At 40.8% G+C, this 72,089-nt stretch overlaps 2 protein-coding genes across 3 annotated transcripts; one reads left to right on the forward strand and one right to left on the reverse strand.

Annotated features, from left to right (window-relative positions):
• The first annotated feature begins 815 nt into the window (after positions 1 to 815).
• FAM151B (family with sequence similarity 151 member B) lies at positions 816 to 34,633 on the forward strand. Of its 2 annotated transcripts, none has more exons than XM_037032364.1 (6): positions 816 to 936; positions 8,203 to 8,328; positions 15,778 to 15,943; positions 19,572 to 19,789; positions 21,913 to 22,048; positions 34,392 to 34,633. In XM_037032364.1, the coding sequence occupies exons 1-6, from the start codon at positions 912 to 914 to the stop codon at positions 34,543 to 34,545; spliced, it is 825 nt and encodes a 274-aa protein (XP_036888259.1). In that variant the 5' UTR covers positions 816 to 911; the 3' UTR covers positions 34,546 to 34,633. The 2 variants fall into 2 exon arrangements, with proteins under 2 accessions (XP_036888259.1, XP_036888260.1); XM_037032365.1 differs by lacking the exon at positions 816 to 936 and adding an exon at positions 1,992 to 2,079.
• A 6,281-nt stretch (positions 34,634 to 40,914) lies between these two features.
• Positions 40,915 to 52,378, reverse strand: ANKRD34B (ankyrin repeat domain 34B). Its single transcript, XM_037032374.1, has 2 exons — positions 52,249 to 52,378; positions 40,915 to 42,718 (listed from the first exon to the last, which is right to left on the reverse strand). The coding sequence occupies exon 2, from the start codon at positions 42,693 to 42,695 to the stop codon at positions 41,163 to 41,165; it is 1,533 nt and encodes a 510-aa protein (XP_036888269.1). The 5' UTR covers positions 42,696 to 42,718; positions 52,249 to 52,378; the 3' UTR covers positions 40,915 to 41,162.
• Between the last annotated feature and the right edge of the window lie 19,711 nt (positions 52,379 to 72,089).

Raw genomic sequence — 72,089 nt, forward strand, 5'->3', positions numbered from 1 at the left:
AAATGCAGCTTAAGTTGTTAAAATTTAGTGTTTCCTGAAATTCAAGAAATACTTTTGATTAAGCTAGAGAATATGCAGAGAAAACAGAATCTTGATTGAAGAGAGATTCAAATAATTACGACTCAAGTCTAGAAAGACTTCAGTATATTAAAATCCAAAAGGCTGGGTGAGAAGAGCTGTCTTTGTGTTATGTATCGGGTGATGCAGTCATTCTAATCTTACAACTGACAGAGTAAACTGTATTAGTCACAGAACCAGAAAACGCCAGTGCTAATTCAGATATATCTGACCAGGCGGGAGGTTCTTTCTCCATCTCCAGAATAGTTGTTGAAAGTAAGGAATTAAGGAGGGCAAAAGAAGGCAGTGGGTGTGAGAGTCTAGTTGCTAGTGTTTTCTGAGTGAACCCTGGTAAACAGAGAAGGGGACAGGAAACTTTCAAGTTACCAGTTCCGTACTCCGGCAGAAACATTAATTTTTTAAATTAAGAAATGACTCCATGTCATTTTAGGATGCTACTAAAACTAAGAGAAAATATAACCAACTTCGGAAATTCGTACCCCACACCACTAACTGCTTCCAATCTTGGGTCTCATTCTCTGCCCCTGCGTTCCCCGACCGGCACAGCGACGCTCACAGGACCACCCCTTTCGACTACTTTCCCAAAGAACAATTCGTCCGACACTGGGACGCAAAACGGAGTCTGCGCACCAGCGAAACTCGAGCCACAGCCTCTGAGCGTGCGCACCGCCACCCCCTCGCCGCTTCCGCCTCCGCTTCGCCAGTTTCCTCCCGGGCGGCCCTAGGAGGCCTCTCCTCGCCGGTGGCTGAGTCGGTTTTTCGAACCACCTGTGACAGCACTTCTCTGGGGCACGCGGCTTAGCGCCTGCGCGGACTGCGGGCGTCCCGTCACCATGGCAACGACAGCTGGGGGCCCTGGTAAGCCAAGGTTCCCGCTCCGCAGAATTGGCTCCACGACCTGCGCTTTCTCTCGCCTCGTGCGGGGTGTTAAGGGCGCTTTGAGCGACTCCTCTGGCAGCACCCTTCCCTTTTTTAGATCCTCGCGATCCGCGCTCTCAGCGCGCGCCCACAGTCCACTGACCTGGACCTTGGTTCCCGCCGTGGACGTTGAAAGAATAAAGCGTTTGGGGCGACCAGAATGGCAATAATATTACGCCCTTTTTAAAAGGATTTTTTCTTTTTTAAGAGAAGTTTTAGGTTCGTAGGAAAATTGAGCGGGAGGAACCGATTCTCGGTATATCCCCTGACTGGGTACATATGTAGCCTTCCCATGATCAGCATTCTCCCGGCGAGTTACAATTGTGAACCTGCATTGACACATCATAATCACCTCATAATCACCTAAGTCCACTGTTGACCAGGTTTTTTTCTTGGTGCTGTACATTCTGTGGGTTTAGAGAAATGTATAATGACATGTATTCATCATTATGGTATCATACAAAATGGTTTCTCTGCACCCAAATCTTCTGTGCTCCACCTACTCATCCCCTACCCCGCCGAAATCCCTGACAGCCACTGATTTTTTACTGTCTCCGTTGTTTTGCCTTTTTCAGAATGTCATATAGTTGGAATCATACGTTATTCGTACAATATCATACAATATTTCAAAGGTGACATATAATCATACATCATCCTTTCATATTGACTTCTTTCACTTGGTAATATGCATTTAAGTTTCCTCCATGTCCTTTTTTTTTTTTGGCTTGATAGCTCATTTCTTTTTAGCATCGAATAATATTTCATTGTTTGGATGTGCCACAGTTTATCTATTTGCACACTGAACCACATCTTGGTTGCCTCCAAGTTTTGGTAATTATGAAAAAAGCTGTTGTAAACATCTACGTGCAGGTTTTTGTGTGGATATGTTCTCAACTCCTTTGGGTAAATAGCAGAGAGCGAAGTGGATCATATGGTAAAAGTATGCTTAGTTTTATAAGAAACTCTTTCAACGTGTCTGTGTCATTTTGCATCCCCACCAACAATAAATGTGAGTTCTTGTTGCTTCACATCCTCACCAGCATTTGGTGTTATTGGTGTTCTGGGTTTTGGCCACTCCAATAGGTGTGTAGTTGTACTTTGTTGTTTTGTGTTTCTCTTAGGACACGTCATGTGGAACACCTTTTCTGATTGCCATACATGTGTCTTCTTTGGCTAATTGTTTGTTGAGGTCTTTGGCCCATTTTTTAAATTGGATTGCTTTCTTATTGTTGAGTTTTATGAATTCTTTCTATATTTTTGGATAAATGTCCTTTATCTGATGTGTCTTTTGCAAAAATTTTCTCCCAGTCTGGCTTTTCTTATTTTCTTTTTTTTTTTTAAGTATTTTTTTTTTAAAATATATTTTATTGATTATACCATTACAGTTGTTCTATTCCCCCCTTCAATCCCTTCCACCCGCACCCTCCCTCCCCCACCATTCTGCCCCCCTTAGTTTATAACCACGTGTCTCAAGTTCTTTGGATTCTATATTTCCCCNCAGGCCCGCGCTCAATCCACTGAGCTACACCAGCCAGGGCTTCTTATTTTCTTGACATTGCCTTTCCCAGAGCAGTTTTTCATTTTAATTAAGTCCAGCTAATCTGTTATTTCATGAATGGTGCCTTTCATGACACACTCAAGGTCATCTATATTTCCCCCCATCCTCTAGGAGTGTTATAGTTTTGCATTCTGCATTTAGGTCTATGATCTATTTTGAGTTAATTTTGTGAAAGGTGTAAGTTCTGTGTCTAGATTCATTTTTTATGTGGATGTCCAGTCTGAGAACCATGTGTGGGAAAGACTTTCTTTGCTTCATTGTATTGCCTTTGTTCCTTTGTCAAAAATCAGTTGACTCTACTATGGAGGTCTGTTTGGGAGATCTCCAGTTCCAGTGATCTGTTTGTTCTTTCACTAATATTGCACTGTCTTGAATGCTGTATTTTCCCAGTAAGTCTTAATGTTGGGTAGTATCATTACTTTGTTCTCCTTCAATATTGTGTTGGCTCTTCTGGGTTTTTGGCTTCCATATAAACTTTGGAATCAGTTTGTCAGTAGCCGGAAAATAACTTGGTGGGATTTTGATTAGGATTGCTTAAATCTCTAGATCAAGTTGGGAAGAACTGACATCTTGACAATATTGAGTCTTTCTATTCATGAACATGGAACATCTCTCTATTTAGTTCTTTGGTTTCATTCATCAGAGTTTTGCAGTTCTCATATAGATCTAGTACATATTTTGTTAGATATATACCTAAGTATTTCGGTTTTTTGGGTGCTAGTGTAAATGGTGTTATTTTTCACTTTAAATTCCACTTGTTCATTACTCATATATAGGAACTCAATTGAGTTCAGTGTGTTAACATTGTATCCTTCATCCTTTTCTCAGTTTAAATTTTTTCCTGACTGCAAACATAGTGTATGCTTATTGTAGACCATGAAGGAAAGAAATCCGCATAATGACAATACTCAGAGGCACCAATAGTGAGTTTATGGTATGCTCCTATTTTCTAACAATTCTAACTTTTTAAGAAAATATAGTTTAGGTCATAGTATATTTGCCATCATATACTGTATATCTCTTTTTAAATTTTCTCTTACTATTTAAAAAACATACAAACTAGTTTTTTAAAGCATTAGTTTTTAGTGGCTTAGGACAACACAGATATATATTACAGTTCTGGAGGTTGGAATTTGAAATGGGTCTCACTGAACTAAAACTAGTTGCCTACCTCTGTGAACTAGTTGCCTACCTCAGTGAACTAGTTTAGTTCACTGAACTAAATTTCAGTGAAATGGGTCTCACTGAACTAAAACTGAACTAGGTGTCAGCATGGCCACCCTCCCTCTGTTGGGCTCTAGCAGGAAATCGGCCTTCTTGCCTTTCTCATCCTCTAGAGCAGGAGTGTCAAAGTCATTTTCACGGGCGGGGGGGCGGCACATCAGCCTCGTGGTTGCTTTCAAAAGGCCAAAATAATTTTAGGACTGTATAAATGTAACTACTCCTTAACTGTTAAGGAGTTGAAATTACATTCGGCCCTTTGAAGGCAACTGTGAGGCCGATATGCCCGCCCCCCCCNCCGGGCCCCCCCCCCCCCCCCCCCCCCGGTGAAAATGAGTTTGACACCCGTGCCCTAGAGACTGCTTGAGTTCTTGCTTCACTGTCTCCCTGCATTTTCGAAGCCTGCAAGGGCTAGTTGAGTCTTTCTCATACTGCATTACTCTGACACTGACCCTCCTGCCTCCCTCTTGCATTTATAAGGGCCTTGTGATGAAATTGGGCCCACCCGGCTGATTTATGCTACTATCTTTGTTGATAAGGAGAGACCTGGTTCTTCTTGCTGAGGCATGTAAAGAATTATAGATCAGCAAATCTATTAGGATGTAATCAGTTTATTAGTGGTCCGTTCCCATGGAAGAGAACAGGACTGGGTAGAGTAAGGGGTGAAAGGCAAAGTCTCAGGGCAAAGCAGGACGATAAAAGTAAGAACGGGGAAAACCAGAGTGGCAAGCCCCCAGGCAACCTGAGGCTGGGTGGCCAGAGGCCCTGTGGCTCTGGAGCCAGGAGCATCAAGAGTGCTGTGAGCCAGAGAGAGAGAGGGGGGGGGGAGGGTGGGAGAGAGAGAGAGAGAGAGAGAGAGAGAGAATCCTTTGTTCTGAGGACTCATGTAGTCGGTGGGATGGGAGAAAAAAGTTGCATATTGATTAACGGGTAAATGCAGTGCCAGCTTTCCTGGGGAATGTGATAACCCAAACTTAGGTATGTGTGGGGGTCTGTTAGCCCAAATTCTTATCTTGCTCCAGACTCCATTTGTTCGTCTTGTTGTAAAGCAAATATGTGACAGGAGGCAGTTAATTAAAATTGGGGAACTTTCCAAAGTTATTCATGGGTTCTTTCTGTAAGCATCAGGGACTCCCTCATAAAACAGGTAGTGACCAGAGGTAGGCAATTAACCCAAGTTGTTTTATGGGCTCTTTTGGAGGGCACCGGGGACCCGCTCCCACATTCAGGTCTTGGGATGAAAGCACAGTTTCAAGGCTTTCTCTCCCAGACAGTGGACAAGCTACATAGATTTTCAAGGACTTCCCTTCTTTCTTGCTAACATAGTGTTTCTTGTGATGTTGGAGCACCTGGCAATATTATCAGACCAGGCTCAGGACTATTGAGTTAGCATGTGAGACTCGTCTCTTTCCTCCTCCCTGCCTCAGTTTACTATTTAATCTACCTAGCTGGTAAAAGGCGTTTCCTGGCAACCAGGGTGCTAGATGCTGGCCAGTAACAGTATTGCAGTCTCGGAGTTCTTCCTGTGCTGTCTCCTGCCTCAGCTCCCCCTCAGAGTCAGCTGAGTAACAAACTTAATTCCACCTGTAACCTTAATTCCTTCTTGCTATGTAATATAACATGTTCACAGTTTCCAGGGATCAGGTCATAGATATCTTTGGAGGTGAGGTGTCATTATTCTTCCTATTAGAATAAATAAATAAATATATATATTAGTCTCTACCTTGCCTTTTTTTTCACTTAGTGTGTCTTGAGGATACACTGTATCTGTACATATAGATTTGCTTCACTCTTTTTTAATGGCTGAATAATGTTCTATTGCATAGATATACCATATTTATTTACTGAATTTACTGTTGGTGGATATTTAGGTTATTTTCACTTTTTTGCCATTACAAACAATGCTGCAATAAATGTTTTGTATTAAATGTGTCATTTCCCACATGTGAGCATATCTGTTTATGGGATAAATTTACGAAAATATAAGAAAGTGGAATTTCTGGGCCAAAGATGTATTTTTCTTTATTAAGAACTTCTTTCTTTTTTTCTTCTTTTTGAGATAATTTGCATACAATTCATTCATTCAAAGCTGGTAATATATTGGCTTTTTAGTGTATTCAAGAGTTGTGTAACTGTCACTACTATAATCAATTTTTAAAATTTTTCATCACCACAAAAAGGTGTAAGAATGGGGGAGGGTCATATGTGAACTCGCTGTACCTTTCACTCAGTTTTTTTCTGTAGAGTTAAAACTGTTCTCCCCAAAATCTTAATTTTAAAATTTGCAGGACAACAATGTGGTGATTGCAGGGGTGGGGGGTGTAAGGTGTAAGGTGACTAAATGGTGATGGGAAGAAAAAAGAAACACACACACACAAAGAAAAATAAAAATTCCAACTAATTTTGCCTTTCTCCTGGCCCAGTTTTCAGAGTTACAGCCTACTTAAATAGTACTAAATATCCTAGATCATAGATAATTGGAGTTTTCTTAAATTCCATAGATATATACAGCTGTGACTAAGTATCAGGTGGCAGTTTCATCCATGAACAGGGCAAGGAGAACTTTTTACTTAATTTTTTAAAATTTCTAAAGGCAAATACCATATGATATCACCGTTAACAGGAATCTAAACAACAAAACAAACAAGCAAGCAAAATGTAACCAAAGACACTGAAATGCAGAACGTGCTGACAGGGTCCAGAGGGGAGAGGGGAGAGAATCACAGGGGAAAAGGGGAAGGACTCACATGAACAAGTATAAAGGACACATGGACAATAACTAAGGTGGGGGACAAAGATGGGAGGGAGGTGGGGAGCACTGGGGAGGGGGCAGGGCTGAGAATATAAGACAGAAAACTGTACTTGAACAAGAATTAAATAAAAAATTTAAAAAATTTTTCTGGAGTCATGATATTTTTTCGTTAATCTGTAAGTTGCCCTTATAAAATTTTTGATTGTAATATGTTTAGTTGAATGGTGCTGTGGATACATCCGGTACACACCATTAACTAATATTTATTTTTTTCTGATTGCATGATTACCCTTTTTGTGAATCTTCTGGTGTATCTCAAAAACTTCATTCTTAACATCTACCTTAGTCACATACTTTATCTTGAAATTATATTAAAATTTAATTATTTTTGCATCGTCAGACATGCCTGTTGTAAATAATGTGCCTTCTAAAAATGCACAATGTAAATATTTAAAAAATGATAGCCTAGTATTTTCATCTTAAAGTCTCAGACTCTATTACGTACTCTAGGGCCATGTGTTTTGGGTAGGAAGCTGCCTTGGGGGTAGTGGATGCTACAGCCAATTCTCTCCTGTATTCTGTAGCCCAACATACAGACTGGTTGAGAAGTCCACACATGTTAGTTTGAAGTTATATGCTTCTCTATTTTCTAATCAAATTTTACTTTTTCTCAGTGTCTGATCAGCAGTTCATGGTGGCCATTTTTAGTTTTTTAACTGTTGTTAGGCAGAGTTAATAAACAAATAATTAACATAAGACAAAATCTCATGCATAGGGAATTTGCAGCCACGTGGTAGGTACTTCAATGTTTAAATAAATGAACAAGAATCAGAGAAGTAAGATTAGAGATGACTGTTTTCATTGTTTTTTTTTTACCTTTTTCTCATTGTTATTATAGGATATAGCATAATTTGGAGTAGATCTGTGTTCAATTGTGTTAGTCTCAGTTAACTCATATTTTAATGTTTAAGAGAAAATTTGTGTGCCAAAAAGTTGTTGATAGATAAGGGAATAATGTATATTTATACAAGATAGATAAATTTGTGAATATTAACTCAAGAGTTTACTTAGTCACTCAGATAAATGATGCTGAGACTCATACTCTGAAGGTAAAAATGCTTAAATGTGTAATTTAAACTGATAAGAACCGATGTTACACCTGATCTTAGCTAAAAGGCCGAGAGTGATTAAATGTGTAATTTAAGATTCTAAATTGTCAATATAAATGTTAATATAAATATAGAGCAGGGCTTCAGATGGAGAAAACAATTAACTTGTACAAAATTTAGAAGTTTTTAATACAGCTATGGCTTTACATATATTTTACTTATTTATGGGGCCAGGAGTGGAGATGATGAAATGTGAAAATTGCTGCTTTAAAATATGTGTTTCTTACCAGTTTTTTTTTATGTTTCTTGCCAGTTTTTTCATGCTTCAGAGGTCCAGACTCTCTTATGTTTACTAATCATTACTTACCTTATATATAGTATGTTTATATATTTATATGTGTTAACCTGCTACAGCATAATACTCTATCTTTTTAACATCTCATGTTTTTCTCAGTTTAATTACTTTATTATTCTCTCTCATTATAGGCTATGACCTTTTCCTATTAAATTTTTTTTACTTCATGTAAAACAGTCTATTTGTTTTCATGCAAATGCTGTTGTTTTAGGATCTTGGAGTGAAAATATACTGCAGTATTTTCTGAGAAATAACCAGATCGCTACAGAAGACGGCGCCCAGATCACTTGGTATCACGCAGCCAACCACAAGGCACAGATGAAGGAGGCGCTGAAAAGTAAGTCAGTGTGATTGCTCATATTCACGTTGGATAACAGATGAATTCAACTCCTTTTTTTTTCATATCTGAGCATATTTACAGGTACCAGAGACTTAGATGATCCAAGTGTAAATTATAGTCTGATACAAACATTTTTCCCTCTAATCCTCATCTGAGGATGTGTTTATTGATTTTATGTATCTTAGAGAGAGGAGAGAGAGAGAGAAAAGAACATCCATGTGAGACAGAAACATCAATTGGTTGCCTCCCACATGCACCCTGACTGGAATTGAACCCGCAACCTAGACATGTGCCCTGACCAGGAATGGAACCTACAACCTTTTGGTGTATGGGACAGTGCTCCAACCAACTGAGCCATCTGACCAGGGTGATAAGGTGACATAAACATTTTTATAAAGGATCTCATTTTGGGGGAGGATGGGGGGTGGGATGGGATGGGAATAATAGACAGAAAACTGTACTTGAAAAATAATTAAATAAAAAAATTGGGAAAAAAAAAGGATCTCATTTTGTTTACAAAATGAACAAATTTCCATAATGGGAGAATTTCTTATTTTCTTGAAGTGATTTGCCATTTGAATGTCTTATTTGAAACTGTTCTGTATTATTGCACTTGCTTATATTATACTGTTGTGATTTGAGCAAAAATTTTAAGACCAGGGTCATGTGTTTTACATATATTTGTGTTTCCCGGTGTACTAAGGAGAGGCTCAATAACTCTTTGTTGAATGGATGGATGAAGACATTGCATACTAATTTATAATTAATTGCTGTGGGCAGTATTTGTGCCTCAGCTAGAAACCAAGACTTCTGGCTTGCTAACTCCAATTATAATAATATCTGTCTATATCTATATCTATATCTGTCTATAATCTATATCTGTATAGATATATAGGTGAACCCTTCATTATATAGGTGAACTCTGTAGTGTTCTCTCAGCCTTTTCCTATGAAGTACCCCCATTGGCTGTAGCAGCAGATTGTAGCAAATGTCTATCACTAGATGGCTTTTGAATAGCTTGAAGTGACCCAGTTTAACAAGGAAAATTCCTTGGAATCTCATGTTTTATTGTAAAGTGCATGCATTTTTTGCATTTTACTCTATCGTGTATCTGGATAATGTATCTGAATATGAATTTCTTGCATTGTAGAGATACCGTTTTACGTTGTTTTTATTTGTTGCTCAAAGGGAGGTGCTTTGTCTTGTTTAATATTGAATCCCTAATACCCAAAAGAGAATCTGGCACATAATACTGGCAAAGTGATTATTAATAAATGGATTTTAGCAAAAGCAATGCTTCAGGAAAAACATTGACTCATGGTTTGTGGGGGTGACTTTGCCCTCAAGTCCCCCCATCCACCAGGGATGAAAGTAAACACTACCAAGACACGATCTGCTTGGGGAGGAGAGGTGGCCAGTTTCTCAGAGGAAAAAAGGCCTTGAGCCCCTTCCTCCAGGGGCTTTTATTGGGTTGTAATACACAGGAATACAGGGCAGCAAGGATCAAACAGTAGATAACATTTCAAAGGTATCTGAGGGCTTCAGAGTCTGAGTCAGTGTCTGTCAGGAAGAGATTTGCAGAAACTTTGAGAGGCATACTCATTTCCTGCTGGGACCCTTATCATATGAATGAAAGCACTCTTAGCAAAGCAGGCTTCACAGGATTTTTAGGAATTCTTTCTTGTACCAGATTTCCCCGGATCCGCTCTAGCAAGGCAAGGATCTGCACCCCCTCCCCATCAGGTTTTCAGGCTCAAGTGGATTAGAGTCAGGAAGCGCTTCTCCCAGAGGAGAAGGGGATGTGGGCTATGTTAGAATAGCTTGGGGGCAAGGGTCCACTGTTTGCTCTTTGTTGCAGCCCCCCACCCCCAGTCCTTCCATGATGGCCTACCAAGTGATTGAGTCTGGCTTAGGTTGCCCCTCGCTATGAGGAGTTGTACCAGTCTCTGACTACTGACCATGCTTTGGGGGCAGGGAGAGGAAACAGGCTGTGTTTGCTACCAGAGACAAGCTTTGTCTCCTGTGGCTCACATTCCGGAGGTCATTCACTCATCCTTAGCCATGGGGGGTAGTTACAATTCCTGAAACCAGGCAGAGCGGTTCCCAACAATGGCTGCCAGGAGCTGGCAGTAGTAGGGAATAGGGAGCGAATGCTAATGGGTACAGGGTTTCTTTTCAGGATGATAAAATTTTTTGGAATTAGATAGTGGTCATGGTTGCACAACCTTCTGAATATTCTGAAAACCAATGGATGGTATACTTTAAAAGGGTGATTTTTAGAGTATGTGAATTATATGTCAATTTAAAAAAAATTGAAGAAAGGTAGAAAAAGAAAAAATAAAATTTATTTATAGACATATGGTTGCTATATAGAATATCAAAAAGATTCCTAGATAAATTATTGTAATTCATAGGTAAATTTAGAAATGTCAAGACAAAGTCAACATGGAAAATAAATTGTATTTCTATGTAACAACAACTAAAAATTTGGGAAAATATCTTAAAAATTTATGCTTCATAATAGGGTACATAGAAGTTTCACACCTAGAAAAAATCTAGTTAAATACGAACACTTTCCTCTTAACTTTGTTTTTAAAATTACTAATGGTAAGTCATCTCCAGTTGCTGGCAGTCTGGTGTCGATCTTGGAAGTTCTCATGGGTTACTTACTTACTCCTCAGATAATATCCTCCCGTTAGGCAACTGGAGCCCCAAGTTTTATAGTTTGGGGAATTCACACAACCACGTGGAAGCTGATTCCATTCCTAGGCCCAGGGTGGATGGTAGATCAGAATAAATTAATCAGCTCTTGGAGTTCCCTTGATGATTCATATTGTTCGGAACAGAAAGAGTTCGTCACGTGGCCCCAGCAGAACCAAACACGGAACACTGAGAACTGCAGTAGAGCAATGAGGGTTGTTTTATTGCTAGCATTCCTCAAGATGACGTGGAAAGCTGTTGCTCAGAAGCCCAAAGTTCTTGATGGCTTAAAATCAGAGAGTTTGAAGGAGTTACTGGGAAGAGGTATGCAGAAGCCCTGGCAGGGCAGTTTGGGGAGTTTGGTAACTTGGCCATTTGTGGTACAAGGCTTAGCAATCAGATCTTCCTGGACAGCAGACCCTTTGCTTCTGAAAGGGTTCCAGTGTTCAAGTTCTGGTCATATCCCAATCCTTTGGTTCCAGGGACACATGTGCAGTACTGTTTCCGTAAAACAATTCAAGATTGTATTCATCATCGATCTGCTTCAGGGAAATAGTACTGGTTTAAGCTAGCCAATGTGGTTTGTGTGCTGTTTCAATATTGTTCCCGTGGTGGGCAAATGATCTAACCTGGCTCAAAAGGAGACTTCTACCTTAACACTGAAATATGTGAACTCTGAAGTCTGTAGCCCCAGCGGTGTGGTCAGCCATCTTACCATCATAGTAGAAATCCGCCTGAAGACGCACCAAGGATAGTCAAGAATTGAGACACGAAGACACTAATAACATCATCCAGCTGCTGACTACACCACACCTGGAGCCCACCCTACCCCTGGACTTCTATCTGTGTGAGATAATAAGTTACTTTATTAGCTCCAACCTGAATTTCTGTGAACTTACCCCCAGAAACAGCCAGTAGATATGAGTCAGCCCTAATTTGCTAAATCATTTAATTGCTGCCACAGTTGCTCCTGTTCCATTCATTTTCTACCTAGCATCCTTAGTGGTGCTTTTCAACATGAATCAAGCCTTTTTAATTTAAAACTCTGTGATGGTTTTCCATGAAAAATCCTTACTGTAGCTGTGGGATGAGACTTCGTTTAGTTCTACCACTCTGGTTACCAGGAGGAGAGCTATTTCCGTAAGTGCTTTGGAGTCTGCCTCACTGATTATTCTCATAGAGGCAAAGATACTTTTTTGGTGTGTTCTTTTTGACTGGATAGAGTGGATCTATCAAAGGTTCTGGACAAATGAGTGTGCTTTTCTCTGCTCTTCCACTGGGACAGTGGGAAGCAGCAGTCTGCATATTTGTGTTTGCTGGAACTTGGCTTGAAAGAGGCTGTTCCAAAGTTTGAACTGGGAGGTGTAGAAGGTAGGAGTTGGCAAGCTCATTTAGCTCTCACTAAGCTGCATCTTCTGAACTAGCTTTGTAGGTAATAAAGGTAATGCGATGAACCCCATCTGCCAACTTGGCTGTTTTATTTCTCCATGAATCCATATGGAGAAGGGGTTGCTATTTATTGGAGTCTTCAAACCACCACAATAACCTGTAAAGCCCTGCGTGAACTGGCCTGTTTCTCCAACTGCGTCTGTCATGGGGTTCTTACATCCCAGCATGCCGTCCTTACAGTTCTTCACATGGCTAAGCTCTCTTCCTCCTCAGGCTGTCATGAGTATGCTTTCCAGGAATACTCTTTCCTCACCCTTTGCTTGGCTACTCTCTTATGCATCCTTGGGTATCAGCTGAATTGCACTTCCTCAGAGACTTCTTCTGACCCCAGAATCAAAATTCAGGGTAGTAGCTTATACTTCACTTTCACGTGTGGCCTTTTGTGACTGGCTTATTTCACTTAGCATGCTTTCAACATCCATCTACGTTGTAACATGTATCAGTACTTTATTGCTTTTTGTGGCTGAGTAATATTTAATTGTATGTTATATCACGTCTTGCTGGCCTATTTAGGTGTTTTCCATTTCTTGGCTAATATAAATAATGCTTCTGTGAACAATTGTATGCAAGTTTGAGTGGACATGTTTTTACTTCCCTTGTCTATGTGCCTATGAGTAGAATTGTTAGGTCACATGGTAACACTGGGTTTAAGTTTTTAAGAAAATACCAAACTTTTCTAAAGCAGCTGTACTTTTTTATATTCCTTCCAGCAGAGTGAATGAGGATTCTGATTTCTCCACTTCCTTGGCAACTTATTACTGTCTTTTTCATTATAGCCATCCCACTGTGTATGAATTACTATCTCATTATTGTTTATATTTGCATTTCCCTAAAGCCCAGTGTTGTTGATCTGCTCTTAAATGTTTCTGGGAAAATAGCTCAAATTTGCAGCCAAGTAGCCTTTCAGCCTGTGTCCTGCGTGTGGAAGTTTGAGAGCCCACAGACCTCTTCTCCTTCCGAACCACCTCTGCTTTTTTGGTCCAAGTGGATACAGTACAATTAAAAATGTAGTGGGCTTTCTGTATATCAAGTTATAAACCATTTCTCTAATCAAAAACCCTAACTCTGAACCTCTTGGAGGTAAGCCTCTCTCTGCTTTGGTCTGCTGGTTAGGTTAGGATGCTGCGAGGCAACACCCTTTAGATTCTAGAATTTCTTTTGTCCAGCTGTATGGGTACATGAGGCACCATCTTTCTCTTAACAAATGGTCTTGTAATTGCACCCTTGACTTGATCTTAACCCAGAGGTCATAGTTTACAGGCAGCACCCTGGATTTGACTTTTTCCCGAGGCTGTCTCTCACTTTGAGAATCTTTTGCCAACTGAAGAGGATAGACTTCATTTTCCAACTCAGCACAAGTCGTCAATTGGAAATATTTCTGTATGCTAAAATCTGAGTGGTTAATTATTTAACTCACTCTCCCCGTTCTGTGTCTAGGCAGCTAAAAGAAGCCAGTTGGCACTCTCAGTATTCTGTGGGGAGAACTCATTAGCCAAATCTGTAAACTTGTTAGGTACCCTTTCTGTCTCTCACCAGTTGCTAAAATGGCAATATTGCCAGAACTTCCATTCCTATATAAAACAGGTGGTCTGTTCTCAAGCTCCCAATAGGAATTTCCTCATTGCTCGTCCAACTCCCCGCCCTTCCAGAATTCTACTAGGTCCTAACGCCAGAGCCGTGTTTCGGGCTTTTATGGCAATGCTCCACTTCCAGGTAACTATTTTTTCCTACAGCTGTATAATAAACTAACCTCAAAATTAGTGGCTTAAAATAACAGTGTTTGTTTTTATTTTTTAAATTTTTATTTTTATTTAATTCTTGTTCAAGTACAGTTTTCAATAACAGTGATTTTTAATTCCTCATGACTTTGTGGGTCAGCTGGTTGTTCTGTTCCGAGTGGTGGAGGCGGGGCCCCTCATGGCGCTGTCCTCAGTAGGATTGCCTGCACACCGTGCATGGCGGCTGCCTTGCAAGAGGATGAAAGTAGGAGCTGCTGGTCATTTTAAGGGCTAGGACTAGAACTGATGGTTTTTCTTCCGTTATCTTCTGTTGGGTTAAGCAAGCCACAAGGTCTACCCACACTCAAGGGGAGGAACAAGAGAAGAGAGGTTTATATATGTATAGGAGGAATTGTCAGCCGTCTTTGGAGTCAGTCCACCACAGCCTGCTAAGCACATTCACGCTGTGACTGGTGAAGCTTATCACCTATTCCAGGGATGTGTGCTCTGTCGATGTAAGAGATGTCCAAACCTGTACAGAATTTTTATGAGTTTATGTGAACCAAACTGATGACAGTTGCTGGGAAGCAAATCTCAACAGACTGAGAAACTGCTCCAGAGAACGGCAGTTTTACAGCTTATTGTATACATTAAAATCAAAGGAGATATAAGGGTGGTGACATGAAATGCATTGATTAGGGAGGGAGGAGAAAGCAAAGTAGAGAAATCTCTGAGATTGGAGAAAGAGTTAAATGGAGATACACATACTTTTTTTACATCTTTGGGAAAGGGATATTTAATAACATTTACAGCACAGAGAGATAGTATTTGAGGAACAAGATAACAGTGAGGGGTTCTGTGGTCTGCTTCTCTGGGGGCTCCAGAAAAAGGGAATTGCTCCGACATGTTAGGGTATGTTATCTTAGATGCAGAAAGATGATAGACAGGCTCAGTTAAGGTAAAGATTGACCTGTGTTAAGGAAGCTAAAGGCCTAGGATGTGATTACCTGCAGTGATTCGAATTTAGTTAGAAATTTTTATGTTCGGACCATCGTACGTGGTTACTTTTGGTCTCTGAGTTTGTAATGCCTGCCTCTCGGACCTCCCCTGACCTTGTCAGGTTTAGTGTGTGGCCCCTTTTTTTGTCCACAGCTTTAAACAGTAGCTAAGCTTCAAGTCAAAGAAAGGAATCTGAAACATAAGCCATAAATATTTGCAGTTTCTAATTTGAGGAGTGAGAAGATAAAAGTAATATTTTTATTCTCGGAAACTGAAATAAATGGTTACTAAGCCTTCTTTTGTATATTCGTTTTGGTATATACTGGGAAGAAATTAAATAATACGACAACAGCTTAAACACTGTGTGGGAATGTTATTTAACTCCTCACCAAATGCTTGCTTATTTGTAAAAAACAAGAATAACGTGTGAAGACCTAGCATAGTACCTGGCACTTAGTAGTTACTCAGTAAATGGTAGTTTTCTATTATTCTTTTGACCTTCCTCAAAAGGATAGCAGGCGGGGAATCTTCTGCAGTCCCTATTTTGTTAGCATTAACTGAAGTTCTTTTGTTTGGACAGGTACGGCTCACATGATAGAGGCTGATGTCCTCCTTCCAAGCAACGGGTCAGACCCCGGCCAGCCGACCATGGCCCATCCTCCTGAATCAGGCAGTGACAACACTCTGCAGGAATGGCTGGCTGAAGCTGTGAGAAGCAATAAAGGCATCAAGCTGGATTTCAAGAGGTGTTTATACAAATATGTTCAGTCTTCTGGTTGTTACAGAATAATTCTGGTGTGGGGAGGAAGTTAATATCCTCTTATATCTGTGCCTGACTAACTAACTTTGTGCTTTTATTTAAATTGAAACGGGGCCCTGGCCAGGCAGCTTCATTGGTTAGGGCATCATCTGGGTGTGCCGAGGTTGTGGGTTCAAGGTTGTGGCTTCCATATCTGTCCGGTCAGGGCTTGTGGAGGCAACCAATGAACGCACAAACAAGTGGAACAACAAATCCATGTTTTTTTCTCTCTCTCAAATCCATAAATTAACAACAACCACAAAACTATCCCTGATGATAATTATTTCTTTTAAAAGTAATTTTAAATGGTTTATTTGCAATTTTGAGTATGATTTTTATTATGTTACCCCCAATTCCTAAATGAAATGAATAGGAAAATAGGATGTGATACTCAGAAGTTTGGCATACAAGTAACTATTTAGAAAAAGAACCTCTTCTATAAAAACTAAGTGTGTGGTTTTTCTAGGGATGTAGAAAAGTACTAAGCAAAGAGAAATTTTAGGCAGCATTCTGCTCAAGACTTCCCTCTTCAGGCGATCAGCATGGCGGTTCTTCACCGAAAACCTAATACCGATACCAGGGAGGAATGAGAACGTTGGCCACTGGTATTTTCAATCAGAATGACATGGAATGTATATATTATCTGGGAGGGATGGGTCCTTTTGCAATATTTACAGTGTTGATTCTTCCAGGCTTTTCTTCCACATTTACTCATTTAGAATGATTTTGTCAAGTTCTAGGAAAACTAAGAACTTTAACAACAAAGGTTTAATTTTTCTTAGTAAGGTTTTATGTTTTTCTTAATGTAGGTTTCGTTTTTCTTATTCAAGTTTCTGGTAAGGGAAAGCGTCATTACTTTTTGTATTTGTATTCTACATGAGTGGCAATTAAAATATTTACATGGAAAATGGAATATGTGCACTAAATTCTCACTTCATCGTGTTCTGTGTCATAGCTTCTTATGGCACAGTGCTTTGCATGTGGTGGACACTTGTGTGTGCGGGTGGATTTCAGTTTGGGGAAGAAAATGCTCTTTAACACTAGATACTGTCAAATGGAAAAACCAGTGTGAACTAGCCCCATGTCAGCTTACTGAATTGAGAAAGCCTAAAAAGTTCCCACAACCTCTATAGACACTAGATTTCTTAAGAAAACAGAGTCCTTTCTGGAGAGTTCCAGGGATTCGCCCTGCTGCACCCAGGAAGAGAACACCCTCGTAGGACTTGCAGACAGGACACAAGTACATGTTACTTGCTACCAAAAATGGGAAAATTTGTAGGAAGTACAGTGTCAGATTCTTAGAATTGTGGTTTTTGACATGGTATTGAGCAGAGAGCATTTGAGGCAGAGAAATGACAGAATCTAAATTAGAGTTTGTAAGATCGGAGCTTATTAGTCCACCAAAGTCTAGGGTGTCCAATGAAAAAGAATGAAATCTTACCATTTGTGACAACAAGGATGGACCTAGAGGGTATTATGCTAAGTGATATAAGTCAGTCAGAGAAACACAAATACCATATCTCACTTATGTGTGGAATCTAAAGAACAATATAAATGGACAACAAAACGAAAACAGACTCATAGATGCAGAGAACAGACTGATGGTCTCCAGAGGAGAGAAGGGTTGGGGGACTGGGTGAAAAAGGTGAAGGGATTGAGAAGTACAAATTGGTAGTTACAAAGTAGTCACAGAGACGTAAAGTACAACATAGGAAATACAGTCAATGATATTGTAAAAACATGTATGGTACTGGCCAGTTGGGTACTGGAAATATTGGGGGGAACACTGGGTAAAGCATATGATTGTCTGACCTATATGCTGTACACCTGAAACCAATACCAACCAATATGAAGGTAAACAGTAATTAAAAAAAATTTTAATTTATATACATATATAGGGCCTCCATTCCAGGGGCAGAAGAGGGAGAAAAAAGAGCTTATTACATGGGAGCAGAGTGAAAGGCTACAGGCTGGTTCCCTCTGTTTTTAATGCACAGTAGCCCTTGCTCACTAATAAACATGACCCAAGAAATTATGGGGTTATCAGTTTTCTCTTCTTAAAATAGGGGGCTCAACAGGAGTGGAGTGAAAAGCAGTAGAAGCATAGGCAGAAGGACTTCAGTCCCTTAGGTAGAAAGAAATGAGAGAAGAGGATGCTGACGTTTTTCCCTCTAACACCCATCTCCAAAATTCTTTGCTTCCCATTGCAGTTTTCATTAAAAGCTAATTTTCTTAGAAATCAACATAGGCTTTAAATGTTTAGAAGTAGTTCAGAATTATAACTAGTGTAGTTTTCCAGTAAAGTTTGTGTATACATTTTTAAAAGGAAAAATTATGCAAGCTGACTAAAATATTGTTGCCCCCACCAGTGTGGCTTAGTTGACTAGAGTGTCATCCTGTAAAACCGAAAGGTTGTGAGTTTGATTCCTGGTCAGAGCACATGCCTGGGTTGCAGGTTCAATCCCAGACCCGGGCAGGAGGCAACCCATCCATGTTTCTCTCCTTTCCTCTCTCCTTCCCTTTCTCTCTAAAGGCAATGAAAAAATGTCCTTGTGTGAGTATAAACAAAATTGAAAAACAAAAAACTAAATCTTATTGTTTCCAAATCTCTAGTTGTCAGAATTGATGTTGGGAAATAAAAAGAGCGAAGTTGCTTCTTTCTTTAAAAATAACTAAAACATAGTTGTCTCTACTTTCCAGAAAATGTGTTTACGATAAAGGGAAAAATGAAGTTTGTAAAAGCCCTAAGGAAATTTTATAATTTTATACTTTGCAGTCATTTTCAGAAATGTGTTTGTTGTCCAGATTCACACAAGAATACATGAAAGAAAAGAGGTCCTTTTCCCCAAGGTCATGAGCTACGACTAGAGATGTGGTGCCTGTGTGCACTTGGAATATTTTCATCAGTGTGAATTTGTAGATTATGAGTTTCTCTGATTTTAAAACCTTATTTATATATTCTCTGATTAATGACTCTGTATCTTTTCTCAAATTGTTTTTATACTGGGTGATCCTAATATGCAGTTTTGAAACCTGTCCACAATTGTCCTCCAGCCCGTCAACCTGTCCTCCATCTGTCCACAGTTGTCATTATTCAGACAGTTATGGAAACTTTAAGGTGCCTTCATGAATAATAAGTGAACATTTTGTGAATGGCATATGTTAACTTTCCTCTCTGGTGCTATGTGATCTTTGATTTTATTTAATTCAGGCATTATTATACTATACTTTTTTAAAAGATACTCCTCACCTGAGGATATATTTATTGATTTTTAGAGATGGGAAGGGGAAGAGAGGGAGAGGGAGGAAGGAGGGAAGGAAGGAAGATCGGTTGCCTCCTGTATGCACCCCGACTGGGGATCAAACCTGCGACCTAGGTTTGTGCCATGACAGGGAATCAAACCTGCAACCCTTTGGTGCATGGGACAGTGTTCCAACCAACTGAGCTATCTGGCCAGCACTATTATATTATACTTTTATTATGAATTTGAGAACATTAAAACTATGGGTCTAAAATAACCTTTTTTATTCTTACTTTATGACTATCTCTCATTGATAACAAACTGTAATTTCAGTCTGGCAGCTGTAGAACCATCCATGATGCTCTTGGAAAATGTGAAGAGGCATCTGAAGCGTCCTGTGTGGATTAATGCTGATATTCTTCCTGGTCCAAATGGGAATAGCAGAGTAGTAAATGCAAAACCTTTTATAGACACAGTGACATCCTTCTTTCCAGACGTGACATTTTCCCTGGGTTGGACAACAGGATGGCATCCCGAGAAAGTCAATGAAGGTAATAATTTCAAAAATGTACTTCTTCTTGGTCAAATTAAAATATACTCCTAATATAAAAATAAATACCTTTAATACAAAGCAAAAACCACATTCCACAAAATATAAAAGCCTATGGAGAGAAAGGTCTGGCCCTAAAGATGTGTGTATGATTCTTCTTTCTACTATGTCAGATAGACACTGCATTCATTGCTGACATTCTATTACCAAGCTTCCACAAGAATTACTCATTTGCAAGGTCTAGAGTAGTGAAAGCTGCCTCATTAAACAAATCCCGAGTTGGTCTCTTTGAACTTGTAAAACACTGTATTGTATTTGTTTTCATTTGGCTGTGAAGCAAACTCCCTGTGTCAGATGAAAGATGAAGAAGTGGTCCTAAAAGCTCTTCAGTGGTGTGAGGCCAGAGGGGGTAGGGGTGTGGTCGAAGAGCCCCCTAGACGGTGCAAGGGGCTCCAGCGGAGGTGCTGGGACCTTGCTGCCACCGTGCTGTCTTTGGCCGGACAGGAGAGTGGGAGGCCTCGAGACTTTCCTCTAGGTGCGACCTCTTCTTCACAAAGTCCTACAGGTGCATCTGATACTTTCAGCTTCATTTTCCTGGCTGAAACTTGTCACACTTACTCATCTTTCTATTTCTTCATATGTCCCTAGGTAGGGATTTCCAGGTAAACAGCCAGTAAGCAATCAGGTGCTCTAGGGCGTCTGTCCATATGGTAAAAACGATAAACTAAGAAGGTACTCAGAACCTGTGGAAATGTTAGCCTTTATCCTGTGTTCAGGGCATTTTTTATTACTTATTTATTTGCTATTATTGTTTTTAGATATAAAGTTTTTAAGTCTAACATGATATTAGAATAACTGCTACCTAGTGACGTTTAGGTTATAACCCCCTGGAGCAACAATTGATATGATTGAGAGAAAAAAAATAATGTTTTAACTTAATTCTAGTTCAATGTTCTAATCATTTAAATTTTTATTAGTTTCATTCAAAAATGTAGCCTTAAAATGTAAAGTGTTTAAAGAAGGTAAACTAGAAATGATTTAGTAGCTTCCTTACTGACCCTGAGCTCCTTTTAGTCACTGTTTAACTCAGGCTTTAACCGCGGGCTTGGACTGGGTTAAACCAGGTCTTTAAGTTGTGTGGGCGTTGAAGGTTTTAAGGCTGCTTTTCCCCACTGGCCCTTTTTGCTACCAGCGTGTGTTTTATCCTCTCTTACTTCTTAGGCCAGAGATTTTAGAAAAAAAAGTTTAGAACTTTATAGTAATGTAAGTATGTATATTCTGTTAGCATTTTTTCTAATTATAATATATAATTTTTCATATTTTAAAGGAAATAATTTTCCTTCTTTCATGAGAAATTAGCTGCTAAACTAATGTATTCATGTAAGCTTTATGTAAAATGTTCTCTCACTGACCGAAACCTTTTACAACCTGCTTTTAATAGAGTTTAGGGTTATTTTGAAAATATAATTTTTTCCTGAAATTGTTTATAAAACAATTATGTGTGTTTTCCACAATGTTCTAATATGATTTAAAACACACATATATAAAAGACAATTTCACCACTATTTCTATTTTAGGTAAAATGTATTTGAAATCTAGACTAGCTGAAAATTTAAAAATTGAAGTTAAATGTTACTCAATATATTCAATAAAAAAGTAATAAATAAATAAATTTTTAAAAATTCAAGTTAATTATTACTTAAACAGCTAATAAACTAGTACCCATCTTTCTCTTGGTAAAGAAAATTTAATTAACACAAATGGAAAATCTTAGCTTATAGAGAGAGTATTAATGATGAGCAAGTACCTAAGAATCTTAGAATCTTTAAAGAGGCCACTGTGTCAAAATTCGCTTTCTTTGCTTTGTGATATTAATAAGTTCTTTTTAATGTTTAAATTTTAATTAAATTTGCTGTAGATCACTTGTGGCACAATATTAAATTTGATTTTTATCTACATTTTCCATCTAAAATATTTTCTTGCATTAAGTGGTATTTTAATTCACTTTGAATTCAAATGGAAATTTATATGAATGACCTATGAATTTGCATATGTCATTTAGTGTTTATTTAATTGGCTTTAGTGTTGTGATTAGAAAGTTAAATGTCTTCCTTTTCATTTCAGGCTACAGTTGGACAATGGTGAAGGAGATGGAATGCGTCTGCAGTGAACTCAGTCAGCCTGTGACGTTTCCTGTCAGAGCAGCGTTAGTCAGGCAGTCTTGTTCTCAGTTACTTTGGCTGTTAAAGAAATCACACAGGTATGTGTAAGTTTAACCGTACGGTGTATGTGTATGAGTGTGTATGAGAGACAGAGGCAGAGGATGGAAACTGATTATGTCAAGACAGTGTGTGTGAGAGAGAATGAACACTGATTCTGTAAGCACACAGACGCCCGCACTTGAAGGAAGCTTCTCAATGAATCTTAACATCTATTTCTGTTTGTTCACATAATAGGTAGCCAGTGAATGTCACTTTTTTCATTGTTATACATTCACAAAAAGGCAAAAATGGATAAATTAGTTTCCCTCTGAATTATAATTTCAGGAGTCTATTCCATAAAAACTTTTGTCATTTTGATATGTAGCAAAAATTTGTTGGACCATCTATTAAATTTTAATATATATTACAGAGGTGCAGATATTGAAACAGTTTTGATGCTGTTTTTTTCAATAGATTAGTCAGTATAAGAGCAGGGAAAGTCCAGAAATAAACCCAAATCTATCCTGGAACTCAGTATAGAGAATAGCTGGCATTTTAAGGCATTGGTACAAAAGTTTAATTGATATCTTATGTTGGGTCAACAGGTCAACTATGTAGGAAAAGCAAAGCACCTTTCCTTAATGCTTCTTCCAAAGTAATTTCCAGAGGAATTAAAGATTTAAACATCAAATATTAAATGCATAAAGAAAAAAACAGACAATTTTATATAGTTTTAGAATAGTGAAGACCTTTCTTAGTATGGTACAAACCCTAGAGCTATAAAAGGACAGTTGGATATATTTGAATACATAAAAATGGAGAAATTCTGGTAAAACTATCCTCAATACATTTGTCAGATGTAAAGAATTTTAACAAATAATGAATTTTCACAAATCATCCAGTAAAAGAGTCAGTTTGATAATTTACCATATTGTAGAGACTAAGAAAAACAGACATTCATACATTAAAGAAGCACGCATATTCCTGTGGACATTGAAATTTTACCAAATACCTTTTTAATTTTTATGAAAATAACCATGTTTTCTTCTTCTATCTATTAATAAATTATTTTAATCTCTACAATATTGAACCATCCTCACATTCCCAGAACAAATCCTGCTTGATCACAAATTATTCTTTTAAGGTGCTGCTGCATTTTCATTGCTAATATTTTACCTAGGATTTCTGCATTTGAAGATGAGGTTGCCCTGCCCTGATTGGTGTAGCTCAGTTGGTTGGGCATTGTCCAGCGAAGCAAAAGGTCGCTGGTTCCATGAACTGTTAGGGCACATGCCTGGGTTGCCGGCCATCCCTGACTGGGGCACATGGGAGAGGCGGCTGATCCATGTTCATGTTTCTCTGCCTCTCTTTCTCCCTCCCTTCCCCCATCTCTAAGAATAAATAAATTAAATCTATTAAAAAGAGAAAGAAAGAAATGGAAGGAAGGAAGGCAGGAAAGAAATGAGATTTCCCTGGCTAGATAGCTCAGTTAGTTAGAGCTTTGTCCTCAATGCCAAGGTTGCAGGTTCAATCCCTGGTCAAGGGCACTTACCAGAAACAATCAATGAATGCATAAATAAGTGGAACAACAGATCAGTATTCTCTCTCTCTCTCCCTCTCTTTCTCTCTCTCTCAAATCAAAAAAGACAGGAAGAAAGTGAGATTGATCTGTAGCTTTTTTTCCTTTTCAGTTTTTAGGTAGCACCTTTCATTCCTTTTATGTGTTCTGAGTTGTTCAAAGTAACATTGAAATGGCCTGTACTTGACTTGGTAAACCCACTTGTGAAGCCTTCTAAACCTTGTGCTTTGGGGAAAGCTTAACTCATAAAAATTTTTCCTATTTTTTATATGGTAAATGGTATACTTGGATTTTCTGTTTCTTTGGGAGTGAGTTTTGATATATTGTATTTTCCTAGGAAATTGTTCATCTCATCTAGATTTTAAAATTCATTTATACATAGACACTTAAAATGGTTTCTTATTCTTTTAGTTTCTTCTGTGTCTTTAAAATAATTTCCTATGTTGTTTTTTTTAGCTTTTCTTCTTGCTTCTTGATTAAACTAGATGATGATTTATCTCTCTTTTTTTTAAGAACTAGATCTTGGATTTATTTATTTTTCTGGTTTATGACTTGCTAATTTTTGCCTTTTAGCTTTTAAAACTGTTATATAGTATTTTCTGATTTCTTGAGTTGGATACTCAAGTTATTTATTTTCCATTTATATATATTAGTATATGTATTAATATAAGAATTTAAGGCAATAACTATTTTCTGTGACCACTGCTTTCGCTGTATTTTATTGTTTTTTATGTGTAGGTTGTCATCACTATTAATTTAAAATATTCTGCAACGGTGGCTTATTTCCTTTGCCTCAAAAGTTGTTTTAGGATAAATTTGTTTAGGCATCTAGGTAGTAGAATTATTTTTTTATTTTGGCTTTGTTAATAGTTTTTTAAGTTTATGGTAATCAGATAATGTCTCTATTATTTTTACTTTATATATTTTATTAATGTTTTATTAATGGCTTAATATATGGATATTTTAATGAATTTATGTATCTTCTGAGGATATTATATAGCTGTTACAAACAGAAACCTAAATTAACAGTAACTTAAGTAAGTCTGCTTTACAGTGACAGGGCCCAGAATCCTCCTGTCTTGGTGCTTCATGTTCCTTAGGTCATTAACCTCTTTATTCTTCGTCAGATTGATTATTGCCACATCTGAGGTTCTGTTGGTAGAAGGAGAGCTTCTGGAGGAGGGGAGAAAGAGAAACTCAGGGCCTGTCACTCTCCTTCAAGGACATGACTTAGAAATTGCACACACTCCTTGGTTGTAACTTAGTCATGTGCCTGTACCTGGCTTTAGGTGAAGCTGGGAGATGTAGCTGTTATTTTGTAAAATCTTGTGTCTAGTTAGGACTCAGGGGACTGTTATGTAGGAAAGAAAGGAGTAAATTGCAGGTTTTGTTGACACATTAACATACATTATTGGTTATGTTTCATAAGTCTTTTATGTCTTTTTGTTTGCTTTAAAAATATGTTTAATTTAGTCCTTTGAATAAGTGATACATTCGTGAAGCTCAAAACCCAAAGAATGGGTTCACCCAGTTCTGCCCAACCTCTCCAACCACATTTTTTAGTTTCTCATACAGCCACAGTTAGTAGTTTTTTATGCGTATGAATGAATGCAAAGAAGGAGTCTTCTTTTCCCTTCCTTTTAAAAACAAAAGGTAGCATATTACACACCTTGCTTCGGTTCTTTTTTTTTAACTTAGCAGTATGTCTTGGATCTCTTTAAATGTTCCTTGTTTTTCCTTTCTAGCTGCATCGTATTTGTGTATTATGTACTAGAATTTAACCAGCCTCATGCTAATGGGCAGAAAGGGTGTTTCTAATCTTAGATATTACAGCCAATGTGATAACGAGCAACCTTTTGACTGCGTCATTTTGCATGTGTGCGAATATATGGCATCTTTAATATTTTGGCCACTTGCTCTCTTACCAACTAAGAGAGTTAAAGTCGCCAACTACTAAAATGTTGTTTTCTGTTTCCTCTTCTACCTTTATAGTGTTTCCTTATTAAATGTTCATGATATGAACATTTGGTGCATATTCATATCAGTTTTATCTTTTTCTGTGAAGAAAAGATTTAAATTCTACAGAAGGATACAAAAAACACTTGAGTAAACAGAAACATAAACATTGTTCTTGGTTAGTAAGACTCTGCATCATTAAGATAAACATTTGATGAGATCACAGTAAAAACACAAACAGGATTTTGTTTTGGAATTAGATGAACCATGTCTAAAATTCTTTTTTTTTTTTACTTTATTTCTCCACATAGCTTTTCATCTGTCTTTTCAGCTTAGAAGTGGAAATGCAACCCGATTTATTTATTTATTTATTTGTTTAGCTTCACCCTAGGACATGCCAATTGATTTTTTTCCTTCTAATTATATATTATTGATTATGCTATTACAGTTGTCCCAATTTTTCCTTCTTTGCCCATCTCCACATAGCATCCCCCATTCCCTCAGGCAATCCCCACACCATTGTTCATGTCCATGGTCATACATAGGTTCTTAGGCTGCTCCATTTCCTAAACTGTACTTTGTATCCCCGTGGCTATTCTGTAACTACCTATTTGTACTTCTTAATGCCCTCAACTCTTTACTCATTCCCCCACACCCCCTCCCATCTGGAAACCATGAAAATGTGCTCTGTATCCATAATTCTGTCTCTGTTCTTATTTGCTTAGTTTGTTTTTTTTTAAATTCAATTCTTGATAGATTTATATATTTGGCTGTTTTATTGGCTTTCATCTTCTTTTTCTTAAATAAGCTCCTTTAACATTTCATATAATAATGGTCTAGTGATGATAGAACTCCTTTAGTTTTTTCTTGTCTGGGAAACTCTTTATCTGCCTTTCAATTCTAAATGATGTATTTCCTGGTGGGTAGAGCAGTCGTGACTGTAAGCCCTTAGTCTTCATGACTTTGAATTTCTTGCTACTCCCTTCTAGCCTGCAAAGTTTCTTTTGAGAAATCAGCTGACAGTCTTTTTTTAAAAAAAGATTTTATTTATTTATCTTAGAGGGGAAGGGAAGGAGAGAGAGAGAGAGAGAGAGAGAGAGAGAGAAATATCAATGCATGGTTGCCTCTTGTGCATCCCCTGCCGGGAACTGGGAACTGGCCTGCAACCCAGGCATGTGCCCTGACTGGGAATCGAACCGCGATTGTGTGGTTCGCAGGTCCATGCTCAATCCACTGAGCTACACCAGCCAGGGCCAGCTGACAGTCTTATGAGAACTCCCTCATAGGTAACTAACTGCTTTTCTCTAGCTGCTTTTAAGATTCTCTCTTTATCTTTAACCTTTGGCACTTTGATTATGACATGTCTTGGGTTGGACATCTTTGAATCTATCTTGTTTGGACTTTCTGTTTTTCCTGGACTTGCATGTCTGTTTTCCTCATCAAATTAGGAAACTTTTCTTTCATTATTTTTTCAAATTGATTTCCAATTTCTTGCTCTTCCTCTTCTCCTTCTGGCACCCCTATGATGCAAATATTGAAACTTGAACTTGTCCCAGAGGCTGCTTACATTATTTTTGTTTTTATCATTCTTTTTTCTTGTTGTTCTGAGTGGTTGTTTTTTGCTTCCTTGTGTTCCAAATCATTGGTTTCATTCTCTGCTTCATCTACTCTTCTGTCATTTCCCTATAAATTGTTCTTCATTTCAATTAGTGTATCCTTCATTTTTGTCTGCACCTTTATTATGCTATTGAAGTCCTCACTAAGTTCTTTAAGCATCCTTTTAACCAATGTTTTGAACTCTGCATTGAATAGACTGCTCCTCTACATTTTGTTTAGCTCTTTTTCTGGAGTTTTGATCTTTCATTTTTCTGGAGTTCTTTCACTAGGGCCGTGGTTCCTTGTCTCCTCATTTTGGCAGCCTCCCTGTCTTTGTTTCTATGCAGTAGGTAGAGCTTCTATGACTCCCTTTCTTGGTAGCGTGGCCTAATAGAGTAGGTATCCTGTAGGGTCCAGTGGCATAGCTTCCCTATCCCTCAAGCTGGGTTCTCGATGTGTACCCTCCATGTGAGCTGAGTACACCCTCCTCTTGTAGTTGAAACTTGATTGCTGTTGGCAGATCAATGGCATGGATTTACCCTGGCCAGTCAGCTGCAAGGATTGGCTATGACCACTCACCACCACCAATCTCCACCCTCCATAGAGGATTGGCTGTGCAGGGGCAGGGTGGTGGTTTTCTGATATGGTCCGTAGCTGTCCATTGGGTGTGCAGGCTCTGGGGTTTTCCAGGTGGTACAGGCCCTTGTCAGCCCCCACCTTTGTCCTGCCTGGGGCCACAGTGCCTGAGCTGTAAATCAGTCTGAGATGGCTGCTACTTGTGCTGGGCTTGGAGGTTCCCAGGAGAAGTCAAACTGTGAATTCAGGTTGCCTTCTGCTAGTGCTACTGTGGGGCCACTTAGCCAGAGGTACAAGGGTACAGGGCTTACTGAGGCCACTTGTTGCTTGTTTGATAGGATTTAGGGAGTTGTGAAGCATGAGCCAAGTCACATGGAAAAGTCGCAGTTAACAGTTTGGGTGGGCTTGTAAGATGGGTAGGACAGAGTCTCAGGGGATTTCCAGAGCAGGGCAAACATTGTTATCCAGGTTAATGGAGACTCAGATATGCCACCTGCCTGCTGGCTCTGTGGTTCTGTCAGGGGAGTGCTTAAAAAATGGTCAATGGCCTCTGTCCGTCCGCCTTTCTCTCTAGAAGAAAACTGTCCCTCAGCTCTCATCTTGTTGCTAGAAAACTTCAGTCTCTCCCTGTATGCCACTAGTGCCTTTCAAGCTGCTACCCCAGTGCTGGAGCTCAGAGGTAGTAAATCTGAGTAACTCCATGTATGGGTTCTTTAAGGGGAAGTGCTTGGGATTCCAGAAGTTTCTACTACTGATTCAATCCCTGCTGGATTTTGCAGCCAGAAGTTATGGTGATTTGTCCTCTTGGCACTGGAACCGTAGGCTAGCGGAATGGTGTGAGTCTGGGACTCCTCACTCCCAAGTTATCCCTCCTGAATTTTTATCCTCCACACATAGATGTGGGACCAGCCCATTCCATGTCTCTGCCCTTCCTACCAGCCTGGATGGATATGTTTTCTTTAATTCCACAGTTGTCAGACTTCCATTCAGCTTGATTTCTGAGTGATTCTTCTTCTATACTTTTGTGTAACTTTGATGTCGTTGTGTGAGGAGGCAAGCTGTGTTTACCTGTGCTGCCATCTAGACTGGAAGTCTGTCTTTAGAGCTTCTCATCCCTCGCACACTGCAACGTTTCCATTGCCTTCTGAGCACTAAGACAATGAAATTTCTTTGACCTGTTTTATCTTCATGAAGAATTATGCCTTTATCATTAAAAGGTCTCTTTCTTGGTCTTGTGTAATGATTTTTAAAAATCCAAATTCATATTGTCTTTTTTGTTTGTCTTGAATAACTTTGCCTTATCCTTTGTTTGGTAAATAAATTTGTAGTTTTATTTTTTTATTGACTTTTTAAAGGATGTTTTATTGTCATTAAAAAATAGTTTTAGACCTACAGAAAAGTTGCAAAAAACTACATCTCCTTTACCCAGAAAATTGTTAATATTTTCCTATGTTTATTCATTCTCTCTTTCATTTCCTCCCACACTCCCTCTTTCTCTTTTTCTATTTATATTTTTTCTGGCATGATCCCCATTCGCTGTTAGTTCTCTGGTGGGTACCACCCAAAACAAGGACACTCCTCTACGTTACTATTATGAAACCCGCAATGAGGAAATCAGTGTTAAAGCAACACTGCCATGCACGACGCAACCAACCATTCCAACAGTGCTTCTTATTTCTTTGTAGTCCAGGAAACTCTCCAAGGGAATGTACTGCACATTGTTGTCATGTCACATCAGTCACCTCCAACCTGGGATAGTCCCCAACTTTCCCCTCTCTCATATCCTTGACAGTCTGAAAGGGTACAGGCCTTTTGTTATGAAGGATGTTCTCAGTCTGGGGCAGTTTTGTATTTCCTCATGACAGATCTCAGTTCTTGCATTCTTGGCAGTGTCATGTACTTTCCTTGCCCCAGTTCTCAAATCATCCACTTCTTCAAGGATTCCTGCTTGATTATAGTGGCAGGTGGTATTTAGAAAGCAAAATCTGAGAGTTCAGTATAATCATTGCTACTAGGGTGTTATTGCTTCTAGGATCTCTCAATGGACAGAGCTGGGAAATATATATGTATGCATACATACATCCATACATACACACCTACACACATGCCCATGTATGTATATCTGTAACCATTTCTCTACCCGTCTGTGTGCGAATATGTTTCTAAACAACCCGTGAGTTCCCACTGACAGTTCCAATTTTAACCCAACCCCTCAGGGTCCTTTCTACCCTCCTCCCTTTCCTTGTTGCTAAATTCCTTATCAGATGCTTAGCTACCTGGCTCCCATTAATCTAATCTGTCGTCTTCTTTTAAAATAAGAATTTAACTTATTTATTTGTAATACAGATGTTTGGTCTTGCCTCTGTTATTTTAAAAACTAGTATACTTGCTATATGTATAGCTTTAAAAAACATTTCAGTGTAGTTATTTTTCTTTTTGTGTTTTTAATTCTGATAATTTGGGCAGTTAGTTTTTTTCTATTGGTTATGTATTACTGCTGCTTCATCAAATATGCTTAATCTACTTCTTTATAGATACCTGTTAATTTCTATGAGCAATAATAAAATTAGTGTATTTATTCATGGCCTCTGGCCTAATTTTAGTTGACTGCACTCTTTTCCTTGATGTCCACCTTTGTACTTTGTACTTAATGATAGATTGGCTGGCCACAGAATTCTTGGCTCACAGGACTTTGAAAGGATTGCTCCTCTGTTTTCCAGTGTGCACCTCGATGTGGAGAAGCGGAAGCCAGCCTGATTATTTTTTTGCCTTTATAAGTGACTTGATTTGGTGGGGAAGTATGGGAGGCTGAATGTAGAAGGGGTTCTTCAGGTTGTGTCTTGATATGGACCAATCTGTACCAGCTTTTTCAGGATGTGGTCTCCTTTTCAATATGTAGATTCAAATGTTCTTTTCTGTAATATTCCTGTGAATTACATTTTTATATACTTGTTCTATTGCATTTATAACACTATGATTTCTCTTTTAGGGACTATAGTTATGAATATTTAGATCTCCTTTGCTTATCTTTGTCATCATTTTCTCTTTGGTCTCTCTTTTCTTTTAACTATTTGCATTTTTATTTTACTTGATTTTATAATTTGTCTCTCTGTTCCTTACAGTATTTTCAATAATGTCTGTGTTCTTCTTGTATACCTTCAGATTTCACCTTGTTTCTGTAATATTATTAATTTTCTACTTCTTTCCTAGTTCTGCCAATTAATGTTCCATCTCTTGTCTGTTGTCTTGTAAACCTCTTCCACGTGCTCATATCTGTACTTTATGTTCTTTCTTCAAAGAGGCAATTGCATCATTTAAAAATATTTGGTTGTGGTTTTCATCTGCTTTGTGGCATTCTTTTTGTTTGTTTGTTTTATATCCATTTCAGCTATTTGGTAATTATTTAAAGATGAGGTTTCTATTACTCCATCTGCCATTTGTTTTTTTCTTGTACTTTGTTTTACTCTCTTGTATTAAACTTCTGCCAAATTTATTTTGATTACTCTGCTTTAAATAAAGTGAGTTTTTCCTGGACCAGCTACTTGTCCAAAGTTCATATTTTAGGGTAACCAGGACTGTGGTTCTTATGACCCAGACAGTCTTATGTGTGAGTTTGTTTAACCTTTAACTTCTTTCCAGCCAGTGAAGATAGGCAGCTGTGGCATCTTTAAATAAAATCTTTCATCTGTCTCTTAAATATAAAATTTTGGATTGCCTCAGGGAGTAGTCTTATTCCCTTTGGCTTTCCTGCGTGAACTCCTTACTTGTCTCCACTGCTTTGTGGGACCAAATGTAACCCAGGAAAGGTCCCACTTGGAGCCCTGCAAAGTATTTAGGTGGAATATGCCCCTCACCTGTAAGCATCATTTGTAGGCTTCCTCTGTAAACTGTGTACATGGGCAAGCTCCACCTCCTTCTATACCCACCTGGCTGTAGTCTATTGCTACTGGCTACCTTTTGCCTGTTTTGTAATTTTCAGTCTCAACTCTTTCTTAATTTCATTGAATATCATGTTTCTATTCTAATTCTTTTGTTCTTTTTGCTGCTTTGGGATGATTCTTAGGAGAAAATGGAAGCAACACTGACGTTAGGCTGCCGTGTTCAAACAGGGTCTTCCCACTGTCCCATTTCTTTCTCTATATTCTGTCTCAATTTTCTTATCTTCCATTTCTTATGCAGCCAGTCACTGTCCTGAAATTTCTCATTTGAAGGTCACACTGTGTGCAAGCCACATGTTTAACCTCTGCAACATTTAATGAAGTACTGCAGTCATCCCCTTCATGTGACACCTCCTTGGTTTTTCCCTCCGTGGAATTGCACAGAGTGGGTTCTTTCAGTCTCTCCCTAGTTCTTCTTCTTGGTTGTTGTTGTCGATTTGTTTTCCTCTATCCTTAATTTGGGGTTTCTCTTAACTCCACCTCTTTCAGAGTTTTTTTTAATATGAAAAGCAAAACAACAAAGCTTTAATGGAATATATCACTAGAGGATATCTTCATAACATTGGGGATGGGATTGAATTCTTAACAAGATACAAAAATCACTAGCCATAAAGGGTATGTTTGAATAATTTGAATACATTACAATTCAGAAATTCTTTCTATCAGAAAGAAGATACCATGAAGAGCACAAACAGGTTAGGCATAGAATTCACAAAGATTTTTGTAAGTCTGAAGGGCTCCAATATAGCATTTGTAAAGAACTATCATTTTGTTATTTGTATATCACAGTTTATTCATTTCTTCTATTATTGAATGGCCTTTAGGTTGTTTCATGGTTTGACTGTTACCAAGAGTGCTTCTGGGAACACACACACACACACACACCTGCGTTTAGAAAGGTCCTGCAGGAGGAAATTCTAGGAACAGAATTCCTAGGTCATAGGGTATTCATGTTTTCAACTTTAGTAGATAATGCTAAACTGTTTTCCAAAGAAAGTGAGTAAATTGTAGCTACATGTTTCAACTTGGATACATTTCACAAACAATATTCAGCCAAAGAAGCAAGACCCAAAACAATATTATATAACATGATTCCATTTCTATTAAGTTCGTTAACAGGCAGAAATTAAACTGTATTGTTTAGGGGTGGACATATAGCCGGTAAGTGACAAAGAGCAAGGAGGTGGCTGCACAATGGCCACGGCTGTGAGGACCCCGGGGAGAGGCCTGTGATGGGGCAGCGACGGGAAGACGCCCCCCCAGGGGCTGGTGACGTTCTGGTTCTCGGTTTGTTTAGATTACACTGGAGTCCACTTTGTAATAGTTCGTTAAAATGCCCATTTATATTTTATGCATTTCCTATATATCTTACTCCATCATGCAAAGGGTTTTAAAAATAAAACCTGAGAATTAATTTGAAGGAATACAATTTCAGATACACTTAGGCAATTTTATTTTTCCTCTTTCAGTTTAAATACAAGAGAGGGAAGATTAAAAGACACAAAATCACTTGGAAAGCTCTTCATTTAACCTCAGCTCATATCTGTGTCTTCTTATCAGCTTTGTCACCATGGTGCTCAAATACAGTAGTAAAGGTGTCATTTTAACAAAAGTATAGGTTTTCAGAGTAATTCTCATTTCTTCTTTTCTGTGTTCTCAGCTGTAATTTAAAAATTCTTTTTGATTTGTCACATAATACTGCCATGGAAGAAAATCCAAAGTACTTTCCTCGGTTACATTTCCAGAGTGCTGTCACCATTAAGGACAGCGATGTGTCAATATAACAAGAATGTATACCTTGGTTAGACTATTTTTTATCATTACCAGAAAAAATGCTTTGGAGATTTCCCCCTGGATTCTGACATGCTTATGGGGAAAATAAATATGAAACTGCTTAACAGCTTTGCATTTCTCTGGACTCTGGTGCAATAAGGGTAATGTAATAGTAATGTAATAGTAATGTCACTGGAAGAAATGAAAATATACAATTTAAATAACATTAAAATTCTGAGCATAGTCTTATATTCATAGTAAATCTGCAGATACATGTGTGTGTGTGTATACACATATATGTAGTTACTGTTTTTTAACTCCAGAAATGGATCTAAATGTATTCCATTTGGCATTCTTTTTTTTTTCTTTTCAATTTTTTTATTTAATTATTTTTCAAGTACAGTTTTCTGTCTATTATTCCCATCCCACCATTTGGCATTCTTAATGACATCTCTTGGCATTCTGTGCCTCATACAAACCCCCCCAGAAGGAACAGTGGGGCCACTTACAAGTGAATGTGAATGTTGGGGTCATCAGTGACATTTCTGTCTCTTCCCAGTCCCTTCCAGTTGTGCTTTTGACTCTGGTCAGGCTACTGAGGAAACCCAGGGTAAAGCTATAGTTTTTATGGAGACGATTCCTTCAGAAGTGCAACTTCCTCAGTTTTTTGTCCAACACGTGGCCCATTTTCAGTGCTGTCAGTCTGGGTTTCTAAAGCCATTTCACATTCCCATAGTTCAGGCGCAGCAACCAGCTAATTTCGCAATAGTAAGGCTATTTTTTTTCTCTCTAGTTTCTTAAATGTTGATGAAGGGATGAAAGGAAAGTATTCCACCATTGCTAACTAATTTTTTCAGATGTGTGTGCATTTGGGTTAGAGACAGATGAGAGTAACTATTTTTAGGCTTATTGGAATTCCTCGTTGTTGTTTTTTATCTTTTACTTTTAACTTTATAATTCTGGTGTGTGTGTGTTTTAATGCAGGTACAGCCTGACTGTTTGGACTGGAAAAAATGATAACTATTCCATTGAAGATTTACTTTATATTAGAGACCATTTTGACAAAAAACAAGTTTTCTATGATATCTTGGAACCACAAAATAATGAATTTAAACAAGCCATTGGAATCAATGTCTAAGAAGAAGTTTCTTCTAAATGATTCATGTTTTGGTTTCATAATCCTCTGCTTTGGTCTGAATTAATTACCAATAAATTATGATGATTGAGTTACACTTCAATTCATCCAATCAAAAAACACTCATTGAGTACTTACTATGATTTAGGTGTATATCCTTTTAATACTGTACTTACCTAAAAGACTGGGAAGAAGAGATTTCAGTCGGCTTAGTCTAATAATAATTTAGGAAAATTATATTTTAAAACCCTTTATAAAAAGTAATTTTGATGTACTGAAGATAACTGAAAGAATCCATGTGTTGTAAGATAGGTATGAGTCACATTTTGTTGGCATTTACATTCCAGAGATTCCAAAAGTCTGTGGCACCCTCTTGCCATTGTCCTGGAGAACCAGTATTCCAAAGACTACAGAAGAGTAAGAAAGCTTCAAAAATGTTTTTAACTATCACAGGGCTGAACAGCTTTTTCATGACAAAACCAAATCCACTTACTGAAAACAATATAAATTAAATGGTATGGATCTAGAATTTCCATATTGTTGGGAGCATGCTGAGTACTATGGTATGTCTTTGTTTTCTTTGTTTCAATCTTTTTATCTTCTCGATAGTGAGAAGTATGGTGAGCAAAATACTACTGAAGAGAATTTTACCCATGGTAATATATCATAGGATTTTCAGGGTTCTCACCAGTACCACCTTAGTTCAGGCCCTTATTCTGCCTCTGGAATTTCAAGAACTGGCTCTTCATGTCCTCATCCTTCACACTCAGAGATACCCTGAGCACTTCTGCTGAAGAAAAAATTTTAAAACGCCTCTTTGTTTATGCCAAACCCCCAAACTCCAGAGGCTTCTCCGATTCCACTGTACTGACTCTGCTCTGTCAAGGCCCTCCTCTCCCTGTGAGTCAGCACGGGGTCCTCCAGCGCAGTCCTTCATTCCAGAAGTGCCCACATCACTGGCCTCCAGATCTTCCTTTAACACTTAACTTTAACTATTTAATATTGTTCACTAGTCGTGTCGTACATGTTGTCTCCTCGGTTAGATTATAAAGTCCTGCATGATGAGGAGCATCTTACCTGTCCTTCACAGTGCCCAGCATAGTCCTGAGCAAGGCGTTTGGAAAAACCCTTGCTTCTTTGATTTGCTGAAAAGTAATTTACCAAGAACGTAATTTGACTTTTTGTTTATTACCATTTTCTCCCAGAGAATAAAGTTGTTCTATTTAGAGAAAAAAACTTGGGTTTTGAATTCAGACAGACTCCCCTTACAGGCAGTCAGTCACCCTCTATCCCTTACTAGCCATAGATTTGGGAAAATATTTAACCTTATCCAGTCTTGGTTTCCTTATTGATAAAGTGGGGGGAGGAGGGATGAGAATTCTCTTACAGGCTGCTGTGAAGTTTAAGGGAGACTCATGTCATGGAGGCGTCTAGGTCAATGCATGTCACACAACAAGGCTCAGGTCCACTGCAGGCAGACAGTAGCAGTAAGAGATGTAACATGAAACATTGTAGATATATAAACACTTAAAACAGTCATATTTCCACTTTAAATTTTAGCTCCAACTTTCAGTACTATTTGTTAAATAACATCTAAAACTTCACTTTCTCTCATTGTTTGCCAGAAGCAAAGGGTACAATTTTATAATTAAAAAATTTAACAATTGCAACAGAGAATTGCTCTTAAAATTATAGTAAAGATATTTAATTTATAAATTTTATTAAATGACCATGCTTTTAAAAGGGAGTTGCATTTTGATGAAGATCGAAATAAAATTCTTTTGTCCAGAAGATTATTTTTACTACTGGATTATCTTACCCTGGGTGATACTTTTAAAAATATTAGTCTTAAGGTAAAATTCTTTTACATTGAGAAATATATCAACTGAGTGTCACTTAGATTAAGATTTAAAGATATGTTTTAAAATGTTCTCAGGAACAAAAATATGTAAAAGAATTAGAAAACTACCCAGTTGCAAAAGAAAATTTTAATGACTATTCATATGGAAAAATATGATCCTGGCTTCACACCATACACAAATAATAATTCCAGTTGGATCCTGGGCCTAAATGTGAAAACTAAAACTGTAAAGCATTTAGAAGAGAATAAGGGAGAATGTTTTAATTACTTTGGAGTAGGCAATGATTTTTTATAACACAACAGTAACCATAAAAGAAAAAAAATGACTAATGGGCTTTCTCTAAAATCTAAAATTGCTCATCAAAAGACATTAACATTCTGACAAAGGGCTCATACTCCAAATTTGTGAAGAACTCCTATAAACTGATTTTAGAAAAGAAGCTGCAAAATATGTATATTATACTATTCATGTAAAATTTTATGTCTTTATCAGCATTTATATATAGGAAATATTTGAGAAGAAGTTTACAGACACAAAGTAAGTAAAAGGTTAGGTACCACCCATTTTCTTCCTTAACGTTCTTGGCTCTCATGTATTGATGTTGGGATACCATAACATTTGAGCCTTATTTTCCCAAGCCTGGCAGACCAATCCTATCCCTAGAAGAGACTTTGGTTTGAGATCCAATAGTTTTAAAAAAATCAGAGCTTTTAAAAGTACAGTACTTTATGATTCTGTACAAGCGATGTAATTTCTAATAGCCAGATATATATATATATATATATATACTCATCCATCAGTGGGAAATTGTTAAAAGTTATTTAGAACAGTTTGTTTCCTTGTTTGTTGGAGCTGGGGTCTTCAATTTTTTTCCTTGTAATGAAAAAAATTAAGTACCTAGTGAGTATACAGAAAAACAATGTTCTCTCACATTGAAAATGTGAGACATTTAAGATGTGAGCCTACCTTGTTGGAGCATACCATGTGTTTATAATTTTATATTCATGAATCAATGCAAGGAAAATAGTTGAGTGTTAAGAACCTTATCTAGAAAATGTTAGTATTGTATAATGAATACATGAAATCAAGAAGAGCTGATAACCAGGTCTTGGAAGAAGCAGGGCAGGATCCAGGAGCTCTTGTGACCTCAGTAGCAGGAGCTTGGGTCTTCGCTCCAGTGTTCCACATCACTCTTTTACTCTTCACTGCGACCGCTTGTCTCTCTTCTTTGTATCCACCATCCTTCGGTTCAGAGACTGTAATTTGTTCAGTCACTTGTGTCTTTCATGAAGGAGACACATGACTTCAGGACTCAGTGGGAACTCTGTGGGGAAGGAGGGGGACAGGCCTCTATAGCACGTTTTTGTGCTATAGCTGTGCCAACAATTCAGAAATGATTCCTACCTCAAGGATCTACAGTCTAGTAGAGAAAGAGAGACCTGTGAACAATAAGTTGGATATTTGCTATAACCCCTATGATAGAACTATACACCAGGCTTTGGTGTGGAGACACCAGTCTGTTCTTGGTAGAAACACCTAAGTTGTGTCTTGAATGATGAATATTCACCAGGTAGACTTAAGGAGGGAAGGGTCTTTCAGGCAGAGGCACAGGAGCAAAGGAACTCTAAGTGGGAAAAAACCCTGATCTGACCTTTTTAAAAAACAAAACAAAACTGTGGCCCTGGACAGGTAGCTCAGTTGTCTGGAGCATCACATTAATAGATCAAGATTGTGGGTTCAATCCCTGGTTAGGGCACATACAAGAATCAACCAATGAATGTATAAATAAGTGGATCCACAAATCAATGTTTTTCTCTCTCCCCCTTCCTCTATTGGTAAATTAAAATTTTTAAAAAATTTTGGAGGCACCACGCTGAGGCAGGTCATTTAGACAGGTGCTGGATTCATTTTCCATGTTAAAGAGTATGCTCCTTCCCTTAGGCCATGAGAGTCCTCACACCATTTTAAGTGGGAAAGCATGAGGAAGGTGGTTATGATGGCGAGAGAAGGCAACTTGGAATTACTGGAGTGCAAGGAGATGGGGCCGTGAGTTAAGGTGGTAGCAAAAGTGGATGGGGAGGCTGCAGAGTTAGGGGAAAAGTTAAGAAGAAAGAACTCATTAAGAGTTTTTTTTTAACTACTTGAATGGAGAAGATGGGGGAGGGGGAGAAGAACCTAGCATATGTATTTCTGGCTTGAGTAACAGGTCAGGTGGTGCCACCGACCCAAACAGCATAGGATGGAAGCCAGGTGTAGCTACATTTCTCAGTGATTAGTTGATATTGCTGATTTCTACCAACTTGGAAAGAAAAGTGAAAACCCCATCTGCCTGCCCCTGAACTCACTCACCTCCCATTCCAACTTTAGAAAGGATGCTCCTTTTGTATCTTATGTTTCTTAAAGGACTCTCTCATGTAATTGCTATTAATGCTTTACTACATACTTTAAAATAATAATTATAAATAATTAAATTACCCCCACGGTCCCACCATCAGAGTAAACAGCCAGGGCTTGAAAGGTGCTCACCCAGCCTCCTGTCTGATGGGGAGGTTCTTTGGTTTCTGTGCTTCTGTGCCCTGGAGGGACCAGCCTGGCTAAACCTGATGGCTGCGCTGTTCTGGGTGTGGTTGGTGCTGTCCATCCTCATCAAGACTGCTCATTGCCCCTTTGATATCTTTTCCTTGGGGTGAAAGAACGTAGTAAGAGTTCAAAAAATGTAACTGAAACATTGGCTGTGAGAGTCTGTTGCTACTTTGTGAATTAAGAGCTAAAAACAAAACAAAAACAAACCTCCGGACCTGCGTACGTCTGATTCCTGTTGCAAACATCTGTGACTTACCACAGGGAGGCCAGTGATACATATATCCTACTTAACACAACCCGCTCAAACGACCTCAGCCCCTACTGTCCTTAGGATTAATAGGTGACTGCAAACTCTTCTTCCAATAAAATTTTAATCCTATTGAATTTACTTTTTTCATGTTGGCATGAGAATAGCAACAAAAGTTATTCTTAGTTTTTCTATTTACTCGAAGTAACATATGTGGCACAATTTCTCTTGAGAGTATGTTGAAATATTTATCATTAGTATTTGAGATAAATAAAAGCCAGTGATAATCAAAATGGAAATTTTAAATCTTTATTGATACCATTTTATGAACGAATCTATTAACATATTCTTCCAACCTGTATCCTTACAACTTAAAGCCAAGCACTTTTCTCATTATTAGAACTTGCAAAAAGGGTTTAATTACCTATAAACATAAAGTGCAATTCTAAGTTCTGAATCAAAGGATACTTGTAATATAGTTAATATTCATGTTCTTCAAAACATTAAATGGAACACCTCCAGTTTTTTTTCAAATAAAAGCCACAAGAAACTAAATAATTACTATCTACATTACAACTTGCTTATACCCAATCACTAAGAAAAGCATCATCTCAATTGCTGAGACCTCCACTCACTGACAGGGGCAAAGAAGCCAAGTTGTACATGACATCACGCACACTCAGGTTTGTACAGTTTGGTTTATTCTTCGTTGTAAACTGCTAGAATGAAATAGGGATTCTTTGCATAAACACCATATTCTGAAATTGTATAACTAAGTCTTTTTATAATAGTAGCATGGTATTCTTTTATTTTGTTAAAATTTATTCAAAGGTCCTAAAATACTACATGATTGGATTATCACACTAAGGAAATTATCCTTATATATCCTCATTATAGAAATGTCTAATAATTATGTATCAGAAATAAAGATATTGTTTAATATTGGCTGAATATTTAGTACATTTTGTAATTAAGTTTCTACTGGCTTTCTTAGTTTAAGCTAACCTAAGCTAATCTAATAATCAGTTTTTCTTTTCTAAAATGAAGCAGGCATTTAGTTTCTAGTTGTGAGTAAATGTCAAACTTTTGGTTCTTTTTAGAAAAACAAGAATAATCTGATGTAAGTAAAGAAGAATGCTTTTTAACCTCAAAATATCTTTCCATTGGGGACCTATGGATAGACTTCAAAAAGAGTAACAGGAACTAAAGGATATGGAGAAAGAAGAACGCTGTAAGATACCGTTTTTGTTTAAATGTGTAAAAAACAAAACAGCGAAAACAGCACACACTGGGCACAGGGCATCACTGGCATGTGTACCTCTAACTGCCATTGAACATGAATTAAGCTGACAACAGGAATATTAGCTACTACAGTCCACTATAATGGTTGACAATTGAAATTTTAATTATATTTTCATCTACCTGCAGTCAACATTTTTGAAGAATTAGTTCATTCTTTCTTTGTAGCTTAAACTTACAGATCATAGAACACTTTATAGCTGTTAGTGGTTTTTTTTTTTAATGCTTTTGGCATGATGGAAAACTACAATCTTATTTACTGACTTGAAATGTTAAAAACAATTGACTTGAAGATATTGTTTCCTACTAAACTATTTGGCAAATCTGAAAAAACATGAGTTCTCTCCAACACATGTGACCTCCTTTCTTTGTTATTTTTTGTTTAAATTAAAAACTTGGACTTGCGGTTTTGAGAAAAACAGCTTTAATTTTGAGAATTCCCTTACCAGAAACTATATATATTACTAGTGTACACAGTGCCTACAATGAACCCCAGTACACGTCGATCCCCTAACCATTATCGGTTAGCCAATTACAAGATTTTAAAACAGGAACATTTGAGATTCCTTTTCTAGTTCTATGTTTCTTTGATGTTGATATTTGAACAAAATGTGTTTTCTAGCTATATCTTAAAAATGTACTAACTGCTTAATTTGTTCTGTTTGCAATGACTGTCTCCTTAACAACATTCTTTTACTTTTAGGGAAAATAGGAACTGTTGGCATAAGCACTTTTTGACCACAAGAAAGAAGGCTGGACATCTTGTTAACATTGATATCTGAGATGGGAGGGTGAGGATTCACATTCAAGGGTGGCAGAAATCCTGGCCTGGTCTGGGTAGTGTTGTGATCCAAAGAGAAAGCTCCTGAGCCGCGCCTCTCTAAAACTGTGTGATTTCTCCTGCTCAGAGGGCCTGGGGGGATATTTTCCACCGATTCTTTGGAACCTGACAACAGGGATGGAGATGGTGAGAGGATCTTTTTCTTTGCTGCAAGACCTTTGCCATCTTCGGAGGTTGTAGGGATCAGGCCAGCGGAGAGCTGGGAGTCAGAGCTGTAGTGATTTGCCCCCGAGTTTCTCTTCTGAACTATACTTTTTAAGGTGGAAGCAAATATTGTCTGGTTAGAGTCTGGTTCCTGGTCAATGGGGACTTCAACACACTGCTGACTTCCTTCTGAAGAAAATGATCGATAATTTGTTTCTTCATATGATGTCTTCCTTGAGCTGGCCTGATCAAAGGCTCTTTGCAAATATGCCGTGTCTTTTATATCAATACTTTGATGCCTAGTAATGAATCGCTTGGAAAGTGCCAGCCCATTGGTTTTGTAGGATAATTCTTCCTCTGGAGTAATATCCTGCAGCTCCTCTTGCAAAGAGGCTACTCTCTTCTGGTGCATTAACAAGGGCGGGGGTTTGACCCAGGGTGGAGCCTGGGGTGGCCTGGGCCCATTAAGGGCCACGGCAGGCTTCCTCCCAGGGGAGCCTGGGTCCCAAGTATCATCACGGCTGCCTGAAGGCTCCAGATCTTTGAAGCCAAAAAGGGTCGTTTCAGTTTCAGAAGAATATGAAAGTGGTGATGTGGCTGTTTTTATGTCTATTTCTGAAGGAGTGGCACAGGTGGGTGGGGAATGATACCCATCTATATCGGAAGGAGGCATATTTAAGTATTGTTGGGTGGTGTGCCTGCCGGAGGGCGATTTCGCTGTTGTGATGATAATGACCTCTTTTCCTTTCGCCTTGCAAGCACTAAGCAGAACCTTCAGAGTTTCTCTATCTTCCGAATTGAGAGCATAGACGAGGGCCGAGTAGCTAGAATGGTCTTGCAAGCTGAGGTCGGCCCCACTCTGCAGGAGCAAGGAAACAACTTCAGGACCAGCTTTTTCTAAGCAAGCATGCATCAAGGCAGTTTTCCCAGATTTGTCCTGTATGTTGGGATCCGCATTGTTTTCTAACAGGTATTTAACCATTTTGGCTTTACTGACGCTCTGATGATCAACATGTTTAGTCTTACAAGCGATCATTAAAGGTGTTTCCCCACGGTCATTGCTTTCATTGATGTAGGCGCCACCTTCTAGCAAGAGCCTTGTGAGGCGAAGCCGGCTCTGGTGGACTGCTTTGATGAGGGAATTTCCATCACTTGAAATTTCTACACCTTCCTCCATCTTCAGAAGTCAGAAATCAATACCTGTTTATCAAAGAAGATGAAGACCAAGAGATTAGCCAGAATCAATATCCTGATTTACAGTCATGCTGTTACTGGCAGTTTCTGAAATATGTATAGAGAAAGAGGACATAAATGAGATGGTTATTAATAAACACAGGGCAAAATAGTGAATTGAAAAATAAAAAAACCTTTAGTAGTAACTAGCTTTTAGGAATTATAAACTAAAATTTACCTTCAGAATCTTCACTGAGTATTTATGCTATAACACCAAGCTTGTATTTCCCTAAATGCCACAATAATTAAACAGTAACCTACTTACTTTATAGTGGTAAAAAATTTTTTAAAAATAATACTAAAATGTAAATTGAAGCAAAAAGCCAAGATTCTGTGTCATTTCAACTGAGTCAATTAAAGTCCAGCATGTTTATGGTAGCATACCATAAAAATGTCCTCGTTTTAAATTACTACTTAAACGTGCTCTTCAGTTAAATCATGCAACAATTTCTAGATTTTAAATTTGAGGAGCATTTCAATATTTCTTTTTTAAAATTGATTCATTTTTGATTATTTATTCTACTACAGTTGTCCCAATTTCTTTCAATGTTTATTTCAAAGGATGAAAAGTGACTTGGACTCTGAGCTGCTGAAAGAACTGACACAAGGTCTGGAATTCACACTGAGACAGAAATGGTGGGAATGTGACTCACTGTTTCTCTCGGATCCATTATTCAAATCATGTGCTGACTATGTTATGGGGTCAGCAACACGCTGCTGAGTTCAGTTTTGACAGCAGTTCATTGGCTTTGGAAAAGGAGTTTTCTGCGCTGGAAACATGAATGAAGACAGGTAGACTTGATACGCATTCACCCTTTTATCAGGCAAACTGAAAAATATTTATTTATTTAGTTGTTTATTTAGATAATTTGGATTCGAACTCCTTCAACAGATAATTCTATCAGTTGATAAAAATTATATATTTATCTAGAGCTGAGGAAATGTGCGTCTTTTAACAGACCTTAGAACTGGGGAGAAAAATCGAATGGAGTTCATATAATATTTAAATCTATTTCATTAAATTAGGTAGTTTCTTAAATTGATAAGTATTATTTACTCTACTAATTTATACTTTTAAAATTAAGATATGATACATGAAATTCTACTGGATAATAGAATAGATAAAAAGTATAAGGGCCTCTTAACAGCAGAAGAGGTGAAGGGAGCAGAAAGAAAAGGAAGACGAAGGAGAAAGACAGACATGACACAGAAATTAATTCACTTGTTAAACAGCTACAGACTCCTCCTATGTGCTGGGCACCGTGTTACAAAAGTGCAAGCCCTAGCCCTGAAGACCTTACACAGCTGTTTGGAAGAGATCTCGTGCGAGCAGATGGTTACGCATCAGAGTTGCGAGGACACACAGGCTGGGACAGCCTGGGCACTCAGGGGCTCCACGGAGCCCAATTATTTGAGATGGGTCGTGACGACCGTGTTAAGAGTTTGGCAAGCAGACAAAGAAGTAAAAGAGAAGTAAAGGATAGTCCTTGTAAAAAAAAAAAGACCTAGAGGCTTAAAGTAGCACAGTTATTTATCATAAATTAGGCTCTATTTACCCTCATATAACTGAACTTTAGGAAAATATTTTAGCAGGTGGTTATAGTTAGGGTAAATATGGCAGGACACACACACATCTAGTTTTGCCCCTTCCTGAAACTCTCTAAAACTAAAAGCATTTTTTTAAAAAAGACAAACTCACAAGGATAGCAGGAAAAGGAGAGAAGGCAAAGGAGAGAGGAAGACAACATTTTGGAAGCCAGAAGCAGAGGGGCCAGTGGTGATTGACTCAGCCAACCTGCAAAACTACGCTCCAAGTCACTGGTGGTAGAGCTGTGGACTAGGCCCCTGCACTCTAGGGAATCCCTGAAAGAGGCAGCGCAGGAAGCTCTAGAACTGGGGTGGGAGGTGGCGAGCACAGCTACAATAAAAGGACGAGGTGACAAGCTGTTGGAACAGCAGTGAGATCCCTACGTCCTTGCTACCCCAAGAGTGATCCCATCTTGGACCAGCACCAGCAGCATCACCTGAAGCTTGTTAGACGCTCCACCCCTCAGGCTCCACTCCACATCTGTGGGATTAGAGAGTAAACAACCATCTCAGGTTGTTCCTCCACTCCAGGTCTCTGGGAGATAAGGAAACTGCCTCTCCCACCTGAGGAGATGTCCAGAGGTTTATTGTCATCAGAAATGGCGACACAGAGGCTCTGTGGACTGGGGGACACTGGCTGTGGTGGAGGACAAGAAAACAGGCAAATAAGTCTGCTTTCTCACAACCGAATGAAGGGACTTCTACCCCAACGAGGCTCCAAGAAAACTGGCAGCCATACACTTATTCTTCAGGCAAAAACTGCTCTACTCTTGTCTCGAGAATCTGACCTGATGAAGAGAAGATGCCTAAGAGCACTGAGCAGGGTTTCTCCCCAACAGGCCACCCAAGTCATCCTATAGTGAAGCTTAAAGGTGGCAAGTCTCCCCGATGGGCTTGAGACTTCTCACTGGCTTTTACTCCAAGCCTTTTAATCATGAGCAAGTCAAAACACAAAATAAACCAAAAAGCCTCTTGCATTAAAAACACAAAACAAATAGAGAGAAAAAGTAACCTGGAGGAAAAAGATTAGGAAAATGAAAATTGCCAAAGCTCATTATCTTCAAAGGGAAAACACGTTGCAACCAAGAAACAAGAATAAGATTCCATGAAAAAAAAAAAGACTATTCAGAGACTATAAAAAGAACTTGCAAAAGGTAAAAACATGATACAAACTACAAGACTAAATAGAAGGGTTGAATGATAACGTTGATAAAATCTCCAGCGCAGTTCAGCAAAAGGAACAGAAGGGGGAAAAACAAGAGAATTAGAGGACTAGATCGGGACAGCCGACATCCAACTGACAGAAGTTCCGGCAAGAGGAAACAGTGGGCATGGGGAGGACAGGAGAGGAAACGGTCAATGAGGTCAGGAAAGTTTTCTAGGGCTGAGGGGCACAAGTCACCAAGTTGAACGGGCCCAATTAGAACATAGCATACCGAATGGAAACAGACCCTGAGTGTGACACACGGTTACACACAGCAAGAACACCGAAAACGGAAAAGATTCCATAAACTTGTGGGTGGGAGGCAGGGAGTGATGAAAGACAATGGAGGACTGCTTTTTAAAATCTGAAGGAAAAATGATTCCCAGCTTAGAATTCTGTCTCTAGCCAAACCATCAGTCAGGAATTAGAATCTACTGATGGATGTAAGCTACCAAGATGAAATGGTAGAATGAGAAAGAAGAAATGAGGTACCAGAGGCTAGAGATTATTAGAGAGGAGAGACACTGAAAATCCCCAGGAAGCTGGTGAGAGTAGCCATCAGGATGACGGATACGCAGACGTCGCCTCTGAGAGCACACTGCCAGGTCACCATCTAGTTACCTGAGGACCACATGCCCACGTGAGCCTGCCCTCAGCTCTTTAATTTACTTGCCGAGTCCCAACCACATCTCTGCTCTCTCTTCGATGCCTCGCTTTCTGGGGCAGCCCAAGGAACTCATCTCAGCCCTGGTCAATGGTTCTGTTTTGACCCACTCTGAGACTTGGGGATAAGTCATGGCGAGCTTCGCAGGAGAAAGAGTAAACACCCATCCCCTTGGACAACCAGCGCTGCACTGGAGCTCTGCCAGCAGCCCTGCAAGGGCAAGGTCAGGTTTCCCAGGACTTGCTTTTGACCTTGCCCAGGATGGGCTGTTGTAAATCCTCAGGCATGCTGAGGTGGACTAACATCCAGGGACTCTTCACTTTATCTTCTCCTGAGAGCTTTCATCATAAACAGGGTGGAGCAAAAGTAGGTTTACAGTTGTTTGCATGGAAAATAATACAATCAGTAATAAGTAGTAATACAAGAACAAACTGTGTTCTGCGTACTCATCGCCGTAAACCTACTTTTGCCCCACCCTGAATTAGCGACATTGACCTTCCTTTATTCATCCAATTTTGTGCTCGCTTCTCAGTTTTTCAAAAAGAAACAATTTATTTACCTAAAAATCATACATAATCATACATGGGACACTTAAGAGAAAAAAAGCAAAGGGAATGATTAACATGAAAATTATGAGAATGTCATCTCTTGGGGGCAGGTGTCGTAGAAAGAACAAAACAATTTGGGAGGGAGACACCAGGGGCTTTTAAGGTTCAGGTAATTCTCTGTTTCTCAACTGGGTGGCATGGATACAGGTGTCCATTTTATTATAATTTTTTTAAACAGTACATATTCCATATACTCTTTTGTATGATACTGCTCATCTATTAATTATAAAGTGGAACATGTATACAGAAAAGACCATAGCGTTTCTGTAGGACGTGTTTCATAATTCAATTTTATAAAGGGTCATATTAGGTCTTCGATTTTACAACTTAGTTCAGCGTTTGTGGTTTTATCAATAGTATTTATACCTAGGTTTTCAAAGAGCTTCAGCTACTAAGTTCCTGAAAAGCAGGATTCAAAAGAATACCGTTACTCATTTCCACGTTAGTGTCATTCCTGATGCTAAGTAAAACTACCTCATATACACATACATAAATACGAATTTATTCACATACATGAAAGTGAACGCTGTGATTTTATGTTACGTAAAAACTATGCCAGGGGCTGATATACCTGCAACTCAGGAACTTGGGAATTTTAGGGTTGGTTGGTGGATCCCAACTCAGAAGTCTGTTCTGAATGCAAAGCACCTGAAAAGAGCTCACGTGAGACAGTGATTCAAAAGAAACCCTCTTTTAGCATTTTTCATATACAAATGTGTTTAGTAAAGCAACGGGAATTCAGAGAAATGAGCTGGAACATAACATCAAATACAGAAACCACTTAGTAACTGCAGTTCAACAAGAGGACAGTATCAATAATGTAGAAACACCTTTGACCAAAAGTAGCATTTTAGAAACATATTCAAATGAGAATAAGTTCTCAAATACCACATTTCAATATTTTACTGTCACTTAATTTTTAATATTTGGGCTAATCTTGTTTAAAAATTGGTTTTGCTTACATCACATAGTAGTTTATAATTCTTCCCCCTTCCCTCGTCCCTTCCTTCCATAAAGTCTTACAAGAAACTTTGGGAAGGACTTTAACTTTTCACCTATTCTCATTGAAAGTCTTTCTCCACAACTCAACCTGACTACTTTCTGTTACTACTCTCCTCAGGTTTGGCATCAGGAGGTTCTGGGTGATGGAGGGGGGCTGGCAATGTGCTGCCTGCTGGGGTCCCTGCCTGAGGCGAGCAGCACCATACCAGTCCTGTGGATGGGGGGCTGCTGTGGGCTCCCTGGCCTCAGAGAAGCTGAGCGGTGGCTCCAGCCAACTGTGTGAATCTCTGTCCCCGCGTGGGCAGACCCCCTCCCCCAAGAACTGGAGGACGGTCCCGCAAAAACAACTGCTTGAGGATCACTCTTTGTTCGTTATAAAGCCCTGTGTACTGCTCGCTTTTTAAACTGTTCGCATTCGGTAGAGCAGTTCTGAAGTCTTTTGTCTTTAATTTTTTAATTGCATTTATTGATGTGACATTGGTTAATAAAATTATATAGGGTTCAAGTCCGCACTTCCACAACACATTATCTGTATATTGCACGGTGTGTTCACCACCCCAAGTCAAGATTCCCTCCATCGCCATTTACCTCTCCTTTTCCCTCCTCTCCCTCCTCACACCCACCTTTCCCTCCGGTAATCACCATACTGTTGTCTGTGAGGTTTACTGTTTTGTTTTTGCTTACTCCCTCCACTGAAATTCTTTAAATGTTACATTTTTTTAGAGAAAAAAGTTACCAGAGACTTTGCTCTCCACATTTGTGCATGGCTGGTTTCCTAGTGTCTCATTGACAATCAGCACCTTTTTGGAATAATCCCCTTGACTTATTTTCGCCCCCATCCTCTTTCACTTGGTTCTTCTGCCTCAGCCATTTGCACAGCAAAAACGCTGACCTGTTTACTCTGCCTCAAGGTAAGTCCCACCTGTGATGAGACCACTTCTCTCACCTACAACATCTTAGTTCGGCAATGTCTTTGCCTCCTGCCTCCTCCTGTGAAACCCTCGTGGAGCATCTGGCGCTGACACCGCCGTCACAGTCAGTCAGACCCTCTGTTATAACTGAGCTTATAAATGATCCCCAAGTTGAGTTACCACTTCCAAATAGGTAACCGTTCAGCTGGAGAAAGTCTGGGGGTCAGACAGATCCAGATTTTTATCCCAACTTCCCTACTTCCTGGCCGAATGCCCTGATCCAGTCTCTTAGCCTCTGAAGAGCCTTGGATCCCTCATCCGTGGAGGATGATCACGTGACACCCACTCCTGGGTCAGTGGTGATGAAGTCAGACAAGTCACAGAAAGTCTTCCCCTGCCTTCTGGCTCGCTACACTCTCCTTTTTAAAAATTTTGTCTCAGGATTTAGCCTTATTTTATTTTTATCATGTCCCTAATCCAAAGCTTATGTAACAGATAAAATATTTTAAATGTTTTTTTATGATCTGCAAATGATGTTTTATAAACATGAAAGGTGCCTACTAAATGAAATATGGAACAAAGATATTCTTCAGGTACATTTTCCTTATAATTTCCAAGTGCAACAATTTCAACATTATTATAAGGTATCCATTATTAAGCAGCTGAACAAATTGTTTTTTATTTTAAAATTAAAATATCTTCCCCTGGCTGGTGTAGCTCAGTGGATTGAGCACGGGCCTACGAACTAGACGATCGCGGTTCAATTCCCAGTCAGGGCACATGCTTGGGTTGCAGGCCAGTTTCTGGCAGGGGCCAGTTCCCTGCAGGGGATGCACGAGAAGCAACCATACATTGATGTTTCCTTCCTCTCTCCTTCCCTTCCCCTCTAAAGATAAATAAATAAAATATCTTAAAAAAATAAATAAAATTAAAATATCTTTTTTAACATCACTTGCAATTCATCATGACGTGTTTACTGTACTCATTTGGTTCCTCTCTCTACTCCCAAGATGCCACTAAAATGACCATTTAGTTTTTTAAAAAGTGAAAAAGACATATATTCTGAAGAACAAAGAAAACTGGAGGAGAGCTATCAGAGGGGCAATTTCAAACAAACTTTGGAGGCAGAGCAGGGATGGGGGCATGGCAAACAGCCGTCACACCGAGGAGGCTGCAACAGAAGTCACCAGGGAGATGGGCAAGGGTCAGCTTCCCACAGAGCCCATGAAGTCTAGGATGAAGAGGTCCCCAGTGACACAGCAAGTGGCCGTGAGGCACAGGGCAGAGAGTGAGGGGATGGCTCAGAGTCTGTGGACGGAACAACTAGACCCCCAGGTACTTTACCCGACCCCAAGTAGCAGATAGCCACTCTTTTAGGCAAGAAAACAAAGATTCATTCTCTGAACAGATCCACCAAAAACGCTCCAAGCCTCGGGGCAGCATGCTGAGAACGGGGGCAGGAAGTGAGAGTCTGCAGGCTGCGCAGTGCCCCCAGCCCCTCCAGCTCTCTGCCCTGCCACCGGGATGCTGGAAGCCAGGAAAAAAGTAAAAAGCACTGGGTCTTAGAATTATGAGCCCTATTAAAAATATCTGTAGATAAATGAAGCAATTCAAACCATAACTATATTTGCCCCTCCAGACGCCCACTCTGAGTGGAAATAGAAAGTTACCTGAAAATATTACTCAAAATTTCATACTCCGGTTATGTCTTTTCTCTCCCTGGATGTGTTTTCTGTCAGCCAGCTGTCGGTTCCCATGCAGGAAATCAACACTATCCAGAGTTGCATAAATACCAATGATTTGTTGCATACATCTCTCCCATTTGGAGTCTAGTTTTTTTCATTTCTTGTTACGACATTCCCTACAATGTTTGTTCAGTTAATCATACTTCACTGATCACGAGTCTGTAAAAGTGTCTGGTGTGGATCCTATGCGTGGATGCCGCCTGTAAGCACTGCAGGCATTGGAAGGCACTCTGCCTATAGACCAGGCCCCCGGTCTATATGGATGAGGGGGCTGGGAAAGGAAAGGTGGAAGAACTCTCCCAAGTCCCTCCTCTTATTCGCCTGTTCCCCAGGACTTATTTAGAAGCTCCTGTGTCTTGTATCTTATGTCTCCTTGTTTCTTGGACGGCCAGCTCCCAACACTGAGGGTTCTGTTGTAAGTGCCCAATTCCTGTGGCACCTAACTCCGCGGTGTGACATGGGCTGAAGCGCTTTAAAAGCTATCTTGGAAATGACAGGCTTGGCCTCTCCTATGGTGTTTTCTCCCCATGCCACCTCCAGTTTTTCCCTTTCATTCCAAGAGAAATGTAATTTTCCTTTGAGCCTCTTCCTCCACCTCCAAAAAGGATCCCTGCTCCCTGTCAGAATGTCAGCTGTCTGGCCATGGTGGGGGAGGGCATCAAGGGGGTGGAAATCAACGAATGCGTTTTAGGCTCTAAACTCAGCCCCTCCTGTTTATCCCATTCCCTGCTTTTGTGCTGCCAGGAAAGGCCAAGGCTTGCTCAGAGGAGGCAGCAGCCTGCGTGCGCCAGAGATGGGGCTTTGTCCTCTTCCCAGGTTACCAACCGTTAGTAGCCACCCCTCTGAACTTCGGTTTCCCCATCCCTGAGGCGGGGATAAAATCTACTTTACAGTCGACGATTGTGAGGGTTTTAAAAAAAAACCTAAGATACTTGCCTCTTAAGGATTCAATAAATGTCAATTTCTAAACATCCATCACTAAATGAGAATCCTCTGGGCTGGTGGAGTCTGACAACGAGAGGCCCGGGTCCCTAAAACAGCAGGCTCTCACCTTCCGTGGACATAAACTTCATATGAAGAGTTTGTTAAAAATAAGATTCCAGGCTCTACTCCAGACATTCAATACAAAGTGCTTCCTATGCACACTTGGAGAAAACCTGTGGCAAGGTCTTCAATCCTCATTCAATACTCACTTCTTATTTGCTATTAACCCCTGGCTCAGGGTTGCCCCAGGCTGTCTCTGTCATCATCTCCAGGTGGTCTGATGCTCCGCAGCAGGAGTGTAGGGCAGAGATGGCTGCCATAGCTAGAGTACAGGTAGCCGGTAGGCCCAGAGAAGTGTTAGACGGACCTGGGGCTGGAGGTGTGCTGCCTTGCCCTTCCCAGACAGAACTGCAAAAAGCGAGTCCCAGGATGCCGAGGCCAGCTGCACTTGGAACGAGGCAAGTCTGCCTGCCTGCCACCAGCAAAACAGGTCTCCTCCCCAAGCAAGGCAAGCTGCAGTGCCAGAACAAAAAATGCATCGGAGACTGTCCCAGGAAATGTAGTGACTTGCCAGGAAAAGTGCTCTTCCCTGGCACCGGCTCGTTAAGAAATACTTAGAAATTGCTCAAGGGAAGGAATAACGGATAAGGTTTGCCATATTTCCCACACATCCTAGAAACGGGCTGGTGTCTTCTAGTAACTTCGCTGTCCCTCAAGCCTCTAGGGCAGCTACACCTCCGCCTCCTTCATAGACCCCCATCCCAAAACATACACATATGCGCAGAACTGTACCTCCAACTCTCAGGAGCCCAAGGTGATTTCCAAGCTGTTGAGGGTTTTCGCAGCGTCTCCACAGTCCCGCCAGCCCCGGGAACTAAGCTCGTTTCCTCCGTTTTTCCGGGGCGCGGAGGGAGCCAGCCCGAGGTGCTGTAGGAGAAGGGCAAAGGAAGGTGACTGGGGTGACAGCGCCGGGGCACCAATGGGGGCGGGGTGCGCGTTTCGTCGCCTCGTCTCTGAGCTAAGCAGGCAGGCTCAGGCGATTGCCATCCACAAAAAGGGGTTCAGCTCAGAGCCTCTGCGGTTTGGTCCCCACGGCGCCCTCCGGCAGGACGCGGCCCTCCCTTAGGAAATGGCACGCTCTAGGGGAGCAGCCATTGCCCCCATCCTGTGGCAAGCGCACCTATGGACCCCGGTTGTCTGATAAGGAGTCCCAGGGTTTTGGTGCCAAAGCTGTGCGCTCCCGAGAGGCGCCGAGTCCCACCTACCGGCCCCTGGGGGGCTCCCAGTTCGAGTCAGAGGCTGCAATCCGCTCCGCAGCCCCCAGCCGGCTCTCCGCACTCAGCCCGCACCTCTCACCGCGCGGCCGCCCGAGGCACCTGCGGAGACGCGCCCAAGTCGGACCCTCCGACCCGCGCGCTCCTGCAGAGGAGCGCGCGCCGCTCCTGCTTTGGCGGCGACCCTCGCCCGCAAGGCCCCTGCCCGTTTCCTCCCAGACTTCCCGCGGCCACAGGCGGCCTCATCCATTCCGCAGCGCGGCGAGGTGGAGGAGGTGAAACCCGCATCTCGGCGGAGTCCAAGCTGGAGCCGCCGCAAAGCCCAGGATGGCGGGGCTGAGTCTCTGGACAGGCCCCTGAAGCTCGCGGGTCCTCGATTAGCGCAGAGTCTCACTCGCCGCTCGAGGCACTGCAGTGTCAGGGTGCGCGGGTGGTGCGGGATCCCAGGGCCTGAACGCACCGGGCGCGGTGCACAGAGGCCGCGGGGACCCGGTGCTGCGCCCTCGTTGCCCTCTTCCCGGCGGCCGGTACAGTAAAGCAAAGTTTCCCCAAGTGCAGCCTGCAGAGACAGCGCCGCACACTGACCTGGGACCCGCTGTCCAGACTGTGGCGACGCCTTCCGCCTCCAGGCTCCGCTAGGACCCTCCGCGCCAGTGGCCCCAAGGCTCCGTCCGGGCTGGACTGTAGTCTTAGGATGCTCTTCGGCGGCGCGAGTCGCGGATTCTGGTAGGTGCCACCGAGTCCCCGCCCCCGTTCGTCTGAGCGGCTGGCGGCGGGCTCGGAGCCGCTAAGCGTCGGAGCGGGGGCCTGGAGGCGCGCACCTCGCCAGACACCCCAGCGGCGCGGCGCTTCCTTGGGGAGCCACGGGCGGGCTCCGGGCTACGCCGGAGGTGGGGGCCGCGGGGCCAAAGCTGGCTTGGGCCACTGGGGCCGAAGTCTGGCCTCCCAAGCTCCACCTCTGTCCCCAGAAGTACCCCTCTCCTCACCCAAGTCCCCGCGCTTTGGCCTGTGGAACTTTGTCCAAAGCGAAGACCGCAGTGTCTTCCCCACTGCAAGGAGATGGCCACCCCGACACCCTGGCCCCTGATTCCCGGTATTCTTCTGTGCGTCCCTCCTCCCAGTTCATATCCACCGGGCTGATCCCTGTGTCTGTCGCCACCGCTTCCTCTTCCCACTTCTTGTACCCCTTTAGGTAAAGCCAAAAGACTCGCTTCAGGTTGGGGTGTTGGTGAGAGCAAACGTTCTTGTTTTTATGAGTTTGTTATAACTTCCTTAAAGCATTAATATAACACTTAAACAAAATTTCACAAAGTACATTCTATGTTAAACTTCACCGAGGGCCAAAAAAGAGAAGAAATCAAATAGAAGCAGAATCAAATTCAAATAGAACCTTTTAAAAATTCCATGTATCAGGGATAGGCTGGTGGAGAAAAGACCATGACGAATTTTCGTTGTTCAGAAAATGTGAGTCAAAATTAGTTTGTAGTTTGGAGTCCTCAAAAGGGGAAAGCAGCCTTGTCTCTAGGTAGGGCCTTGTCTCTTCCTTTATTTGGGAAAATAACTCTCTGAAATAGGCCCTTCGGTGAGTATATGTAAAGTAAGTTCCCAGGACATTTTAACCCCGAGTTTGCCTCCAGGGAACTAGGATCCTGGATGTGTGCCCTGTGCCCACACACATTTACTGGGGAGATTGGAGGTTCCTGAGGAGGGACTGGGCAAATCTGCCTGAAGGTACAGGTGTCCTTCCCCCATTAAAACAAACAAAAAGAATCCTATTAATGTACAGTGCATATTAAAAGATGCACATTTCACAAGGTCAATGATTCTGTGCAACTGAAACATCAAGATCAAGAGACAGAGTAGTACCGGCTTCCCAGAAGACTCCCTCATACCCCTCATTCCGGGGTAGCGGCGGAGTAGTGGCCTTAACCAGCGGGGATTACTTTTACTTGCATTTGCACTGTGCAGCAGTTGGATCAGACAGAATTCCTCTGTTGCCTGGCTTTCACTAGACATGTTTAAGAGCTGCATACTGTCTGTGATCATAGTCGGTTCATTCTTGTTGCTGCACAGTATTCCACTGTGTGAATGTTCCTCAATTTATTCATTTTATTACTGATAGACATTTACTAATCCTCAGGTTTGGGACATTACAAATAATGCTGTGTAGGGGCATTATAGTAGACACCTTTGATGAACATATGTACATACTTCAGTGGGGTACATGTTCCAAGGAGTTGTATTGTGAGTCACGAAATAGGTTTATGTTGCATGCTGTAGATATCGCCACTTTTTCAAAGTAGATGATCTAATTGTCATTCCTATTTTATTAGTGTTCTATTGCTGATTGTAACAAATTACCACATATTCAGTGGCTTAAAACAGGGTCAGTTTATTCTCATAGTTCTGAAGGCCAGATGTGCATGCTGGGTTTTACATGACTAAAATGTAAGTGTTGACAAGGCCGAGTGTCTTCTGGAGTCTCTTGGGGCTCGTCCATTTCCCGGCCTTTTTCCCTCCCCAGAGGCTGCCTGCACTTTTTGGCTCAGGGCCTTTTACTCTGTCTTCGAATCTCAATTTCTCTCCCAACTGTGCTTCTGTTGTAGCGTGTCTTTCTCTCCCTCTGACCCTCCTGTGTCACTCTTCCAGTACCCTTTTCGATTATCCGGGGGCTGCTCAGATAATTCGGAATAATCTCTCATCTCAAGATTCTTAGTTTAATCACATCTGCAAAGTTTCTTTTACTACGTAAGATAACATACTCTTGGCTACTGTGGATTAGGTCATAAACCTCTTTGCAGGGTCGGGGAGGGCGCGTATTTAGCCACCTATACCTGTTAGCAGGGTGTTGGAACACCCTGGGTGGCTGGAGACTGGCCACACTGAAAAAAAAAAAGACAGTAAAGTTCTGAGATACAATTCACCTGAAGGATGGGGGTTGGAGGTTGGTAGGTAGGAGAGGGAGACTGGTGCTTCTGCTAGTCACCTCTGGCCACCACCATCCCGGCAGCACAATGCATCTGGGGCCAGGGGCTTTCATTTAGAGGACAAAGTGGGGAAAGGGGTCTGGGGGTCAGAGTTGCAGGGTTGGGGGTGGCACTCTGCTGCTGGTTTATGGCCACACCACAGCACCTTCTTGCCTTGACTGTCCATGGCCTTGATCTTCTCATCAGTACGGGAAAATATTTAGTTTCAGCTCTTGAGATGCAAATACATTTTTCAAGGCCTTTTTCACTTAAAAAAGATTTAAATACAGTGGCTATTATCTTTTGGAGGAGAGGTTCTCATGAGGACTGGAAAAGCTGTCGGAAAACATTAAACACTAAGCTTCTTGTCACACTGAGCAAAACAGGTGATTTGCTTCTTATATTCATAGTTTTTCTTCTATCTGGTTCCTTTCTACTCATTCTCATGTCTCCTCCTTTCTCTGTGTTGTTCAGGTAAGAGGAAGCTGCTGGCTGAGCCTGCCCCCAACATTTTCCAAACCTTCACTTCTTAGTGGGAATGGGTTGCTCTTTCCAAGCTCCCAGCAGTTTTCTGATTCACCTTTGAGAGTAGCTTGCTTTCTTGTTCTGGGAAGAAAAAAAATACTTCTCATATGCTAGAAAGATTGGAAGCAAGGACAAACACCTCCATTTAAGAGTACATGCTTAAAATCCATGAGTTTAAAAATCCATGGGCGTGCCCAGTCTTTCCCACACCCCTGCTGTCCACAGATAGGTACCCTATACTACACCCTTCCTGATGGGAGGAAAGAAAAGTTGCCGTAAGAAGAAGAGCTTCAAAATAGCCTTTGAACATGACCGGATAACAACGGAATATGTTTTACGCCCAACGCTTGGTCCTTAAGCTCAGCCATCTGTTTCCTGAGGTGGGAGCTGGGCCTCTAGCTGCTCTATATTTGAGCAGGTGAACATGCCTCGTGGCCTTTTGGGTTTGAAGACCGAGTCCCCCAGAGTCAAGAGGCCCGCTTTGTTAGTCCCTCTTCACACTTGCTTCTGGTACGTTGTGAAAAGGCTGAGGTCTTTCAAAATTCAGAAAAGGTCTATGATTCTTTTTTAGGACTTTTTAAATTTTTTATTTTTATTATTTTTATTTGGGTGAGTGGCTTAGCAAACATAACTCCAGGGGCCAGCAGTGAAATGGGGCTACCCAGTTTCAGGAGTGCTTCCTGAGAACTTAAGTGGGTAGATTCAAAATCCTTTTCTGGAATCCAGAAGTCAAAGACCACGAGGATCTAGATAGCTGTGCATTTTGACAAGAAGGGCTGACTTCACTGAGGGTAGAGTTGGTGGTGGGGCCTGATGCAGAGAGAGTGAGCGTTAGATTCTGAGAAGAGGACCCAGGGCCTCGTGAAGGAGAAGCCAGCAGGGCTAAAGAGGGATGACCGACATGGGACTCCGTGAGAGTCAGGACCAGGATCTCGATTTAAATATCAGTGAAGGTGGCTTTGGGCTCGACTCTAGTGCATTAACCAAATGGGAATATATATGTATTTCTACCCCCCACCACATACTAAAAAGTCTAGGGTGGGTGTGGCTGGGCTCTTCTGTCTTCCTGTTCAAACGTCTTCAGTTTGCATCTCATGATCATGGAGTATGTCAAAGGGCAAGCAATATATGCTGTTGGTATCTCCCCCCCCTTTTTTTTCTTCAGTAAAACAAGTCTTCCTTGGTACCTGACCCACTGATTTTCACTTATATTCACCGGCCTGAACAGGGTTGCATAGCTACCTCTATCTGTAAGGGAAAGAAGGATGTTTTTACTGAGTTCACTGAAATTAAAATATAATCAGAGCTTTGTGGGTAACAAGGGGAACTTAGCGTAGGTTTCTCGCTGTGATCCTGGACAGACTGGGCATTGGACCACCACTGCCTTCCTCAGAGGGTTATTATGAAGATTAAGTGAGCTAATTTATATGAAGCACACAGAGCACAGCACTATAAAAGTGTTGTTAAGTACATTAACAAAGGGAAGCGTAGTCACTGGGTGGGCAGTTAGCAGGTCCTGTCATTAAGCGTGGCTGGCTATCCTGCATAGTAATTCTCTTCTGCAGTAACAGTCTGTTGAACATTACATCCTGATATTAGCTGTACTCAGGGCATTACTGGAAAGGCTGTTGCTCTCGCTTGGCAAGGGCACTTGACTGCTCCCTGGAAAAGCATCATCAGGCGATCTGTAGAGAGCGAGCCAGGGGCTAAGCTCCTGAATGTGATGAGGCACAACCACAAGAGTGGTAGCTGTGCTGTAGCTGGGTTATAGCAACATTTCCTGGCTTCCCTTGCAGCTAATGGGACTTCGTCACAATGCTTTTGCCAACAGAGAGTGAGCAGAAGTGAAGTGTGTATAAGGGAAAACCCCTGGCCTTTTTCCTTCTGCTCTTTTCCCATCCCATGGCAGGAATGACAATGGCTGGAGCTCCTTTGTGAAGATGGTACAGCTCCCAGGAAGCCTGGATCCCTGAATGACTGCGTGGGGCAGAGCCACCCACGGACCTGGGACTGTACTGTGGGCTGTTCTGTGAGAAAGAAAGACATTTCTACTTTGTCTGAGCCATTGCATCATGGGCCATAGTCATTCTAGACTTTTACCTCAACTAATATAATTACTTTCATAATTTAAAACAGTATCTTTTAAAATTAAAACACATTTACTTATAGTACACATAAAATATTTCTGGAAGGATATATAGGAAATTATAATAACATAGCTGTAGAGTGGTGGGAGGGAATTTTGTTTTGTTTTTACTTAATATCTATTCATACTGGTTGAAATTTTGAGCTACATATGTATACTTATTCAAAAATTTAAAACAATTTTTAATTAGAAATGTTAATGTTGCATCATTGTGGTTTGTGGAAATTCATCACTGGTTGCTACCCAGCCTGCACTTGAGCCCCTCATCCACTGACCCCATGAGCAGGGAAAGAGGAAGGGGATGGGTAAAGCCAGCAGGAAAAGCGGCGGGTGAAATCCCTAAAGGAAGACAGAGCCACAGTGCTCTGCCCGGCCCTCCGGCCAAGCCAGCTCACCGGGGCCCTCCGGCCAAGCCAGCTCACCGGGCGCCAGCAGTGGGGCTCCTCGTCTCCCCTCCTGCTGTGTCAGCACCAAGCGGGTGATCAGTGCCTGCAGATTATTGTCACCTCCGTTTCCTGAGCATCCTATGTCTCAAGATGATACCTTTTAATAGGACTTGTCCTGAATTTTTGGCTGGATGAACAACGTGACATTTTATAACCAATGGAAGGAGAATTCCGTTTCTATCCTTGTATGCTGAGTTCCGTTTTCCTGCTGCCTGTATTTTATGTTGGTGTGAAAGGGGGGTTTATTGTTCTCTTATTCATGGTTTCCAACAAGACTCACATTTCAGAGCCAAAAGGAAGGTGGCAGTTTAATTAATATGGAGTCATTTTCTCCTTGGGGACAAAATGGGGATGTCTTATTTAACATGGAACCAGGGAGGGCATTGTGTGAATGATGGTTCAGTTTTCCCAAAATCTAATGACTGTTTGAAATGATCATTTTACGTCTGCTTTATGTTTTCTTTCTCACCGGGTGACTCCTTGTTAAACGCTGGCCTCTGGGGAAGTGCTAACCCTCTTTGCTGGAGTATGCTGATGGCATTCCCCCTCTGGGCTTCTTGGAACTCCACAAGTTCTCCCCAGGAGAGTTTGTCACTTGGAATATTTGGCAAATCAGTAAGAGAAAGAGGATTCAAATAGCTCCAGAAACCACATTTCAAATAGTTTGAAAGTTAGAACACTGAAAGACTGATGCACTGATGGTCCCAGTTCAATCACCCCCACTGGTTCTAGTGTGCCCACTAAACTAAGCTTTACGCTGGCCCCCCGAGGGTCTCCTCCACAGTCTGGTGCAGCCCCCTCCCCCTGGCCTTACTGCCCAGATTCCTGGTGGGATTCAGCCAGGGCCCCTGACAGACGGAATGCTGCTGGCTCCTGGGTGCACGTGGCCTGCGGCTCACCTCTCAGATGCCACATTGTCCTGAAGTACTTGCCCCCTCAACCAAAGGCTGTAACCTCAGTTCGTGGGTTCTCCAGGACACAACACTGCGAGCCTGTTTTTGGGGGGATGGGGGTGGTCCATGTCACACAGCTTTGGAGACAGAGAGCATGTCTTACCCGTCTCTGCCTCTTGGCAGCCTCTGGCCCGGTGCTGGGCTCGGAGCAGGTGCTTACGAATGTGTATTGCCTGCACATGCAGAGGGGCCGAAGGAGCGGGCCGAAGTCGGAGACTCTTCTCTGTCTCTGACGTGTCTCTGACAGGGGCTGGTGAATTACAGCCTGCTGGCCACGTCCAGCTGCTGTTTGTTTTGGCAAGTGCCATGAGCTAAGAATCCTTTCACATTTTTAAATGATTGAGAACAAAAGAAGAAGAATATTTTGTGACGTATAAAAGGAATATAAATCCAAACTTCGGCATTCAAAGAGTGTTGTTGGAGCCCAGTCACCCCGACCGGTTTACATATTGCGTGTCCAGGGTGTGGCTTCCCCATGCCCCGCCCATGGCCAGGCTCAGTAGCCCCAACACTGATCATGTGCCCCGACCCCCCGATCTAAAAAACTTAGTGACACTTTGCAGGAAAAGTGTGCTGACCCATGCTGTACAAACCTAGGTCTTTAAAATGGATATATCTGTTTTTGCTCTTCTTGAAATCTGCAATTGTGCTAAGGGCAAAAATGGTTACTATTTCACTGATTTGTTTTTTTGCACTATTTACTATTTTGAAATTTCTTGAGCAATGGCCCTATGTATGGTAAGCTCAAAGTATTCAGTTCCTACCATCCTCAAGAACATTCGACAAAGGTACTTTAAGTACATGTGCACCTGTAATGGACAGGTGGGAGGAGTTCTCTGGAGACTTGGTTATGAGCGAGATCAATAGTCTTGCTTTACCCTTGTAAACACAATTAACAACACAATTAACCCTTGTGTTGTTAATTCTAGTGTTTGGAAAAATTGGACAACTTATGACACAAAGTATGATAATTGTTTTGATTGAGAAGTAAGAAGGTGCTCCAAGAATAGTGAGAATACCTTAGCTTACCTAGGTGGCATCAGGGAAGGCTTCTCAGAGGAGGTGACATTTCCAATGAGACCTAAAGGACAAGTAGGTATATCAGTGAAGAATAGGTAGACTTACTACATGAGAAACATAAACTTCTATCTTTTGTAAGCCATTGCTATTTGACAATCTATATAACATGCACAAAACTTGTATCATAATGAATACATTCTTTGTACCAGAGTAGCTACTTCCTTAAGCCGTTGGCATGACCTGCCTCTCCTGTGAGCTGGAAGTCAAAGCCACTGGACAGGCAAGTGTTGGGAGGGGCTTTGAGCTCTTGGATAAAGGATTCCGGGTTGCTGACTGCTAATTTCTCTTTAGGGAGGCTTTCATGGGGAGGATGACCCCTGAAAAATAGTAAAAACATACAAAAACAAAAGGTCTGTTATACACTCATACCCCTACAGTTTTTCAGACAGGTTCTTCTCCGTGAGCTTACCGTTAATTCTGGAAGACCATTTCAATCTTTGAGCTCCTTGACAGAACTCTCTTCTAGTACCTCGGCTTTGGGAGTGTCCCACCCAACAGCAGCAGTCGTGGGGGCCGTCTTACCACTTCTATTTTCAGGGTGAAGAATTATTTCCAAGGCTTAGTGAGTTTGTTCTGGAATGAGGCTGAGAAGACTTGGCTTTCTTGTCTCTTCCATCACCTAAATTCCAGGTGAGTCAGACAAACCCAGGACCAATGAAACATCTTAGGGAAATAACATCGTCTCTGTGAAGAACTTGAACCAGGATGAACTATCAACTAACATTAATTTTACTTTAAAAATCAATGACAGCCTATGCTAACTATGATGTGTTTTTTTGTTCTGGTGATTCATTCTTCATTCCAAATACTCATTTTGTGCAGTAAATACGGAAATATGAAGCGCCAGCCCAGTAAATTAGTCAGTGTACTGATAAGTATGTGTTCATTAACTGGACCCACTATTGATTCATGTACATCACTGAAGAGATTAAGAAATGTTGGAATAGTGGATACCTTTCCGTAACACGATTAACTTCTTACTCACGACTCCAGGGTGTATTAAATTTTTGATCTTAAGTGAGAGAACTGTGTAGCTGTCATTTTTGGTTGTCTGGCATCCAAATACCATTTCTGTTCTGGTGAGTCTAAGATGAGTGGAGGTGAAGATCTGGCTCCCCCTCTAGAAGGTGGAGAGGAGTAGGCAAGTCTCCTCTGGATTCCTTGGACCTGCCTGTGGACATTTCACGAAGGCTCAGCTAGTCAGAGGCCCTTTGCCGAGAGTTTGCATGTTCAGAGAGTGACAACCAGGCCAGCGATCGTTCAGAATGGCTGGGCGGAACTGAGCCTCGAGCAGGTGGTGGCAAGTGTCCAGGGCTGAAGATGCCAGGGCCAGCACCTACCCAGCTGAACCTCTGGTGCCATCTAGACTTTGCCATGTACCCCTGAGTTCCTGTATCCAAGGTTAACTCTCTAGTTTTCCTGAAATTCTTTGAGACACCTGGTATCCTTCTAATAATTTTTTTCTGTAAAGTTAGCTGGTGTTGGTTTTATGATTTACGAAAACACTGGCTACATGTTTTCGTAAAACACATACAGTCTATGTGAGAGTAAGATACGTGATATTATTCTGTACGTGGCTCAGTTCTACACTAGGAAGAATTAATTTAAAAACTGTAGTTACTTCAAGGGTCCAGCTGACAAGAAAGCATGTACTCTGCAAAGAGTGTTGTGCTGTGACGTGTTTGTTCAGCGCACCTACTTTCTGCTCACCCTTTGGTGGACAAAGGGCTGGTTAGGGACAGGCCACAGTCTCCATGAGCCTGGTGGAAAGGCAGTGGTATGTTAGAATTCAAAGAGACCTTTGAAACCATCTCATCCAGACCCCTCCTTCTACAAATGAGACCATTTAAATTCAGGCTGGCTGAGCGATTTAGCCCACATTGCATAGCCAGTTAGTGGAAGAGAAAGGCTGTGCTCAGACATCACTCCTGGAGAGCTGCGTTATTCTGCAGGAAAGACAGGTGGGGCAGGGAAAGGAGTGGTGCCAATAGGTATCTAGTTTGCAGAACTGAGGTCAAAAAGTATCGGTTTTGTTATGAGGCCCGGGCAGTCACACACAGTCAGGTCATGAGGTCAAAGCATTGCCACCAAGAATGTCTGAGCAAGTGTCGAGAGGCTGCAAGAATGCAGGGTTGGCTAAGAATTGGATAATCTGGGCGCCAGAGCCAGACCCGAATTCCTCCTCTTGTCCTCAGGATCTGTGGACAAGGAGCTTGCATGTTTAAGCACCTTAAAAAAAAAAAACAACCCTGTTTGTACTTGCCACCTTTTTAAAACTCTCATGAGTTCAAGTTTAACTTCTGGAATATGGGTCCTCCCTTCCTTTGTTGTAAATACTGACATGCCTGAAAGAATCTAATGTCAATTGGACTTCTTACCCATCGGGGACACTGTCTGGTAATTAGGTAAAATTACTCCTTCAGTTTGAGGTGTTTGCTTTATGCTTTGGGCAGGTATTAGTTATATGCTCCCTCACACCCAAGGAACTATTAAGTCATCTGGAAGGATGGAGTTTGACTCATTTAGGCTCGAAAGTAGGCATTTAAAGTCACACTGCCCCTCAGGCATCACTACTGTGCAACTTGCTTTACGGTTACGTTACTGACAGATGGAATGCGTCAAAAGCACTGATGTGCTTCAGGAGAACTCCTCTCTCCTGCACGCCTTTGCCATTTAGAGTTGCCTTTTGTCATTTGATTTATGCCCAATATAGATCTTAGTATTTTTAAAGTTATGATGCTGGGTGGGCAAAAGGTCTGAAGTAAAGGAAACAAATAAACAAAAAACCTCCAAAAACCTGTCTCCAAACTGGGCTGGTGACCGTGTAGGTATGGGCGGGTGGGGTGCCAGCACAGAGAAGACTACAAATATGTAGAAAGAAGAAAGAAAACCAAGAAGTGATCACCTGGTTAAAATACAACATTAAAATATTTTTTTTACAGACCTGGCTGGTGTAGCTCAGTGGATTGAGTGCAGGCCTTCGAACCACGTGATCTCGGTTCGATTCCCAGTCAGGGCACATGCTTGGGTTGCAGGCCAATTCCCAGTGGGGGACTCACAAGAAGCAACCGTACATTGATATTTGTCTCCTTCTCTTTCTCTCTAAAGATAAATAAATAAAATCTAAAAAAAAGAATAACCATCTTTAGAATAACTCACTTTAAAAATATTTCTTTTACAATTTATTGATTAGAGAGAGAGAGGAAGAGGGAAAGAAAGAGAGGAGAGAAACATCACTTTATTATTCCACTTATTTATGCATTCATTGGTTGTTTTATGTGCCCTAACTGGAGATGGAACCCACAACCTTGGTATACTGGGATGCCATTCTAACCAACTGAGCTAGCTCACCAGGGCAAAAATATTTTTAATACTTGAAAATATTTGGTGAGTGTTTTCACATAGTAGTATAATGAAAATAACTAATTATTATAGTCTATATTAAAGTAATGTCTAGGTGATAACTAACAATTGCATAATAGGGATAAGGTGATGGTTTATGGATTGAAGTTGAGGATGTCCTATTTCTTAAAGAATGGGAAGGTTGAGAACTGGAAAATTAAGACTTAATGTCACTTTCAGTTTTGCTTCCAATACAAAGGAAATCATTTCAAGCATGAAATGTTAAAATGGACTGTGAGGCCTTCATACTAAATCTAATAAAACCCATATCTCTAAGTTCTCTGGGAAAATACCTATGTGTTAAAGGCTTCTTGGAAAAGAAAACTACTTTTGGGGGGTGGTGTTTAGAAACCCTTTCTTGTGGCTGAATTTTAAGTGTTCCCTGATGCCCAATAAGACCAATCATGCTTTTGACCAAGTAAGAGAGTTCACCCAGAATATTACCAAAGCCACATTCTGTGCAGACAGTTTTCAAAATCTCATGCAAGGTGGCAAAGGAAATGTAGTATGAAAAGAACAGGAAGACGTTTTCAACATCCTAATGGATTCTTCCTGGTTTACCTTCCTGACCAGGATTCAGAGGGAGTTCATCTGAGTGGCTGGAGTCACTGCTGCCCCTGGTCAAGTCAGTGCTCGGAGGGGGACTGGGTACACTCCTTCCTCTGATCCCCTGCTTGCTCACAATGTTCTTTCCCACCCCATCTTCTTCTCTTTGCTTTTCTAAATCTTGGAAAAGATTTAGAAAATCTTTTGCACCTCCTTGGAAACCCAGGTCACTTCCTCCACAGAGCCTTTGCGGACCATCCTGACTACTACGGCGTAGTCCTGTTGTGAGTTTCTATAAATGTATCCATGGAAGCAATCTTTTGGTCCTTATTTGTACATAGACTTTTAAAAAATATCCCCTGCCTTCTTAGCTAAATTCTAAACTCTCTAAGGTCCAGGTCTCTGATGAGTGAATTGCTGGCAGCGCCCCCTCAGCATAGGCAGTGAACGCTGGGTGACCTGTCAGCAGCCCTACTCAGCGTGATGACTCACTGTCAGCTCTGCAGAGAAAAGGAACCGGCATGTGGAGGATAAAGCCACCATCCGACTTCCAAGTCCAGACTCAGTGTGAGTCTCGTGTTGGGACGGATTTCTGAGATAACCCCATAGCCTTGCAATAAACACACGCTTAGTTTCAACTAACATGAGAACACTTCTGTTACTTGGTGCAAAGACCTGTGGCCCTGACAAAATGAAATGAGATCCTGGATCTATAGTTGTTAAAGGGAACATGCAGTTTCTCAGATAACCTTGGACGATATCAACTAATTGAAGCAGGAAGCCCCAGGGGCCAGCTGAATGGACTACCTGAGTCCGAAAGCTTTTCCTGAGAACTTCCTGAGTGTAGGCCTTGATGCTGGGTGTGTGAACATGGCAGATGTTTTTGATGTCTCATGTCCTATCCTCTTGGACCACCTCTAATTTCAGCCGGGCCCCCGTTACCTAAGAGTGACCTTGAGAACTTACCCTTTAAAGGCTTTTTCTCCTTTCTTGCTTTAATCTCCTGTATCTGCTTTTAGGATCACATCGCAAATAAACTACCTGTTCCTGTAACAGTGGGGAACTGTAACCCACCCCACCATTCTTTTGACATTGTTTCTGTCATCGCTGAGTCTGACTAATATGTAGCTTGTCGATGAACAGTATGTTTGTATAAGAGTCCTAGAAACTAAAGAAGGTACAGACTCCGACCTTCAGTCATCGAAGCTCTGGGAGATTTGCTGACCTTCAACAGTAAAACCAGGGTGACGTAGAGTCAGGATGAGGAAAACCAGGATGACACACATCGGACCATCACTTCACCAGTTTCAAGGTTCTTATCAGAATGGATTGTGCTGGTTTTACACGCAGAGAACTTTTCAACCTCCTCCCTTTTATCTCTTTGGTCTGCTTTCCCTCTCTCCTTATGAAAACCTCTGTCTGCATTGAGATGTGGAGATGGGCTTTGAGATATGAGTCCCCCATCTTCAAGGATTACTGGCATCTGAATAAACTACTTTTCTTCTTATCAGCACCTGTCACACAGGTTTGGCTTTCATGGTGGCACGCAGCCAGACCTGCATTAGGTTACATTCCCAGACCTTGTCTAGGAACTTGAACTAAGACAGAGAGATATACAGGATATGCTATTTGCCCATAAGTGTCTTATAAGTTTAGATGGAATATTTGCACATGGCACTCTTTGTTTTTTAAAGATTTTACTTGTTTATTTTTTTGGCAGAGGGGAACTCAGGCATGTGCCCTGCAACCCAGGCATGTGCCCTGACTGGGAATCAAACCAGCAACCCTTTGGTTTGCAGGCTGGCGCTCAATCCACTGAGCCACACCAGCCAGGGCTGCACATGCATTCTTAGAACACTATAAAATGAAATTAGCCCTGGCTGGTGTAGCTCAGTGGATTGAGCGCGGGCCTGCAAACCACACAATCGCGGTTCGATTCCCAGTCAGGGCACATGCCTGGGTTGTGGGCCAGTTCCCAGCAGGGGACTCATGAGAGGCAACCATACATTGATATTTCTCTCCTTCCCTTCCTCTCTAAAGATAAATAAATAAAATATAAAAATAAAATAAAATAAAATAAATAAAATGAAATTAAAAGGCAGATTTTAATTAAATGACCCACAAGTATAATAAGATAGACTCTACTCCATATGGTTAATATAGATTTTGTTAAACTTTAGTAATGATTCTCTGAGCTCTGATAGCTCTAACTAAAAAGATAATTCTGGTTCTTCCAGAATTATTTGTTTTTCAATATTTTATTAATCTCATATCTTACTGAAGCATTATTCTATTCTCAGCTAAGTATGAAGAGGTGAGATTGGTACATTTTGTAAGCATCTTCTTGGTGATCTGTAATTATAACCTGTCATTTAAATGATATTCTATTCAACTTTATAGAGCTTAAACATCCCTTAACTTTTTACTTCTCCTAACACTAAATGAAACCCTTAGGTCTTGACAAAATTGTTTTGAAACATGTTGTGAGAATAAACACAATTAATTACAGTTATCATTTTGTACTGGGGGCCATATTTTAAAGGAAAAAGAAAAGGAACTTAATATTTTAATTGCAAACTAATATAATAACAATATGAAAAAAGTTATGAGTGAATAAAAACACCATTGATAGAAGCATACCATCAAAATTTCTTATTTTAATTTTTTATGATTGGCTATATTATAGAAATATTTTAAACAGTTGTAGCATTCGTGAAATTTTGTATTCAACCTTTCATTGCGGGACTTTTGGAGAGCTTGGAGACGTCATCTTGAGACATTAGCTACTCACATGTGACATTCTGGGATTATAAGCAAGAGGCCTTCCCCGCCCACTGGATGGGATTCTAAAGGAAAGCATTTTTTTCTCAAGTCAACTACCTTGTCTTCTAGCCTTGTTCACATCAGGGAATCTGGTTTGTGCCATGGTTACGAAAGAGGTCACTATGGAATTCCTTAAAATATCAAGTTTTAAATATGTTTTTATGATTTTTTTTATTTTTTTTTAAATTTTATTTATTTATTTTTTAGAGGGGAAGGAGAGAGGGAGAGAAACATCAATGTATGGTTGCCTTTTGTGCCTCCCATGCTGGTAGTTAGCCTGCAAGGAACCAGCCTGCAACCCAGGTGTATGTCCTGACTGGGAATCGAACCGCGATTGTCTGGTTCGCAGGCCCGCGCTCAATCCACTGAGCTACGCCAGCCAGGGCTGTTTTTATGATTTTTTTAAAGCCTTTTAAAAATATGTCTTATGAAAACAGGGCATTGTTAGGGTTTGCATTTCAGAATCTGGGAAAGACCTTTCTTTAACGCTACATTTTGATTTGTACTTTCTTCCAAGCCCTGTGACCGCGAGAGTTGGCCCTCGAGACAAGACGATGTGCCTCACGGTGGGTTTTTTATGTTTGTTTCTGCTGGGCTTTTAGTGGTGGAACCTTTTACTCTGAACGCTCCTGTTCTTCAGTTCTAGGAATTTTTCTTTCATTACTCTTTGATGATTTATTTGTTTCTATTTCCTGTCTTCTGTTTTTTCTGGGTCTTCTGTTTTTAGCATGTTCATCCTCTTGGATTAATCCTATATGTAATTTCTCTCCTATTTTCATCTCTTTGTCTTTTGTTCTGCTTTTGGTAATATTTTCTCAACTTTGTCTTTCAACTTCATAAGTGATTTTTTGCATAATTAACATCCTACTTGAACAACTGAGATGTATGGGAAATATCAAGAGTACTTTATACACACAGCTGTCAGTAGAAGCCAGGCACGCCAGCAGTGTGCGAGGTGGTGTGTCAGCTAGGCCCCTGCATGGAGCACGCCGCTGAGGACACCAAGCGTGGCCACTGTGCATGCAGCATTGATTTGTTTTTTAATGTTTTTGGTGAGACCTGGTATCATAGTTTTTAATTTCTAAGAACTCCTTTTTTGGCATCTCTACATTCTTTATCTGTAGCTGCCTTCTTTTATTACACAGACTTATTACAGACTTACTATCTTCTTTAGTCTCTCTGAGGTTATTATGAAGATCATTTTGAAGTTTTCTTCTTTTCATGGTGTTTATGTTGTCACATCACATGCACATGGTGTTAAATCTAGTGGAAGAGACTCTTAAAAAATGTAAGGAGAAATTCCAGAGTTGAATCTCATTGGCTGGGACTGGCTGCACTCTGGTGTTTGCTCATCCTGGAACCAGGCCAGTGTGGGCGCAGCATACTTTTCAGCTGAGAGTAGATGGGCGCTCTTTCCCTACAGCTGGAACCGAGGGCGGGAGAAGAGAGGGCCTTCAAAAAAAAAACACCAAAAAACAAAACTAGGAGGCTGTTTCTAGGAAAAGTGCAAAGGGATATCGGAGGCCCAAAAATAACAAATACATTTAGCGTAGCACCTGGGTCAGGGATTTCCTCTGAAACAGCCTGGCTTGGGGGTCACAAAGCAACGGCTGAGTCCCTGTGGTGACCAGTTACTCACAATTTCAAGGCAAGCCAGTCTGTCCCCAGACACTGCTGCTTTTTAAGAAAGTCTTGTCTTAGGCCAAAGTCTAGCTTCCTGTAGCCATCATCCGTGACCCTAGCCCTGCCCTTGAGGGTACCCTGGAGGTCCGTGAAGGCAGCTCTCATGTTACCAGGTCTTTCTTTTCAGACTCAATATCACCCGTTGCTGTAGGTATTTCTAATCTAAGAGAATTTTGAGTCCTTTCTCCATCTTAGACCCTCTCTTTTTCCATCCTGTTTTGTGCATTTCGGTATAACACAAGCAGCCTAGATTACAAGGTACCCTTGTTTAGTACTTTCGAGTAGATTCACATTAATTTTGGAATAAGTAGAGTTCATTTATTCACTCGCTATGTATTGAGCTTCTGCTACTATAGTTCTTAAACCTTTGTCACACATTACAATCACAAGGAAAGCTTAAAATTTCTAACACCTAGCCACAGCCCAGATTAAAATTGGACCCTCTGGGATGAGGGGTTGGGAATTCTGGCACCGGTATTTTTTTAAGCTTCCCAGGTGATTTTGATGTGCAGCCAGAGTGGAGAATGACTGCTCTACTACGTGACAGATTTCCTTAAAATATGATTGTAGGTTTCCTCAAGGCATGTTTTTCAAAAAGTGAATTGGAGGCATATCTCCATCATTTGCCTCTGGCTAACCTTGTTCACTTCTTGTATGAGACAGTTCACCAGGCCACAGCAGAGAGAGCAACCTGGGGCAAAACAGCTATTTGGTCATGTGCTATCATTGAGGTTTCCGATAAAAATGGTTATATTAATTCTAGGTAAAACGTTCTTTTTATATAAATTTTTTCCAGTTTGGCTGATTACTCCTGGAGGTCAGTTAAGTAAACTGACCTCATGCAGAATCAAGAGAAGCATTATGTTCTTGTGGGAACGTAAGAAGAGCTTTTGCAATTATGTTCAACCAACAATGTAGTCTAGGTTCAATTCCCCGTTGGGGCACAAGCCTGGGTTGCAGATTCAGTCCCTGGTTGGGGCGCGTACAGAAGGCAGAGACCACTGTTTCTCTCTTGCATCACTGTTTCTCGCTCTCCCTTCTCCTCTCCCTAGAATCAAAAATAAAATAAAATTAAAAAGAATTATCCATATTGAAAAAAATGTAGCCTTATCTTTTATGACTATGAATTAAAGGCCATCTGTGAAGCTGCTGAGTTTTATAGAAAAGCTTTCATTTACATTGACATTTATCTTGTAACTAGGTGGTAGAAAAAATTCTGGAACATTTGCAGAACAAAGGTTAAGGCCAGACTTTCTCTGTATAATATTTGTACAGCATAAATCTGCACAAAAGATGGGTAGATTTATTATTTATGTTTCACAACAGTGTCTATTGTGTGTCATAAAATCTCATGCTAAGTAAAGTAGATTCACTGAGGAGAAAAAGGAAAGAGGGGAGGTTGAGAATAAGGGAGAGAGAAAGTTTAGTGACTCTTCATAGGAGCCTTCTTTGAATTGTCTCCTAACACTTCCTGACTTCAGAACGTTTTCCCCAATTTTTTAAAATTTTATTTCTTAACAATTTTTTTTTTATTTTTAGAGAGAGGGGAAGGGAAGGAGAAAGAGAGGGAGAGAAACATCAATGTGTGCTTGCCTTTCACATGGCCACCACGGGAGACCTGGCCTGCAACCCAGGCATGTGCCCTGACTGGGAATCGAACCGCTACCCTTTGGTTCACAACCCATGCTCAATCCACTGAGCTATACCAGCCAGGGCACCCAGTTTTTATTTTGAATATTTTCAAATATGTAGAGTGGTTGAAAAAATATTGCAGTGACATTTGTCTATCCTTTTGTACCTGGATGGCCTAAGAACCAGAACTGATGGTGTAGCTTTTGTTCAAAGGCCGGTAGGCTTGAGACCCAAGAAGAACCGATGTTTCAGTTCAAGTCTGAAGGCAGGGAAAAGAGTTGATGTCCCAGTCTGAAGGCAGTCAGGCAGGGAGAATTTTTTCTTACTTTGGGAAAGGTCAGCCTTCTTTTTATGTATTCAGGCCTTCAACTGATTTGATGAGGCCCACCCACGTTAGGGAGGGCAGTCTGCTTTACTCAGGTCTACCTATTTAAATGCTAATCTCATCCAAAACACCCTTATTGAAACATCCAGAATAATGTTTGAGCAAATAGCTGAGCACCCTTTGGCCCAGTTAAGTTGACAAGTAAAATTAAACATTACACCTTCTATTAGTTTTCTACTGCTGCACAAAAATATCATCACAAACTTAGCATCTTAAAACAACACATTTTTTTTTTATCTCAGTTTCTGTAAGTCAGGATCCTGAGTGTGGCTTAGCTTCTGTTCTGAAAGTCTCACAAGGCTGCACAATGTGTCAACCAGCACGTGGTCTCACCTGGTATGTGGTCTCATCTGAGGGGTGACTGGGGAAGGATCTGCCTCTAAGCACACTCAGGTTGTTGGCAGAATTCAGATCTTTGAGGGCTTCTGTTTTTTGCTGGCTGTCATCTGGAAGCCATTCTCAGCCCCTAGAGGCCACGACAGTTCCTTGCCATGTCCTTGCTTGCCTAAACCTCAGTCCCTATGTTTTCTTTTAGCATTCTCTATAAATTATTTTGGGTATATCAAAGGAAGTGTGACGACTTTCCCTGGGTCCTTTTGTACTAAAAAACTGGAAAATATGAGATGTCTACTTTCATCTCCAAATACACATAACCTTGACAGATACTATGTACACTATATTGTAAACACGTGTTGGCTCGTACTTTATGCATCTCTGGTCCCTCACCAGCTCCATCGCGCCTTGCTCCCAGTGCTGGAGCCTGCATTGCATC

This window comes from Sturnira hondurensis, unplaced genomic scaffold (assembly GCF_014824575.4).
Source record: "Sturnira hondurensis isolate 20B ecotype Veracruz unplaced genomic scaffold, ASM1482457v3 Scaffold0021354, whole genome shotgun sequence".
NCBI lineage: Eukaryota > Metazoa > Chordata > Mammalia > Chiroptera > Phyllostomidae > Sturnira > Sturnira hondurensis.

What these genes read in the sequence shown, in the direction of transcription:
- FAM151B (XM_037032364.1), top strand. Translation starts at nt 912, where the DNA reads ATGGCAACGACAGCTGGGGGCCCTG. An exon ending in ATCAAGCTGGATTTCAAGAG is followed by an intron (nt 15,944 to 19,571) that starts GTGTTTATACAA and finishes CTGTAATTTCAG; the next exon opens with TCTGGCAGCTGTAGAACCAT. An exon ending in TCCCGAGAAAGTCAATGAAG is followed by an intron (nt 19,790 to 21,912) that starts GTAATAATTTCA and finishes TTTTCATTTCAG; the next exon opens with GCTACAGTTGGACAATGGTG.
- ANKRD34B (XM_037032374.1), bottom strand. Translation starts at nt 42,695, where the DNA reads ATGGAGGAAGGTGTAGAAATTTCAAGTGATGGAAATTCCCTCATCAAA.